Source organism: Triticum urartu, chromosome 3, assembly GCF_003073215.2.
Source record: "Triticum urartu cultivar G1812 chromosome 3, Tu2.1, whole genome shotgun sequence".
Classification (NCBI taxonomy): domain Eukaryota; kingdom Viridiplantae; phylum Streptophyta; class Magnoliopsida; order Poales; family Poaceae; genus Triticum; species Triticum urartu.
In genome coordinates this window covers 487,071,470-487,143,558 of record NC_053024.1, presented here as the reverse complement: position 1 = coordinate 487,143,558, position 72,089 = coordinate 487,071,470, and the positions used below count along the sequence as shown (strand labels likewise).

At 46.2% G+C, this 72,089-nt stretch overlaps 1 protein-coding gene across 1 annotated transcript; it reads right to left on the bottom strand.

Annotated features, from left to right (window-relative positions):
• Window positions 1–22,489: 22,489 nt before the first annotated feature.
• On the bottom strand, window positions 22,490–70,802 carry LOC125546895. The gene is made up of 6 exons (XM_048710992.1): window positions 70,595–70,802; window positions 25,767–26,128; window positions 24,552–24,612; window positions 24,327–24,445; window positions 23,485–23,534; window positions 22,490–22,932 (listed from the first exon to the last, which is right to left on the bottom strand). The coding sequence occupies exons 1-6, from the start codon at window positions 70,800–70,802 to the stop codon at window positions 22,890–22,892; spliced, it is 843 nt and encodes a 280-aa protein (XP_048566949.1). The 3' UTR covers window positions 22,490–22,889.
• Between the last annotated feature and the right edge of the window lie 1,287 nt (window positions 70,803–72,089).

Sequence of the window (72,089 nt, the reverse complement as noted above, 5' to 3'; positions counted from 1 at the left end):
GGTCGGGGGCGTCCGGCGGGGAGGAGGTCGAGGGGCGGCCGTCCGGCGATGCGGATCCGGCAAGGTGGGAGTCGGGGACGGTCCCGAGGCGACGAGGGGGGGGTTCGGGCGTCCTGCGCGGCCGGTCGGGGAGGAGGGGAGGAGGACGAGCGCCGGTGGGGTGGGGCGCCGGCGTCGGGGGCGACGGGATCGGGCGGATCCCGATCCAGATCGGCGGGGGAGGGAGGAGAAGGGGATCGGGGCGGAATGGGGTGTCGGCTAGGGTTTCCGCCGACCGGGGGGGGTTATGGGAGTGAGGGGGTGGGCCGGGCCAGGGGCTGGCCGGCTGGGCCAGGTGGGCTTGGCCCAGTTTGGCCAGGGGGGGGGGGTTTCCCTCTCCTTTGTTTTATTTTTCTTTTCTTAATTTATTTTCTCTTCTGTTTTATTTCATTTTAAAATATTCAGACACTTTATAAAAATGTGTGCACCCCACCATAATTAACCTTGTAATATTTGACAACCCCCGAACATTTTAGTTTGATTTTTTTTAAAACTTTTATTACCATCATAATTTTGAATTGAATTTCGAAACCGTTTTGATTTAACCCGAGATTAACTACAGTGAGAGAGGTGACGTGGCATCATTAGTGAGGATTATTGTAGCTTAATTACCCGGGCGTCACAATTCTCCTCCACTACAAGAAATCTCGTCCCGAGATTTAGGAGGTAGAAGGAAAGAGTGCAGGGTATTCATCACCCAGACGATCCTCGCGTTCCCAGGTGGCTTCGTCTTCAGAGTGGTTCGACCACTGGACTTTGAGGAACTTGATCGCCTTCTGACGTGTGCGGCGTTCAGCTTGGTCGAGAATGCGGACCGGATGCTCTTTATAGGAGAGGTCCTGCTGCAATTCGAGCACTTGATGATCCACCGCTCGGATTGGATCCTTGAAGCAACGGAGGAGTTGTGACACATGGAACACATCGTGAACCTGAGAAAGGTTCGGCGGAAGCTCCAGTTGATATGCCACCTTTCCACGCCTTTCGAGAATAGTGAAGGGACCGATATAGCGAGGAGCTAGCTTGCCTTTGATCCCGAAGCGGTGAGCACTCTTCATTGGTGTAACTCGAAGATAAGCCTTTTCGCCAGGTTGATAGACCATGTCTTGGTGATGACGGTCATACTGACTTTTCTGACGTGACTGAGCAGTCTTGAGATTCTCGCGAATAATGCGAACTTGTTCTTTGGCCTGTTGGATAATATCCGGACCGAAGAGTGGACGTTCCCCAGTTTCTGACCAGTTCAGAGGGGTTCGACACTTTCGTCCATAAAGCACTTCGAAGGGGGACATCTTCAGACTAGCTTGATAGCTATTATTATAAGAGAACTCGGCATATGGAAGAGATTCCTCCTATTTCTTGCCGAATGAGATTACACAAGCTCAAAGCATGTCTTCGAGAACTTGGTTGACACGTTCAACTTGCCCTTGTGACTGAGGATGGAACGCAGTACTGAACGACAGATGAGTCCCCATAGCTTCTTGGAAACTTGCCCAGAATCTTGAGGTGAATAAGCTGCCACGGTCCGAACTGATAACCAGTGGAATACCGTGAAGTGAAACAATTCTGGACATGTAGAGAGTAGCAAGCTGACTAGCAGTGATTGTCTCTTTGACCGCCAGAAAATGGGCAACTTTGGAAAGCCGGTCAATGACGACAAGAATAGCATCATTACCTTTCTGAGATTTGGGAAAATCCAGTGATGAAGTCCATTTCAACATGGTCCCATTTCCATTCAGGAATAGAGATAGGTTGCAGAGTTCCAGCGGGCCTTTGATGCTCTGCTTTGATTCGGCGACAAATGTCACACTCAGCAACATAACGAGCAATGTCCTGCTTCATATTAGACCACCAGAATCTTTGACGAATATCCTGGTACATCTTTGTACTACCAGGATGGATGGACAGAGGCGTATCATGAGCTTCTTGCATAACCCTTTTAGTCTTATCCAGGTTTTTCTTCGAACATGGTACCACTAAGCGGCCTTTGAAATACAAGGCGCCATCGTCGGCGATCGTGAAGAATGAGGGCTTTCCCCTTTTGAGGTCGCGCTTAATCTTGAGGACTTCATCGTCACATTTCTGTATCCATTTGATGGTGTCCACAAGATCTGGTTTCGCAACCAGGGTATTGAGAGAACCCTTGGAAACAACATGGAGGTTCTGTTTGGGGAAACCTTCGGGAGGGGGAGCGAGTGATCCCGGGGGAACAATATGGAGGTTCAGCCTTCTAAATTCTTCGGTAAGCGAGGGCTGAACTTTATGAACCTGGAGGTGGTTGCAGTAAGACTTGCGGCTCAAGGCATCAGCCATCACATTAGCCTTGCCGGGGGTATATGATATATCCACGTCAAAGTCTGCAACAGTCTCCATCCATCTCTGTTGGCGTAGGTTCAAATCTGGCTGAGTAAACAAATACTTCAGACTTTGATGGTCGGTGAAGATCTCGCAACGATTACCGAGAAGGTAATGTCGCCACTGCTTCAGTGCATGAATGACAGCAGTAAGCTCGAGGTCGTGAACTGGGTAGTTTTCTTCGTGAGGGCGCAGTTGACGAGAGGCATAAGCAATCACTCTGCGCTCTTGCATTAGGACACAGCCTAATCCTTGACGGGAAGCGTCGCAGTAAATGACGAAGTCCTTCTTAGTATCAGGTGGAGCAAGTACGGGGGCAGAAGTCAACTTGTCTTTGAGCGCCTGGAAACTTTCCTGACACTTTTCTGTCCAGTCAAACTTGACACCCTTATGCAACAGATTAGTCAGGGGCCTGGCAATCTTGGAGAAGTTCTCGACGAATCGACGGCAATAGCTGGCGAGACCGAGAAAACTTCGGACTTGCTTGACGTTCTTCGGAGGAGTCCAATCGAGAATAGCCTGAACTCGTTCAGGGTTGACGGCAATACCATCCTTGGAGATGACATGCCCAAGATAGGTTACTTCGGGGAGCCAGAATTCACACTTGGAATACTTAGCATACAGTTGATGTTCTCGAAGCTTCTCTAGCACAAGACGCAGATGTCCAGCATGTTCTTCCTCGTTCTTGGAAAATACAAGGATATCGTCCAGATAAACCACGACGAACTTGTGAGGTAATCCATGAATATATAATTCATCAGACGAGAGAAGGTGGCGGGAGCATTCGTTAAGCCGAATGACATGACGGTGTACTCATATGACCCATACCGAGTCACGAAGGCGGTTTTTGGGATGTCCTCTTCACGAACACGGATCTGGTGGTAACCCAACCTCAAGTCGAGTTTGGAAAACACTGATGAACCAGCCAGTTGATCATAAAGATCATTGATCCGAGGAAGAGGGTATTTATTCTGAATGGTAGCTTGGTTTATAGGACGGTAGTCTTGGACCAATCGGTTTGTCCCATCCTTCTTCCTAACAAAGAGAGAAGGTGCTCCCCAAGGAGAGCAACTTGGGCGAATGAAACCTTTGACAAGAGATTTGTCGATTTCCTCCTTAAGCTCAAGGAGTTCATGCGGCGGCATCTTGTAGGGTCGTTTAGCTATAGGGGTAGTGCCGGGTTTCAAGTCGATGATGAATTCGACAGCTCTAGCAGGGGGAATCCCTGGAAGTTCTTCTGGGAATACATCTTGGAATTCACGAACGACGGGAACGTTTTCAATGCCCTCGAGTGGTGCAGCGTTCAACGCATTCAAGGCATAAAGTCGTGCCTCGGCGTTCTGAACTAGATGAGCTTGATAGGCTATTATTTCATCAGAAGGGTGTAGCAAATGGACGACCTTAGTGGCGCAAACTATAGAAGCAGTATGCGCTTTTAACCAATTCATTCCCAGAATGAGATCAATGCTACAGGACTTCAGTACGATGGGAGAGACAAGGAATTCCAATCCTTCGATTTCTACAGGGACGTCGTTGCAAATCATGGAGGTTCGACATTGGCCCGCAGGGGTGTGTACTAATAGTGAAGCATCCATGTTCTCACATTTAATGTCGTGCAAGCATGCAAAACCTTTTGACATGAATGAATGCGATGCACCTGTATCAAATAAAATGGATGCTGGTACTGAATTTACGAGGAGGGTACCCATCACAGTAGCAGGCTGGTCTTGAGCTTCGCTCAGATCAACGTGGTTGGCATGAACACGACCATAAGACTTGGCATTGTTGCTGCGGGGCTGGTTGCTTCCACGGCCAGTTGCTGGAAGGGCCAGTTGATTCGGGTTCTGTTTGCATTCCCTAGCACGATGCCCTGGTTGTCCACACCTGAAGCACAATCCATTATTGGGAGTGGGAACAGGAGCTTGTGGTGGTGGAGCTGGGAGTCTTGGCCGCCTAGTCGGAGGAGTAGGCAGACGAGGTGCAGCATAGGTCTGCCTTGGGGTAGGTGCATCCGGCTGGTACAAGCTATTGGGAATCCATATCTTGCGCTTCTGCGAGGACGGGCCCGAAGATGAGCCCGTGTCACGGTTGCGCCTGTGAGAGCTCTGGTATTCCTGCAGACCAGTTTCGACGTTGATGGCTTTGTTCACCAAGGTGGCGAAATCAGTAAAGTCATGCACTAGAAGTGCGAGCTTGATGTCAGCTTGAAGGCCATCACGGAACTTCTCCTGTCTGCGTGCATCAGTTGCAATGTCTTCTTCAGCATAGCGGGACAAGTCAAGAAACTCCCGCTGATAAGCTTCCACAGTTTTGTTGCCTTGGGTGAGGTTGCGGAACTCACGCTTCTTCCGGTCCATGACTCCCTGAGGAATGAAGCGAGCACGGAAGGCAGCTTGGAAGTCTGGCCAGGTGATGATTGTTCCAGCTGGCAGTGTACGCCTGTGGCTGTCCCACCATTGAGCTGCGGGTCCCTTCAGGAAGAAGGAAGCAAAGGTGACATAGCTGGCAGGGGCTACCTCAGCAGACTCCATCTCATAGGTGATGTCACGGAGCCAGTCATCAGCATCCAGAGGCTGAGTTGAGCTGCGGTACACAGTTGGGTTCAGGCGCATGAAATCCTGCAGAGTCACTGGGGTTGGCTGCTGGTTTATATTGGGGCGAGGAAACTGAGCCATCATATTCTCCATGAACTGGCGATTCATCTCAAGCTGTTGGACCATACCAGCCATGTACTCAGGCGGTGGTGGGGCGTTGCCACCACGACCACGACCACCTGGTCTAACCATCCTGCTAATATTTAACAGGGGTAGTTCAGCATTGAGAAATTTGCAAAAATAACAAGAGTCATTCATGATGAAACATGCACAACGAAAGCAGCACGATAGATACTACATAGTAGTCGGCATATCTTACAAAAGAGATCATGCATGGAGTTCGTTACACAGAGTTTGGTACATAGACTAAGACATCATAGGCGGCACGCAGGCTCGCGGCGAATGCATCTAACACTAACAAGCAAGCCTACATCAGTCCCACGCGGTACTGCGGAGGTAGCTGTAGCCTGAAAGCTGGTAGTGTGGCATCGGGTACACCACGTCGGCAGCCTGGGGTCCGCGGGTACTCTGGTGCAGAACCTGACGCTCAAGTGGCAGAAGAGGACCAAGTGCAGGAGAGTAGCCTCCCACATCTGGCCAGCCGACGCCCTGAGGCATCACGGTCCTGGCAGGGTAGACCGCAGAACGCGATAGATTACCAGAGCGGACAGAGGGGTGCAACAGCGTCAGAGCACGATACAGGTGCTGACGGGTGGTGTACAACTCGTGGCGAAGAGCTCGGTTAGCTCTATCCAGCCCATCAGCATGCAGAACCAGGTTCTGATGGTAGAAGGGCTCTCTGGTGACAGTGGAGTAGGAAGCAGTGTAGTATCCCTCCTCACCAACATCAGAGGCGATAGCGATGTGCCTGAAGGGGGAGGTGTCCAACTCCCGATACTCTCCACGAAGACGGGTCAGAGCGGCATAAGCAGCATCGTGGACTGCCATATCGATAGTCACCCCAACACCATGTGCGGTGTGCAGCACAGTAGTGGAGTCATACTCTCGAGAGTAGAGGTGGACGATGGCACGGTACTGCTCCTGGTTGAAGTCCTGATACTCCTCATAGACGGTGTACTCAGGGTGCCAGCGATAACCCAGATAGGTCATCATCTCAGCCAACACAGCAGGTGATCCTGAGGCACCAATGGCCATCGTGTGACGCACGACCTGCCTCGTGGGTTCCATCTGAAAACAAAGATGTTTTCACAGGAGTCAAATGACAATGTGGATAATGTTCAAGTACTACTCTAAAGAATAACTAGGGCTTATCCAACTTTGGGGTGAATGTCGTAACGGGATCCTAGTGTCAGAGTTAGTAAATTCGTTTAACCCGAGTGGAAGAGAGTTCAGAGTCCCAGAGTAAAGGTCGAGGAGTAAAAGATCCTAGTACCACCCGATGGCGACGTGGGCCCGTAAGGCACACAGCCAAGTTAGTAAAAGTTTTTGCAATGTCTAGACTCGACTTCGGCCAAGGAGTGTGGAAGGGGGGTTCCTACAGGCAGTCGGCTCTGATACCAACTTGTGACACCCCCGATTTAATCGTACACTAATCATACACGCAAACGTGTACGATCAAGATCAGGGACTCACGGGAAGATATCACAACACAACTCTACAAATAAAATAAGTCATACAAGCATCATATTACAAGCCAGGGGCCTCGAGGGCTCGAATACAAGAGCTCGATCATAGACGAGTCAGCGGAAGCAACAATATCTGAGTACAGACATAAGTTAAACAAGTTTGCCTTAAGAAGGATAGCACAAACTGGGATACAGATCGAAAGAGGTGCAGGCCTCCTGCCTGGGATCCTCCTAACTACTCCTGGTCGTCGTCAGCGGGCACCACGTAGTAGTAGGCACCTCCGGTGTAGTAGGAGTCGTCGTCGACGGTGGCGTCTGGCTCCTGGACTCCAGCATCTGGTTGCGACAACCAGAATGAAAGGAAAGGGGGAAAAAGGGGGAGAAAGCAACCGTGAGTACTCATCCAAAGTACTCGCAAGCAAGGAGCTACACTACATATGCATGGGTATCAAATGGAGTAAGGGTATCATATGTGGACTGAACTGCAGAATGCCGGAATAAGAGGGGGATAGCTAGTCCTATCGAAGACTACGCTTCTGGCCCTCCATCTTGCAGCATGCAGAAGAGAGTAGACTGAAGACCTCCAAGTAGCATCGCATAGCATAATCCTAACCGATGATCCTCCCCTCGTCGCCCTGTGAGAGAGCGATCACCGGTTGTATCTGGCACTTGGAAGGGTGTGTTTTATTAAGTATCCGGTTCTAGTTGTCATAAGGTCAAGGTACAACTCCAAGTCGCCCTGTTACCGAAGATCACGGCTATTCGAATAGATTAACTTCCCTGCAGGGGTGCACCACATCCCCAACACGCTCGATCCCATTTGGCCGGACACACTTTCCTGGGTCATGCCCGGCCTCGAAGATCAACACGTCGCAGCCCCACCTAGGCACAACAGAGAGGTCAGCACGCCGGTCTAAACCTAAGCGCACAGGGGTCTGGGCCCATCGCCCTTAGCACACCTGCACGTTGCGTGGGCGGCCGGAAGCAGACCTAGCCTAGTGGCGTTCCAGTCCAATCCAGCGCGCGCCGCTCCGTCGCTGACGTCAAGAAGGCTTCGGCTGATACCACGACGCCGGGATACCCATAACTACTCCCACGTAGATGGTTAGTGCGTATAGACCAAATGGCCAGACTCAGATCAAATACCCAGATCTCGTTAAGCGTGTTAAGTATCCGCGAACGCCGACCAGGGCCAGGCCCACCTCTCTCCTAGGTGGTCGGAACCTGCCCTGTCGCTCCGCCTCAAAACTCCACTCGCGGGTGCTCCTCAAGCCGACCCGTCTTTAGTCACCACATGTATGTATAAAGTATATAGTATATACCCGTGATCACCTCCCGAGTGATCACGGCCCGATAGTATAGCACAGCAGACGGACAAGAATGTAGGGCCACAGATGGAAATACTAGCATCCTATACTAAGCAAGTAGGATTGCAGGTAAAGGTATCAACAGTAGTAGCAAGGACAGGCTATGCATCAGGATAGGAATAACGAAAGCAGTAACATGCTACACTACTCTAATGCAAGCAGTATAGAGGAGAGTAGGCGATATCTGGTGATCAAGGGGGGCTTGCCTGGTTGCTCTGGCAAGAGAGAGGGGTCGTCAACACCGTAGTCGTACTGGGTAGCAGCGGCGTCGGTCTCGGTGTCTAGAGAGCGAAGAGGGGGAAGAAACAATAAATATAATGCAAGCATGCATAGTGATGCATGACATGACAAGTTACGGCGTTAGAGGTGCCCTAACGCGGTAGTAGGTGATACCGGTGAAGGGGGATAACATCCGGGAAAGTATCCCCGGTGTTTCGCGTTTTCGGACCGGTGAACCGGAGGGGGAAAGTTGCGAGTTTGATAGGTTAGGGATGCGTGGCGGACGAACGGGCTGCGTATCCGAATTCGTCTCGTCGTTCTGAGCAACTTTCATGTTGAAAATTTTAATCCGAGTTACGGATTAAAAGATATGATTTTCTAAAGATTTTATTAATTTCTGGAATTTAATTAATTAATTATTTAATTCGAAAAATGAATTTATGACGTCAGCATGATGTCATGCTGACGTCAGCAGTCAACAGGGTTGACTTGGTCAACCTGACAGGTGGGTCCCGTTCGTCATACTCTGTTAGTTAATTAACAATAGTTAATTAGGTTAATTAGCCATTAGGTTAATTAATCAGGATTAATTAAATTAAGTATTTACTTAATTAATTAATTAATATTTTAATTATCATTTATTTTTATTTTTAACGTTCTGGGGGGGCCTGCGGTCAGTGGCATGGCCGGTCCAGTCAGCAAGGCTGACCGGGTCAACAGGCCGGCCGGGCCCCTAGGGCCCACGGGTCAGTGACCCAGGGGTGGCCCCAGGTCGGCCACGTCGGCGGCCGGCGTTGGGGAGCTCCGGGGAGCGTTCCCGCGGCGGAGGGGCGCCGGACCTCGCCGGGATTCGCCGTCCGGCGGCAAAAATGGCCGCGGGCGGGTGCGTTCGAACGTGGAGGGGATGCCGCGTCCAACGGTGGCAGAGGCACGGCCGGACTTGGCCGGAAACGACGCCGGCGAGCGGCGGAGGCGGCGGTGGGATTCGGGACCGCGTCGGGATCGCGCTACGGGGCTAACGGGAAGGCCAGGGGGCTGCGCGACGCGCTGAGCACAAGGGGCTCGGCCCCGTGACCATTTGGTCACTGGAAGGGCGCCGGCGACGAGATCCGCGACGGGGGCGCTCGGGTACGGAGGGGAACGAGGGGGAAGAGGAGGGGGGCCTCGACCGAGCGGAGGAGGCGCGAGGGGAGGGGGTACGTGGGGCGCGGTGAGCCGGCGCGAGCCGGAGCGCGACGAGCGCGGCGCCGGAGCGAGCTCCGGCCATGGCGACCGAGCGCGGGGGTCGACCCCTACGGCTACAGAGCGAAGCAGGGGAGGGAAGAGCTCACGGGGGGGACGCGTGGGGTCTCGGAAGCGGGCTCGGGGGCGGTCGGGGGCGTCCGGCGGGGAGGAGGTCGAGGCGGCGGCCGTCCGGCGATGCGGATCCGGCAAGGTGGGAGTCGGGGACGGTCCCGAGGCGACGAGGGGGGGGTTCGGGCGTCCTGCGCGGCCGGTCGGGGAGGAGGGGAGGAGGACGAGCGCCGGTGGGGTGGGGCGCCGGCGTCGGGGGCGACGGGATCGGGCGGATCCCGATCCAGATCGGCGGGGGAGGGAGGAGAAGGGGATCGGGGCGGAATGGGGTGTCGGCTAGGGTTTCCGCCGACCGGGGGGGGGTTATGGGAGTGAGGGGGGTGGGCCGGGCCAGGGGCTGGCCGGCTGGGCCAGGTGGGCTTGGCCCAGTTTGGCCAGGGGGGGGGGGTTCCCTCTCCTTTGTTTTATTTTTCTTTTCTTAATTTATTTTCTCTTCTGTTTTATTTCATTTTAAAATATTCAGACACTTTATAAAAATGTGTGCACCCCACCATAATTAACCTTGTAATATTTGACAACCCCCGAACATTTTAGTTTGATTATTTTTTTTAAAACTTTTATTACCATCATAATTTTGAATTGAATTTCGAAACCGTTTTGATTTAACCCGAGATTAACTACAGTGACAGAGGTGACGTGGCATCATTAGTGAGGATTACTGTAGCTTAATTACCCGGGCGTCACACTCATCATTGAAAAAATGCAAAATTGAATTAGACGTATTGACTGACATACCAGTAGTGACCGCAACGTCACGAAGCTTGGCCGCCCGCATAGCACACCTCAGCTGCATGTCATCAACATCCGGCTGCTCCTGAAGACGATTGCTCATCTGTCGTCCTTCAGAAACATGATCTGGGATCCCTCCAAACGCAATGATCTCCTCCTGCATGGGTCCGTTTGAGGTGGGGCCTCCTGCCCAACCCCCAACAGAGATCGATTGAACTAGAACAGCCGAACAACCTCCTAGAGCCATGGAAGCCCCCCGCAGCATCGGCCGGTGGCCGGACCCCAAAGACGCCACCGAAACCACACCAACCGTCAGCGCCAAGGGAGAGGAAGGGGTGAAGGCCGCCTGCCCACGCCCCCCTCCCGACCTGGTCCCCCGGCTGAGTGAGGCGATGTCACCACCAGACACGCCACTCGGGGTGAAACAGATGCCGCCAAGGGAGAAGTGGGGACGAAGACCTCCTGCCCATGTCCTCCTTCCGGTCATGCCGCCGAAGCCGAGCACGACGAAGGAGATGCAGGGGTGGAGGCCTCCTGCCCGCGCCCCGCACCCTCTCTGGCCGCCAAGGGAGAGTCAGGGGCGGAGGCCTCTTGCCCTCGCCCCCACCCAGTCTGACCGCCCCGCTGGCCCGTGGCACGGCCTCCTCGGCAACAGTCCTGACTGGGCTCCTCGCCCGCGGAGAAGCACCTCCCAGGTCAGACGCTACTGGTGTTGTCGGTACAGTCTCCACCAAGGGTAACACGACAACAAACTCTATCCACAGGAGCATCAGCATCAACAAAATCCAATGTAGGAAGCGATCGCTCAAACACATCATCACGCTCCACCCGATCACTCCACAATCTCGGAGGAGCGGATGCAGGCTCGAACTAACCAAATCTCAAGGTGCTCATGGGTGCAGTCGTGGATGGTGAAGTCCCTTTCCCGGGTGCCGTCACGTCAGATCCCTGGATGTTAGACGCATCGTGTCCACGGTCATCCTGTCGCACCTCCTTGTTACCCGAGCCATCATCCTTATCCAGCATGTCAACATTGTCAACATCATTCGCTGCCAAAGCCTTTGAGAAAAGCTCGGTGTCCTCGAACTCAATCTCGAGGGTATAAATCATGCCTCTATGGGTCCACTTAACGACATCTGGCACGTACTCAATATCGAGGATGCTAACAAGCAATCTGGCCACCCCATGAGCACGGGTAAAGGCCATATCCACCCTCTCGGTTTTTTCAACCAACGTCCCCAAGCTAGCCGCAACTCGAACATCATTCAGTGGCTTGGACGGTGCCCCCGAGAAGCGAAGCCAAACCTGAGTGAGTGGTTTATCTTTGGGCTCAACCTTTTTCCACTCATGAAACTCGAGGATGCACTCAGTGCCTGGAACTCTGCACAACCCGAAACTCAGGAGTCACTCCAAATCCTCAGTCGAGGGAAAGTCCACCTTGTACATATTATCCTCGAGTCTGATAAGTTCCCACTAATGGTTACCTAGTGCCAACTCATTCAGCCTGTGTAAGATTTGTGCATCGGTCAAGTCACCCTTGGTAACTTTCACCACCCTTGTGGTTGCACTCTGAGGCACATCAGGTATCTCCGTAGCACTAGGAGACCCGAAAAACATCAACTCCACGCAACACACATCATAGATCGTAACACCCGGCATGGGCTCATGCAAAAGCGGGCACTCTCCCGAAGCATGCACTCGTTTGGAACAAGTATCACAAAGCTCAGCAGTACATTCAGCAATGAAGTGTCCTTGTTCACCATAGCGATAGCAAAGCATTTCCTCTTTCTTGCGGGCCCATTTGCTAACTTTCTCACCACCCGGCCTGTCAAGCACTCCAACAGAGCCTGCAACTGCCGTCTCGTTCGTGGGCTCCGCCGCAGTAGCCAAAGCTAACACCATAGCCAGGACCTGGCTAGACAAAGCGGGCGTCTGCTGACCAACCACCTTCGAAGACACCGTCGGCTCAGCGACGTCGGTGATGGTAGTGGCAGACGGTAACGATTCTTGCCATCGCGGCCGTCCCGAGATCCTCTAAAACCAGCTCTTTGTCTGTAGTCCGGGTCGGATGCCCCTCAACAAAACCTCTCGGAGGGCCAAGAAACGGACGCTCTGCCGTCCCATCGCTCTGCCAGGCATAACCACGCCCTCCGCCCCGAGGAGGATGAGCCGCGATGTTGACCTTACCATACACATCATAGCCGTCGTCCCCCCATTGACCTTGGTGATGTCCGCGATCATCGAAGGCTCTGCTACAAAAAGCTGGAAAACGATGCCCCGAGCCACCACCACCGCCACCACGGCGCGCCGACGGTCCATGACGATCCGCGACAGGCTAGTGCCCCCCGGCAGCCCCGTGCACCGGCTCCATCCGGGTTGCATGCGGCTGCGCAACCACGTCGGGTGGCGGAGCTCGCGCAGGAGCCGGCGCCGGCGGAGCTCCTCCCGCTCGGAGCTGCTGGATCGAGGTCCCCGAACGAGGAGGGGGTTGCTATTGTTGTTGCTGGATCGGCGGCCGAGGCGCCGCAGCCACCGCCCCTGGCACCACCGGCTTAGGCCCCGGCGGCCGAGCCCCACCGCGACCCGCCATGCACGCCGCAAGGGGGGGTGCGCACCGCTCGTCCCATCATGCACGAGGGGAAGCCTGGGACAACGCAATGATGAACCCTAGGCGGTGGCCGAGGAACACGACGCAGGGTCTCGCTCGTGCATGCAGGTTCTATGTCACGAGGAATAGGCACCGTTTTTGCCTGGGCCACAAACCTAGCTAGTCCCGGCCCATCCTCGGATAGCTCACACTGGGCCGACGGCCCACACTCAGGCCCGCCCACACAGCGCTCAGCCGCCGCCAGTCCCTCGTGGCCCAGCAGACAATTTAAACGCGTGATCCGCGCTGCCCGGATCACGCCTGCTTGGTCGACCGCGAGCGGCCGCCATAGTTAATACAGCCTTTTGTGTTTATTACAAGCCCCGTACACTTTTTTTTGAGTCTATTTGACTGAATAATAACGTTCTTATATTATGGGACGGAGTGAGTAATATTTGTGTCATACTAATATATCACTATCTATGCCGCAAAAAAATCACTATCTATAGCAATACTATAAAAAGACCCAAAAAGGCAGATCCAATAAATCTTGGCCATCTAATCATGTCGATCGAACAACCTATATTGGTTCAGTGGTAGCGTGCAATTAACATCGTATCAAATATAAATATCTACACTATACATGTAATTAATGCGTAGTTGATATCCTATCTATCAATGTGTAATTAATTTTCTCTCTAATATCGATGTGCATTGCACCTACGCATTTACTCAGTATATTATTTGGTTTAACTGGTTTTTTTTCCTTTGAAAAGGAAGGTTTACCCGTGGCCTCTCCACCGGGGGGCTCAGTTTTCTCACATTAAAACTCGACAACTGTTTTCTTCTAATATGAAATGCCAGAGCTCCTGCCCATGCCTCTCGGCAAGCATTTCAAGAAAATAACGCAGGGAGAGATGAAGGAATGAATTAGCCAGGCCGTTATATTAAGATTGCGTGGTAGATTAGCAGGGGCCGGATGAATGCACAAATCAGAACTGCATACCAGAACACAAAAGGCAATCCAATTTCTCCATGTCCCTCTCAGTCCAACTCTAGTTAACCTTATCGCGAACCTCCTCCTCTACAACTACAGCCTTATCGTTAACTTCACCGGTCATTTTTGGCATGGACACTTGGCGGAAAAGAAAGCAAGGCCACCATATGTGTGCAGCTGCCAGGAAGGAAAAGCTATAGCCAGGGAAAGGGAGTGGAATGCGGTTGCTTCTTCCACCTGAAAAGAAAAGGCGCTTTGGGCTATAGCAACAGTCCCGGGGGTGGTTGCTGCGGCGTGCGGGGAGAGTGATGCGCGCATTCCCGTCGACACCGGAATGCAAGGAGAGAGTATGTGAGGCCAACTCCACCGCGCGATTCTAAACGGACGTTTGGTTTGGTCAGATTTTGTTTCTTTGAGGCGGCGATGTGGTCGTCCATGTCCGCGTTTGTTCGTTGAGTCGTGGGTGTGACCAGCACACGACCGCATCCCAAATCATGTCCGGGATGAACGTGATTAAAAAAACAAAAAACATAAATAAAATGCCTAAAAAGTAAATAAACGCACTTAAAAAAACTTAATATATATAAAGGTCACGGCCACAAAACGGCCCAATTTCACGCCGCACTTAAACGACCCGGTTTCATAATTAATATAAAAACAAAATAAAAAAAAGCCGCCCGCGCGCCGCTGCCGCGCCCGTCCATGCCCTGGCCGTCGCCGTCGCCGTCGCCGTCTTCAGTGGCCGCCGGTGTCGTTGTCGTCGCTGCAGAGGTCGACGTAGTCCGGCGACGTCCAGAGATGGGTCGACGGTCCGCGGTGCACGGGGGCGGCGGGCTGGAAGGTGGCCGGTGCCTGCACCACCTCCTCCCGAGGCGAGGCGTCGCGATCCGGCGACCGCCGCGGCGTGGGGCACCAGTTGCCCCCCAGGCAGCCGCCATCTGCTCCGTCGTGCACGACTAGGTCCACCCCTGGCCCACCAGGCCCGGGTGGAAGGCGGCCACCGGCGGCTCCTCCGTCACCTCCTCCTTCGGCTCGGGGATGGCGACGTCGCCGGCCGCAGAGAGGGCCATCGTCTCCTCGAGGCCCGGCCATTGGCGCTCATTGTGCGTGTACATGGAGTCGTCCATGACACGCGCCATGATTCGGGCCTCCTCCGCTGTCATGCGAGGAGGTGGAGGTGGCGATGGGAAAGGCGACGGCGTGGGCGTCAGGCCGCGCACCCGCGTACGCCCGCGCACCTCCCGACGTGGCTGCCGCGGCCCCCACACCGTGCGGGCGAAGTACGACGCACGTCGCACGTCGTGCTCGTCCTGGAGCCAAGTGTCCCACAGGACGGAGTCGGGGGCGTACCTCTCGTTGTGGAATAGGTCGTCGGGGAGGAGGCGGCGGCGGCGCTCGATCTCATCGCGTCTGGCACGACCGCTCGCTGGCACCGCCGGGACGGGGACCCGGTCCGCAGAGAGGTGCCAGTTGTTGGGGAGGTGCACGTCGCTCCACGGGACCGGCGTCCTCGTCTCCCAATACCGCCAACACACATCGATGACCAGGTACCGCCGGTCGCGCTCGCCGGCGGCCCTAGGCGCGATAGTGAAGGGGGCAGACGCTGGGGCTCGAATGGAGGAGCGCGGCGGTGATGCGGGCTCCTCCTTCTTGAAGGAGCCGCGGCGGCGTCCTGCGGAGGAGCCGGCCTCGCGGTCGTGCTTCCCCTTGCGGTCGTGCTTCCAAAGGCCCATGGCTGCGGCCGACCGGCGAGGTCGACGACGGGGAGCAGCTAGGGTTTCGAGGATGTAGGGTTTCGGGGAGGGGGGGCGGAGTGGGAACAGTGGACGACGACCGGTCCACGGCTTCCCATTTAAGAAGGACGACGACCCTTCGCAGTGCGGATGACAGGTGGAGCCACCCGCCCGTGCGCATTTATGTTGGCGGGTGGGAGGTCGGTGGCCGCCTGCCATGCGGCCCCGACGCGGACGTTCGAAGCGTCCGTTCGCTGTCCGCCACGACCTAAACTCGGTGCAAATTTGTGCTCGAAATGTGTCGGTCCGGACACAAAACAGATCAGATGAGTCCGAGCCGTCGCGTGCTGGGCCGCCTCATTTGTTCGTTTTATCCCAAATAAATAGGGCCGGATAAAATGGGGTCGCGCGAGTTGGCCTGATGAAGATCAGGTTTCAGATCAGTGGTTGCTGCGGCGTGCGCCACCAAAATCTAGCCCGAGTTTGCGCGGTCGTGGAGTAGTTTATTGGGCCGGAGAACGGGCGCGCCGAAGCCTCGCCGCTTTCGCTCTATACAGAGCAATGCGTTGCACGCGCGCGCGTGCGGAGCCTGAGAAAGAGCACGCTGGTTTGAATTTCGGTGGGCATCTTGGATGGTTTCCGTGGGTGGTGTGGTGTTGCTTGCCATCGTGTGTGATTCCGGGGGGATTAGACTAGTTTGATTGATACACGCGCGCTTTAGCAAGCCACGTCTGCCTCTTCCAAGAGACAAGCCAAATTTGATACGGCATGCATCTTGCTAATTGAAAAGGCACTGAATTGGGTATGTGAAGCATGCATGCCGAGTACAGTGGGTAAGCTTACGTGAGTGAGCAACACGACGAGGTGCACTCTTCGTTCTAGAGATGATCAGCGTGCCAATCTAGCTAGCACTCTGGCGCGACAGAGGCTAGTAGGATCTGAGTGTGTCTCTGGATCGATCCTTGTGTCGGACATGTGCAGGGTGGTGGGAGGCAAAATGCTGGTCTCTGGTCAAAACGAAGTGATATCGCCGTCAACCAATCCATTATATGCATGGCTACGCAGATAACATTATCTTTTCTTTCTATCTTCCACTCCTGCGGTCCTATCTTGTTAGCGTAGTACTTTTTTTCTTCGATCTAGTAGATCGGAAGAGATATGGTTAGTTGTTACTTTATCCGTCCGGGTTTATCAGCCTCCTTCGTATTTTAGGTTGATGTTTGATCATCTGTATTAAATAATAAAATATAATGCATATATGGTAGTAGTAAAGCATACACTTAAGGATTGGTATTCAAAAGAGGATTCACATGGTATATTTTTTGTGACATGTATTTTATATATTATAAGTTAAATTTATGACCATCTTTTTGTTTGCTCATAAATAGTTTTGATTGCTTACCACATGTGCCATGTGATACAGAGACGCTCGATAAGCCCGGACGAAGGGAGCACATACCTTTTTCTCACAGAAGGAGAAAGCTTTGTAATTAATTACTCAACATCGTGATTACAATCATTGAGCAGCTAATGCTCAACACACAAACACAAGGTAGGTATTTTACATGATACACTAGCAATTAAGCGTTTATGTCCTACCAATGAGCACTAATGCTCAAATAAAAACCAAATTACTTTTCTAAGCATCTCGCATGTGGCCTAATTAGTACTACCTCCGTCCTGAAATTAACTGTTGCTGAAATGATTGTATTTAGATGTGTTTCAGTGTGTAGATTCACTCATTTCAGCGACAGTTAATTCCGGGCGGAGGGAATATATGCTAGCGGAAGAACTATACATTTAACCGATGATTTACCGTGCAAATTTCTCTCTATTAGCTATCGGCCTTAGGCGCAAGCGGCAATTTTATCTCATTTCGGCTTTTAAAGGCAAAAGGGGGGCTATCTGTGCGTAGCTCAATGGAGTTGCATTTGCTAAACCGAAGTTGCACTTTTAAGAAATCGAATCAAACATAGAAAACTCCAAGGCAACTTAGGACCAACAAAATCCAAAAAAATGCCTACTCACATGCGACCCTTTGGATTACTAAAAAATGTCTCAAGTGTAAGGTCATGACTAATATGCTCGAACATATTAATCAAAGTTGTCAAGTCATGTGGAAGTTGATAACCAATTGTTTTCCTTCTCGCGTATGTGGGTAATGGAGGCGTTAATCAGGAATGTCCACATCATGGTGATTCATGTGGGTTATAGCTAGCTGACAAACACAAAGAGCACTACCACTCCATGGCAAGAGAAATAAAACATTTTATGTTGTCCTTGTGATGATGATACAAGGATTCATGTTTGCTTGTTGCGTGTCATTGCTTGCATCGGCTCCAGTGTATTGACCAGGTACTATATAGTGTTGTTGCAAAAGCCGGTGTAATTGGTATCATCTTGGTATCGGTATATTAGATTTTGTAAAAAAAAAATTGTATCTAGGTACATCAACAGCTCGTACACAAATTCACACACCCAATAAGTTTTGCCCTGGTAGCTTGTCAGGTTGAGCATGTATCATGCTGCTTTTTATTAGGATACATCCTTGAATATTATTACATTTGGCATCTGTTGTTGTAACACTTTGTGAATGTGTCAGTTCTTTTCTGCTAATTACATGCTCAACATTATTTTGAAACAAGGCTATATGGTGGTGTTCTATCATATTGATTTCTTATGAGTGTACACAATGCTATCTTAGCAATGACACACAATATACATGGTGATGGAATAGAGAGAAACGGGAAAAAAGATAAATTGTGTTCTCTTACCGAAGAGCTAATATCTTAGTTAAAGAAAAAGAGACATTCTACCCATTGTACGAGATGTCTTCTCTCTATTTTTTTAATTAGTTTTAATCACCTGATAATTTCAGGATCAGGCAAACATTTAGCGCTAGAGATAACCCATTGTATTACCATGTCGTTTGTGGGAATATAACATGTTCTTTATCCCTAGATAACGTGAAATATATGTGAGGAGGCCGCCTTTATCAACTAGTGTACATGCCGCTGGCTAGTGCTCAACTTTGAAACCTAAAATGTGTGGAAGAAGATAACCATCTTTCCTTAATGTGCGCTTTCATTAAACCCACTTTGATCGTTGGAGTGGGTTAGGTTTCAAAATGTCAAACTTGCAATACTCCTATATTGTATTTTATGTAATTTATAGTTTTCATTATCTCTATTTATAGTATTACTACCGGCTTAAGTAAGTTTGTACTTGGAGGACCACCGTACCTTACTCCCTCTTTGCATTTAGTCAACTCGGTGGCCGGCCAAAAGGAAAAAAAACTCGGTAGCCGGCCGCCTGGATGTACGGCAAATCGCCGGTCCACCTCAGCATGCTCAAGGCAAAAATTGCGTGTACAACCTGTGCCTGTCCGTGGCCATATTGTTTTCGCCCAAGGAAACGGGAGCTGCGAGGAGGCGTGGAGCGGGCGGGCGCGTGGCAGTACGGTCCCGGCACGAGCCGGCGCGTAGCCCGGCTGCGGCAGACCACGCGACCCCGGGCCCGCCAGCCAGTCACGCCCTACGCCCCTACTACCAGACAAGTAGTGGACCCGCTGTGATCTGTGATTGCGACCGATCCAGTAAACTGCGGACGAGAATTGGTACGTGGTTTGATTTGATTGAAAAAAAATAAGGTTCGGCCCCACCTCTTAAAAATCAGGGGGAGGGGGAAAATGATTAGATTAGAAAAGAAAAAGGGAAAAAAACAGTCGTAGGATGAAGTGGGAGCACGGATGGGAGCATGGAGAGGGAGCAGGCCAGTTGTTCCAACAAACGCTAGCCCTAGCGAGATTGCGACCCGTCGGTGATGACCGAACAGAGCATACGGTTTTGTGCACTTCCTTTTTGTTTTCGATTCGAGTTAATACTCCTCGGTTTTTTTTTAGTCCGCATATACTCCCTCCATTTCACAATGTAGTGTTTCCTCTATCCCCGTGTTTCAATTTTAACCGTAAATTTAACTACCAAGACCGATTGCGACGGGAGCAAAAATTATATCAGTGAATTCGTATTTGAAAGAAGTTTTCAATTATATAATTTTTTCTCCCACTGCAGTTGGCCTCGTTGGTTAAATTTATGGTCAAAGTTGGACCTCGGGAAGCGCGGGCGCACTATATTTTGGAACGGAGGGAGTAAGATTTAGGGCCTGTTTGGGACTGCTCCACTTCACAAAAACCGGTTTCGCTTCACTAAATTCACTTTGGAGCAGTTCCATCTAGAAGTTGTAGTACTATCAAAGAGAATGTTTGGCTGCCATCTAGTTTCAGCTTCAAGAATAAAAAATTTGGTGGAAAGGATCTATTTGATTGGTTGAGGGGGAAGAAACGAAGGGGTATCCACTTACTGGTGGCAGTGGTGGGTAATTTCCACCCAACTCCAGCTTCTAGAGTTTTTTGAAGCACCCCCTGAAGAGCTTCATAAAAAACTGGGAGCTGTATCCTAGATTCTAGTTTTTTTACGGAGCGGGATATCGTGGAGCTATCCCGTTTGGCTCGTATTTTCTGGAGCGGAGCTGAATTTTAAGGAGCATAGTAGTCCCAAACAGGCTCTTAGTCAAAGTCAAGCTTTGTAGAGTTTGACTAACTTTATATTAAAAAATATAAACATTCATAATATGAAATCAATATTGTCAGATGCACCATGAAATGTATTTTCATACTATATAGTTATAGTATTGTAGATGTTCATATTTTTTTATATAAATTTAGTTAAACTTTGTGTAGTTTGATTTTGACCAAATTTTATATGCGAAGTAAAAAGAAACGGAAGGAGTAATATACAGTCCATCCACTTCAGGACTCTAGTCTAGCGATGCATTTGTTTTTTTATCTTCGACCTCCCTTCATTATGAATTGTAAGATGTTTTGATTTTTTTGTACGTATCCCCCGCAAAAGATGTATACATACATATTTTAGTATAGTCACTCTTCGTTTTACCTAACCCAGATGCATCCATCGTTGATACCTGCGAGGCACCATTGTTGTGCACACATGCACACACATTCAATGCATGTTATCCCACGATAATCAATTGTTGCAAGTTATATACTTTCTCCGTCACGGTTTAGAAGGGGAAATTCTCTGGGACCTAGGTAGTTATTTATTGGTTATGAGATGAGTTAAAAAATAGCATTCACACTACGCATGCATATAAAAATGGTATACGGAGTACTACTTAGCTACTAGAAATAAATGCAATGCGCCCTAAACCTTGTCTATTGTGGAAACACACGCAAATTTAACTGTGCCTTCTAAACCGCGACGGAGGGAGTATTTGTTTATTTAATTGCAACAAAAGCTTGTAATATAGTCGAATTATAAAATGATGCAATCATGCCATCCTCACACTTCGATCTGCCGTAGTCATGCGTATCTGCTAACGAAAGAATGGTTATGTGCGTTGTTTGATGCAGAGGCAAGGAGTAGTCCTCCTTTTTCGAGGGGAAAAAATCTGCTAACGAAAGAGAGTGGAACAAAGGAAACAATCGGATATTGTTAACATGTCCTCAGGCCCAGCAGACAAGTGGCATATGGAGTGCGAAATCGCGACTAGAATGTTCATTTATTATTAATCGTGGCACGTCAAGTTGTGGACATGCGATTATTTCCTATTGAATTGGAGCCACGGGTTCAGGTGGACTCCACATGAACGAAGTAAAGCATAGCCACATATTAGATCTGGACATCTGGTGACCATTTTATACCAGTTGACATAATTGCACCCTTGCATGAGAACCATACCATACGTTCCATGGTTGTACGTAATTAAGGGGTGTGATTTTGGTTTTCTTCTAAGTATGGTGGGCTAGTTGCTTACTCCATACTGTAATTGAGAGAGTTCTACAGTGTTCTGTTTCTGAATCGAGAGATACATAGAGAGTTCGGTGCGCAACACATGCGTGCCGCTGATCCGTGCGAACGACTGAATTAAACTTCATGTGCGTGGTGCATGATCTCACCATCTGTACAGAGCCAGTCAGTAGTTCGAACTAAAGGAGTCCTGACACGAAGCGCTCTCAAGAGGCATGTGAGAGGGCAGAGGTGGACGAAGTTGATCAAGACATTCGTCGGATTTCTTTCAGTAGGCAGCAAGCATTTCACTTGAGCTGACAGTTATGGCAGCCTCTCCCGTCTCCGTGAGACGAACACCACCATCACTGACTGATTCACAACCATTCCAGTACCTACCTCCATGGCACTTCGCATGATAAGGGCTTCTTTGATTCAAAAGAATTTTATAAAATTTCTAGAGAATTGAAATCCTTAGGATTTTTTCCTATGTTGGTCTTTTGATTCATATGATTGGATCCCATAGGAATTTTTTCTATGGAATCTTCTATACTACGTTTCATAGGAAAATTAACATCCACTCCAACCTCTTTTTACAATTCCTTTATTTTTCCCGTGGCATCAAACAATCATTGCTAATTCTATAGGATTCAAATGGGCATGCCACTCCAACCCTACACTTGTCCTATTCCTATGTTTTCAAAATCCTACGAATCAAAGAGGCTCTAAGATTGCGAACCACCCTAACTGCCCCCAATTAACTGGGCTGTGTGTTCTCTCTCTTAGCTACTCCGTTCTAGTCATGCAGAGGATTCTGGCTTAAAATAACATCATCTGAAGGCAGGATAACAGGAGATCACGTCACAAGATTATCAACAGATGTTTGTCTGCCAGGGTATATTTCAGCGTTCAGATTAGGTATGTCGGCCTCTTCAATCTTGGCATCAGCAATATGTGAGTGAATCTCAACTCTTCCCTTACTTTGCTTTTTTAATCCCATCCTAGTTCTCTGGATGTACAGAGGTTCAAGATAACTTTCAGTTCTGATCTGGACGCTTCAGGGAGATCATAGTAAGAACAGAAGAATAGCTAAGCCATCATGCAAGTGGCCCACAAGGGCTCAGGGAGGTAAAATAAACCGGGACAAACTTATAATTTGCTGTAAAAGCAGCAACAGCAGCATGTCATAATCGTACACAACATTTGAAACAGGATTTTCAATACCTTCCCTGTCTCGCTAAGCAGGATGTTCTATAACCTGCGCGGCGTGGGCCTGAAGTACCCAACAAGAGATCTGGACAGGTACTTAAAATAGGAATATCTAGCTACATAACCTGCATAAGGCATCAGATAGAAAACTGCAAACCAGGAAATTTGTGGCCTAGATCTTGTGGCTTTCGCCCAGCTATTCTGCCTGCTAACAGAAAGATGAATACATTCAACTAGGTCATCAAGAAGGCATAAAGATTTTTTTCCCATTTACATGGAGGGTTTGCTTTGCTCCGAGAATTTAAACGATCTTCAGAAATTCACATGTTCGCTTTCCTCTCCCACCGTTCTTTAACATCAAGCCTGAAAATATGACATATGGGTGATAAGAGTGAGAGCCAATTGTTTCATTTCACACAAAAAGTGGTGGCAAGCTGGCACGTTAGCATTTGCGAGAGGTGGCCATAAGAAATGTCACACCTTGCTGGCTTACCACAGCTCCATTAGAACCATGGTAAAAGAAAGAGAAAAACTCGTCCTACGAATCAGATTTCCTTAGTTTTCTCACAAGAGTTTATCTCATGTCCATCAGATTAAGTTGACCATAAGAAATCTCATAATAACCTATAGATAGTCTATTAGTAATTTGCAGTTTGAATCATTATACTTTGTTCATAGCAAGTCAAATGGTGTCTTCTTTGTCAGATTCAGTCGTACAATGTATATGAACTTCTTGAATGATGAAAGGTGAAATTTAAGGGAATTCAGTGTTAATGAAGTTTTCCGATGAAAAGATGAACATGAACTGCCTGAATAGCAACTAAGTAGAGAGTAGCATGAGAGATGAGACTGCATGAGATAGTGGAAAACATAAGCTGCCACGTAGTATGATACAGTACAGTGATGAAATAGTACCCCCAATGCAACTTCCTTTTGTTCCTCAAGGGCAGGGACGGTGCAAGATTCTGCAAATATGTGGGAATAAATCATCAAGCTATTTTTATGACAATGATATTTGTGAATTCCGTTAATTAATTAATGGCCTTGAAGAAACGATGATATGGCATCAAATCAATGATCTTGAATATATGAAGTCTAATAAATGTCTTAAAGATGTAAATGTATCTTGTATTACAACCGAACAGCAACAAAGTTAACTCAGTCTGGTATCAACGTAGACAAAGGGACACATCAACTTTTGATCCTATCGAGTCAATGTACATTTAACAGACAAAGACACAAAAGGTATTATAATTGCAATTATATTGCATTTTTAACCTATTTGGTAAACACTATGTAAGAAATAGACAGATGCCAACACCAAACAGGCACTTCTAGATAAAACCAATAAGAATCTAAATCATTAAATTTTAGTTCATTTCGTGGCAAGAACACTTTCTTCATCAGCCCATGACACCTACTCTGAACTAAAACCAGAACCCTTATTTTGGAACGAAGGGAGTATTAACAAAAATAAGAAAACAGCATATATTTTGCTGCAACAACTGCAGAAATCGAGGTATCGCAGTTTGTTCCATTACCTGAGAAAATTTCAAGACCTAAAGACCAATTGAAATACGTTACCGGGACTTGAGAAATAAAAATTCTGCAGTAAATAGCTTTATTTCTACAGATAACCCTTTTCCTGCAACTAATTTGCTGTGCTACTATTAAAGGCCCAAGCAAAAGCAACAATCTTCACGAATTTAGATGAAAATAAGATAACCAAGCATTTTCATAAGTATAACCAGACATACCGCTTGGGCTCCTGTAGTTGATGTTGTATGCTGTACATCTATTGCGGCACTATCAATTGATTTATCCTTATTATTAAATTTAGAATCATTGGCTACATTTGTATTCTCCCCAGTTCTTCCTACAAATTTCAAATACAATGAACAAATAGCTTAAATATCTCCTGCAAAAAAGAAAAGAAAAAGAAACTGAACACAAGGTAATCACAGATACATAAAGAGAGATACCTTTAGGTTTTCCTTTGGATTTTGTTTTTTCCTTTATTTGTAGCCGTTTCTTGTGCAATTCCTGTAACATGAAAGATCAAACAATTTAGTTGGTATTTCTCGAAATAAAAACAAAACTAAAGAGTTGGTAACTTCAGAAAAAAGGATAGAAGCACTCTGAACAAACGTTTGGAAATTTGCCGTTTAATTCAGGGTTGAGATTCTTAAGGATGGGAAATTATGCTTTTCAACTGGAACTTCTCAAATGAAATTGTCGAGACCAGCATCTCATTAACAATCTATGTAATATGTATGGCACAAGACAAAAAAATGACCCAAACAAAAACATCACATCCAGTTTAGCACAATATCTTTTCTATAATCCAATCCAAACTCTAGCAACAATAGGTTTCAAATAGGCATTTCACAGAAGTGCTAATAGTATTATATTTCTCTCTCTTTGTTTGCCGTGTTTTCTCATTTGTTACACTCATCAATGTGCAACAGTGCAAGTACAGTATGCAGGATTCCTAACTAAAGCTAATATTGTGTCCTCTATGTTTTGACCTTGAATTTTGCAAGTTTTTTTTTCTTTAACTGCAACAAGTGCTAAACACAAAAACTGCACTCTTAACAATATCTGGGAGATTTATTGTCTTCAAATTTTGATGCCGAGCGGTCAATGACTCAGCTAAAAATCTCTGGAAAACAACTGGATTTTGGATGCCTGCTCTGTTCCTCTATGGGAACACTTCCGTGTCCGGTCATGTGGTCAAAAAGGCGAGCACTTCAACTATTAGAATTCAGAAGCTGAAGATATGTCTATGCAGCAATGTTTCTACGCTTCATAAGACCAGTTTTATATGCTGGAAACAAATGAAACTATTCCTAACAATTTTCTATAAAAAGATCTGGATAAATTGGTTCATGGCAACGATGAGGGCATCATAAGAAGAAAACACAACATGTCACCCTTAGACAAAGGTGCTACAGCCATTCTGTATGACTATGACATTGACATTAAAGCCTACAGCTTGAACATTTTCCTCCAGTAATTGAGGAGCAGGGAGGGAGGGAGGGACCAATTTTGCCCTGCCCTAGTGTGCCCTTCCAAAGTACAGTACTAATATGCTTCCTATAACGGTTAGAAAGAACCATCCACCTGCGGGGGATCATGAACCCCACAAGATTCGCACTGAACATTCGAGAAATCTACTGTAAGTAAGAGAAGAAAACCTTAAACTTGTCGAGCTGATCTTGGGACAGCTTGGAGGGCTTGAATTCCGGATCGAGCAGCCTACTGGATGCGAGCGCATCCTCCTTTCCCTTCGCCTCGTTGCCTTCGTCAGCATCTCCTCCGCCTCCGCACCCCATCTCTTGCTTTGCCTTTTTCTTTCTTTCTTTCTCTCTTTCTTTTTCTGTCTTCCTTGCAGTGTTGTCGCTTCCTGGGCGCTCGTACCTAAGAGGGAAGGAAAGGAACAGATAGGTTGGGCCTGATCTTGGCCCAAAGGTTCGTATGGTGGTCGGGCCTGATATCACCGCTTGTATGGTCAGGTCCGATCTTCGCCCAATATTTGTGGATTTTGAATACGAGCGCACTCAAAATAATAATAAAACTCAAAATAATAATAAATCCCTTCTCTGTAGGGTTTTTCCTCCTCTCGACGACGCACGAGCGGTGTTGTTGAGAAATCCACTTCCCCACCCCCGGACTCCAACATGACAAGTTTGGGCTGATCCACGGGCTGGCCTTGTCTCGGAGGAATAGGGGTAGGGTTTCTCGCCCGACGGAAGTTTCCTTCTTGGTCTAGGGTTCAAGATGGCCGGAAGCACGTCAAGATCCGGCGCTATGGATGATGATGCGGCCATGATGAAAAAGTTGGTGCTCTCGGAGGAGGACCCCGATGACGTGGTTGTTGAAGAGGAAGATGCGATCTCGGAGGATTCCACTAGATGGATGGTAATTACCGGGGTTCATATGGAGAAGCCCTATAGTCAGTACTGGTTCTACAGAAACACGAGGGCCGTGTGGGATCTGACAAAGGAGATGAAGATCCGTCCACTTAATGATAATTTGTACACGCTAAAATTCTCTTGGTTAAGTATTTGGGAAGAAGTTATGAAAGGACCTTGGACCTTCCAGGGAAATGCGGTGATTCTATCACCATATGATGGATTCTTGAAACCCTTGCCTTTCGCTTTGGATACAATAGATATATTTGTTTAGATACAAGATATTCTAGATGGCTACTATCCTCTGCACAAGTCTCTAGCACGGAAGGTAGGGGAGTTTGTGTACACTGAGCCAAAGTCGCATGATTTCGAGGGAAATTTCTTTAGGGTAAGAGTGAACATCAATGTGCAGACTTGCTGGCAGCGAAAATAAGAGGGATATCTTTGTGGTTAAGTATGAGCGTCTGGTATGATTGGTGCTTCGTTTGCGGGTACATGGGACGCATCTTCAAGGAGTGCGGACACGGTATTCCTTCTCCATCTGCGCTAGTCTTCAAATACCTACAAGCTACCTAGTTTCACAGTGCTAGAAGAGGCACGTGGAGGAAGAGGCAGAGGTCGTGGACGTGGTGCTATAGGAGGTGGACGTGGTCGTGGCCGTGGAACGGGCCAATACCCCAAGGAAGATGGCACATGCGACTACTGGTGACCCACAAGTATAGGGGATCAATCGTGGTCCTTTAGATAAGTAAGAATGTCGAACCCAATGAGGAGTAGAAGGAATTGATAAGCGGTTTCAACAATGTATTCTCAGCAAGTGTTATAAAATGGTAGTAACAAATAGTTTGATAGCAAGATAATTTGTAGCAAGTAGCAAGTAACCAAAGTAACAAGGTGCAACAAGGTGGCCCAATCCTTATATTGCAAAGGACAAGCCAAGAGTATTTCTTATAATAAGCAAAGCGTTCTCGAGGACACATGGGAATTTGGTCTAGTCACGTTCATCACGTTTAGTAGATTCACGTTCACTACTTCGATAAATTGTTATGTGGGTGGATCGGTGATAGGGTGCTGCTCTTACTTGAACAAACAACCCACTTATGATTACCCCTCTCGCAAGCATCCACAACTATGAAAAAAGAATTAAGATAAATCTAACCATAACATGAAACATATGGATCCAAATTAGCCCCTTATGGAATAACACATAAACTAGGGTTTAAGCTTCTGTCACTCTCGCAACCCATCATCTACTTAATACTCCACAAAAAACCTTCCCCTAGGCCCAAGCATGGTAATATGTCATGTAGTTGATGGTCACACGACACCACTAGAGGAACAACAACATACATCTCATCAAAATATTTAACACATACCAACTTCACATAATTACTTGTAATAAGACTTCTCCCATGTCCTCAAGAACAAACGGAACCACTCACAAATCATATTCATGTTCATGATTACAGGAGAATAATATATGATTAGAAATTTGAACATATGATCTTCCACCAAATAAACCTACTAGAATCAACTACAAGATGTAATCAACACTACTAGCAACCCACAAATACCAGTCTGAGGTTTTGAGACAAATATTGAATACAAGAGATGAACAAGGGTTTGAGATGAGATGGTGCTAGTGAGATGTTGATGGAGATGAGTCCTCCCATGATGATAGGAACGTTGGTGATGACAATGGCTTCGTTTTCCCCTCCCGGAGGGAAGTATCCCCGGTAGAATCGCTCTACCGGAGAGCAAAAGTGTTCCTGTCTAGGTTCCGCCTTGAGACGACGACGCTTTGGTCCGAAAATATTCTCTCATTTTTTCTATGCCAAATGGCCTCATAGCATAAGATGGGCACCAAAGGGCATCTATGGGCCCCATAAGGCACTAGGGCGCGCCCCCTGCCTTATGGGTCCATGGTTGATCTTCTTTGGTACTTCTTTCTTCCAGTATTTTTTATATATCCCAAGATAATTCTCCATAAAATTTTAGGTCATTTGAAGCTCTGGAGAATAGTTGTCTCTGCTGTAGCTCTTTTAGGTCTAGAATTCCAGCTATCGGCAATTTCCTTCTTCATGTATATCTTGCATATTAAGAGAGAAAAGACATTAGAATTGCATCATAAAGTGAAATAATTATCAAAAAACATTATAATTAACAGTAGGAAAACATAATTGAAAATGGATGGATAAGCTTCCCCAAGCTTAGACCCCGCTTGCCCTCAAGCGAATGCCGAGCTCAATAATCATGACCACATGTTTATATAGATGTGTCGATAAAACAAAATAGCATCATGCTCATTATTATAGCAACAATTATTCCTCATAACACTTCTCATGATCAATTGATAATTCATTCACATGCTAAAGCATAAACAATAAACTTTCTTGAAAACTAACAAACTATGTTCTCAGTCACTGAAACAATTACTATTCATCAGGAAGAGTCTCTGTAAGAGCTTTTGGTTTAGCAAATTCCACATACTCAACTATCATATAGTCTTCCATGATTTCTGACACTCAAAGCATATTTTTAGAACAAACTTTTCAGTCAGACACATGGGAAGATGGGGGTTTAATGTTTCACCTCCCAACTTATTTACCTCGGGGATAATATCAACAATAATAACTCATGATTACCTATATCCAACATGATATATGTGCCTGAATCGTTATTTACCACATGATGCTTTCTAAGTGGAGAATAATTGAGGCCGGAATAAGAATGAATACTATTGACTCTTGCATAAAAGTAAAAGCTAAAAAGTAAAAGATATGCCCTTCGCAGAGGAGGTTGTCATGTACTTTCTTAATTTGGACGCGCAAGCTCTTAATGCAAAGGAATGTTACTTTATATTGCCCCTTATGATCGCAACCTTTATTATGCAGCCCGCCATTTTAATTGCGTTACCATCAAAAGTTCGTACAAAGCTTATTTTCCCTTACAATAAAAGATCATACATATTTAAGAGCAATTTTTATTGCTTTGCACCGACGACAACTTACTCGAAGGATCTTATTCAATCCATAGGTAGATATGGTGGACTCTCATGACAAGAAACCGGGTTTAAGGGTTTTTGGATGCACTAGTATCATCTCAACTTTGTACGAAATTTTGGCTAGCAAAAGATTATGAGCAAGCACCACATGTTAGAGGATCCATGACAATATAATTTCTATGTGAATATAAGCAAACATAACCCATTACATTGTCTTCCTTGTCCAACATCAACTATTTGATCGAGCTTAAAATAATTAATGGAGGCTCAAAATCATAAAAGATGTCCAAGGTAGTATATCTATATGTGAAATCTCTCTTCCCTTATTATTCTTTCATGAATTGCATCAATGACCAATACTATGTTTGTTAACTTCCAATAAATTTTACCAATTATACTTATTATATGTGAAGTCATTACTCCCCATGGGATTAGCATATGAAATTTTATTATTGCTAAGATTGAAACAAGAAGGTGAAACAACAAAACTCAAACTACTCTTTATTATATAACTCTCTGTAAGTGCATCTAGTGCCACCCCTAGTTGGTTTTGGAGTATTGACGACAAACCTAGTTGAGGGACTAATGTGTTTGTGAGAATTGCAGGATAACACAGGTAGAGGTCCCTCATTAATTCGGTTTTCCTACCAGAGATGACCCCTAAAAATGTATGAAGACATTGAAGTCAAAGGTGGTATATGAAGATATTCACATTGAAGACTATGACAAGAGAAGACACCACATGAAGCCTATGGAGCTCGAAGACTTAGATCTTTCGTAGTTCTCTTTCTTCTGTGTTGAGTCATAGGAACCACCATACTGTTAAGTGGGGTCCAAGAGAACCAGTCAGAATGACTAAAGTGATGCTTAAACAAAACCTATGTCTTCGAGTGAAGACTTTGAGAGCGAATCTTGTCCAGAGTCGGGCAAGTCATCTTTGCTTGAAGCCCAAGTAAAGTTGCCGTGTGAGTTTGAAATCTGACCGTTGGAACACGTGTCAGTTCCTTAGTGACCCATGGTCATTTCGGACAAATCAGGTCGGGTTGCCAAGTGGCTATAAATAGCCCACCCCCTACAACCATAAACGGTTGGCTACTCAGATTCAGAGTACGACTTTTGTCGTTTGAGAGCAACCCACCTCGAAGGAAGCCTTTGAGAGAGAATTCCTTGCGAGGATAAAGCCCTAACCACCCAGAGCCAAAGAGAATTAGGCATCACTTAAGTCTTCTTGTCTGTGTGATCTGAAGACTTATTACACTTGAGGACTGTGCATCCTCCAGCCGGTTAGGCGTCGCGTTCTGAGCATCCAAGAGACATTGTGGATTGCCGGTGAACGAAGTCTGTGAAGGTTTGGGAGTCTACCTTGAAGACTTACCAGAGTGATTGGGCGAGGTCTGTGTGACCTTAGCTCAAGGGGAATACGGTGAGGACTGGGTGTCCTGAGCTGCGTGTTCAGGACTGGGTGTCCGGGACTGTGTGTCCTAAGGTTTAAATACCTAGCCGCCCTAACCAGACGTACAGTTGTCACAGCAACTGGAACTGGTCCAACAAATCATTGTCTTCAACGAGTCACTGGTTTCATCTTCCCTTCCCTTTACTTACTGTTACTCCTTGTGAAGTCATTGTATTTGCACTATCTTTTGTCTTCACTGAGTGACTGCGTGTTCTGTTGGCTTCACAATTCTTCCTACCTGATCCTTACTACATTGCTGCTATTAGTCATTGTGCTTTCACTCTATTGAATACTTGACTATGGCTTGCCTAGTGTAGTCTACCTTCCGCTGCAGGGTAATAGGTTTATTTCTATCGTTTGTCTTCATAACTTCCACCACGTTTTGAAGACTTTCATAAAAATCGCCTATTCACCCCCCCTCTAGTCGATATAACGCACTTTCAATTGGTATCAGAGCAAGGTGCTCCCTTGTTCTGTGTGATTCGGTTTAACCACCTGGAGTTTTAGCTATGTCGACTGCAGGGATAATTAAAGTCTCCGCTGCGTGCCCTGTCTTCGATGGAACTGAATATCCCTACTGGAAGAATAAGATGAACATGCATCTTGAAGCCATTGACGTCGACCTATGGTATGTCGTCAAGAATGGCGTTCCCAAGGCTGGAGAAGGTGTCACTGCTGCTGATGTCAAGAAGTTCGTTCAACTAGACTCTACTGCCAAGAATATCATTTTTGGTCATCAGACCAAAGGACAGTATGGCTGTGTGAGTGCTTTGGAAACATCTAAGCTGGTCTGGGACTGGCTCTCCAAGGTCAATGAAGGCGTCTCAACCCAGAGAGATCAGAGAATCAGTGTCCTTCGCAACCTCTTCAACCGCTTCAAGCAAAATGACAATGAGAATGTCCAGCTCACATTTGACCGACTCACTGACATCACAAATGAGCTTCAAGCCCTCGGCGCTACTGAGATCACCAAACATGAAAGTCGTCAAGACACTACTGAGATCACTTGATAGTTTGTTTGACACCCTAGCCCTGATGATTCAAGAACGTCCTGATTTCAAGACACTCGATCCGTCTGACATACTTGAGAGGCTCAACACACATGAGTTTCAGCTTTCTGAGAAAAGAGATATCTACGGTCCAAACTATGGGCGAACTCGTGCCTTGAAGGCAAAAGCTGTCTCCTCATCTGAAGAAGAATCTGACAGCAGTTCGGATGATCCTGAAGACATTGAAAGGGAACTTGCTATGCTTGTGAAGAAGTTCCAAAAATTCACCAAGAAGAAAGGTTTCAGAAAGTCTTCCCGATCAAGCTCAAGGAATGATGAAGCTTCTGCTCACGACTACAAGAAGAAAACATGTCACAAGTGCAAGAAACCTGGCCACTTCATCTCTGAGTGTCCACAGTGGGACAATGAGAACAAAAAGAAGAAGAAGAGCAAGGAATATGACTCTGACGACAAGAAGAAGAAGAAATACTCAAAGTCTTCTTCCAAGTCTTCCTCAAAGTCTTCATCACACAAGAAGAGCTCATCTGGCAAGGCACGTGCATTTGTTGGCAAGGAAATGGATTCAGAGGAGGAGTCCGCTTCTGAGGAGGCGGAGGTGGAGTCTGAGGAGGAGTCTGATTCAGGCGTCGCAAGTCTGGCTACAACATACGTTGCCAAGTCCATCTTCAACACTGAAGACAATGACTTCATCACCGACACCGATGCAAATGACAAGGACTACTCCGCTTCTACCTACTGCTTCATGGCACGAGGTGCCAAGGTAAACACACGCACTACTCACTATCAAACATCTAGTGACGATGACTCTGATTGTGGTTCAAAACCCAGCTACAAAACACTTGCTAAAATTGCAACTGAACAACAGAAAGCTATGGAACATATTCAAAAACTGTTAGACAGAAGCGATGATCTGTTAGGTGCTGAAATGACTCGATCTGAATCCTTAATTGAAGACATAAAAAATCTTCACGTTAAGTATGAGGAACTTGAAAGTCGTCATGAAACTCTCTCAACAACTCATGAAAAGCTTTCCTATGATTATCTTCAAAGGAAGAAAGATCTTGAGAAATTGAGAGCGGCTCATGAAGATCTTCAAAAGGAAAACGAGTCACTTCGCGCCGAACAGATCAGCTCCGCTCAGGAAGGATTTGAACCACCATGTCTTAAATGCATTGAGCGTGATAATGCTACTACTGTTGCTGAATGTTCTACTGCTGCTACTGTTGCAATATCTTCAACTGTTGATGTGGGAACTAACCCCTCTGCTGAGGATTCCACTACTATTGCTGATGAGAATGCTAGGTTGAAGACATTGCGTGAAACAGGGATGTACAAAAGTCTTAAAGGGCATCGGACACTATGTGATGTCCTCAAAAAGCAGATTTTGAACCGAAACCCGAGGAAAGAGGGTGTTGGGTTCGTAAGGAAAATGAATGCTGATGGCTCTTACTGGAAACCTGAGCAGTACCCCAAATCCACATGGGTTGCTGCAAAGGAATTTTCAGTAGATCCATCCACTCTATCTGGGTTCACTTGTGCTAACCCCATTGTCATTGATGAATCCTTTGATGCAAACTATAAACTGTTTAAGAATCAGAATGGTGAAGTGTTTGCCAGGTACATTGGTACTAACTGCAGGAATGGACCGCCTATGAAGAATATCTGGGTTCCGAAAAGGTGTCTGGAGAATCTTTCTGTGAATGTCATCATGACACCTCACGTGAAGAAGACAAACCTCAGACCAAAGGCTTCATACGGTCCAAAGGCTTCATACAGACAGAGGACTCACCTGAGTCGCACTAACGCAAATGTTTTGCAGGGAAACCATACTCAGGCATATGAATATGAGAGCGGTTCATCAAACCGCCATGTTCATAAGACCAAGAACTATTCTGCTTATTCTTATGAGTACTATTGTCCGCCTGCAAGACTGTTTGCTAGGGCTCCAAAGCCAAAGTTCTCAGATGCTGCACTTAGACTTATTGCTTCTAAGCCACCCTTGAAGATGTGGGTGGCTAAGAAAGCTTAACTCTCTTTTGCAGGGAAAGGTCTCCAGCAGAAAACCAAAATCGTCTGACGCTATTGCTGGGGACCTTAAACATCTTGTAGGGCGCAAGATCAAATGCCCGAATGGTCTTACTATGTACTTCGTTCCTGAATTGCTTGCTACTCTCCCTATTAGTCCTAATCTGGATCTAAGCTTTCATAACCCACTGGTTCGTCAAATGTTTTTGCTTCACAATGCTCTTCGTGAAGCCTATCCCCCTAACTGCACTGTAGAGTACGACACCAACGTCTTCAGAATGGATTATTGATAGTGGGTGTACAAATCACATGACTGGCAAAAGAAGCCTTCTTATGGACTCAACCTTACGTCCATCCGACAAGAGCCACATCACATTTGCTAACACTGGTAAAAGTAAGGTATTGGGTCTAGGTAGAGTTGCAATCTCAAGGGATCAACACATGGATAAAGTCATGCTTGTTGAATCCCTTGGCTTCAACTTAATGTCTGTCTCAATGCTTTGCGATTTAAACATGATCGTAATATTTGGAAAATATCGTTGCCTTGTTCTAATGGAATCTGACAAGTCTCTAGTATTTGAAGGGTATCAAAAAGATGATTTGTACGTGGTAGATTTCTCAGCAGGACCACAGCTTGCCGTATGTCTTCTAGCAAAAGCTTCAGAATGCTGGCTCTGGCATCGGAGGCTTGGGCATGCTGGCATGAGGAACCTCCACACCCTGGCAAAGAAGAAGCATGTCATAGGCATCGAGGGCGTCAAGTTCAAGAAAGATCACTTATGCGGTGCCTGTGAGGCAGGAAAGATGACGAGGGCCAAACATCCCTCGAAGACAATCATGACCACTACTCGACCCTTCGAACTGCTTCACATGGATCTTTTCGGTCCCACTCATTACTCAACTCTTACTACTACTGCTTGTCTCTATGGCTTTGTCATTGTTGATGATTATTCTAGATATACTTGGGTGCACATAATCCTTTACAAGACTGAAGTGCAGGATGTCTTCAGACGCTTCGCCAATCGAGCAATGAACAACTATGGCGCCAAGATAAAGCATATCAGAAGTGACAATGGCACTGAATTCAAGGACACTGGCCTTGATACATATCTTGATACCTTGGGCATCATACATGAATTCTCAGCCCCATACACGCCACAGCAGAATGGGGTCGTCGAACGCAAGAACAGAACACTCATTGAGATGGCCAGAACGATGCTAGATGAATACAAGACTCCAAGAAAATTCTGGCCTGAAGCCATTGATACTGCATGCCATACAATCAATCGTGTTTATCTTCACAAGCTTCTGAACAAGACATCTTATGAGCTCCTTACTGGCAAGAAGCCAAATGTCAGTTACTTCAGAGTATTTGGTGCCAGGTGCTGGATCAAGGACCCACATCACACCTCAAAGTTTGCACCAAAAGCACATAAGGGTTTTATGCTTGGATATGGAAAGGATTCGCACTCCTACAGAGTCTTCAATCTATTTCATTACAAAGTGGTTGAAACAGTGGATGTGCGGTTCGATGAGACCAACGGTTCACAAAGAGAGCAATTGCCAAATGTGCTAGATGAAGTTCCATCCAGTGAATCAATCAAGCTAATGGGAACCGGAGAAATTTTACCTTCTGAAGCTCATCCTGAAGAAGAACTTATCATCTCAGCACCTGATCAACATGAAGACAATGCTCAGCCTGAAGACATTCCTTCTAACAACGACAATGATCAGCAAGAGCAAAATCTTCGCCCTGTACATCCTCACGTTGCCAATGAAGTGCAGATTGAAAGAATAATTGATAGCATCAATGCACCCAGTCCACTCACTCGTTCAAGGGCAACTCAGCTAGCAAATTTCTGTGGGCACTTCGCATTCGTCTCAATAACAGAACCCAAGAAAGTTGAAGAAGCCTTCATGGAACCTGAATGGATTCAAGCTATGCAAGACGAGCTTCAACAGTTTGAGCTGAATAATGTATGGGAACTGGTCAAGCGTCCCGATCCTCGGAAGCACAACATAATAGGCACCAAATGGATATACCGCAACAAGCAAGATGAGCATGGTCAAGTTGTCAGAAACAAAGCTCGTCTCGTTGCTCAAGGATATACTCAAGTGGAAGGCATTGACTTCGATGAAAAATTTGCTCCTGTGGCTAGACTTGAAGCCATACGCATACTGCTGACCTATGCAAATCATCACAACATACTTCTTTATCAAATGGATGTGAAGAGCACCTTCCTCAATGGCAAGATTGAAGAAGAAGTGTATGTTGCACAACCTCCTGGCTTTGAAGATCCAAAACATCCTGACATGGTATACAAGCTCAACAAGGCACTGTATGGCCTCAAACAAGCCCCTCGGGCCTGGTATGACACACTCAAATACTTCCTGAAGAGCAAAGGCTTCATACCTGGTTCTCTCGACCCCACTCTCTTCACGAAGACATATGATGGTGAACTGTTTGTGTGCCAAATATATGTGGATGACATTATCTTCGGCTGCACCAATCAGAAGTACAGTGAAGAGTTTGGATATATGATGCAAGAGCAATATCAAATGTCTATGATGGGAGAGCCGGAGTTCTTTCTCGGTCTTCAAATACGACAACAACGCAACGACATCTTCATATCTCAAGAGAAGTATCTCAAAGATTGCCTGAAGAAGTTCGGTATGCAAGACTGCAAAGGCTTCACGACGCCAATGCCAGCCAAGCATCATCTGGGTCCTGACGACAATGGTAAAGAGTTCGATCAAAAGGTATACTGCTCCATGATTGGTTCTTTACTTTATCTATGTGCATCTAGGCCAGATATTATGCTTAGTGTTTGCATGCGTGCTCGATTCCAAGCGGCACCAAAGGAGTCGCATCACTTAGCTGTGAAGCGAATTCTTCGATATTTGGCTCACACCCCAACTCTAGGATTATGGTATCCAAAGGGCTCAGAGTTTGATCTGGTTGGATTCTCGGATGCTGATTATGCTGGTGACAAAGTTGATCGCAAGTCTACATCAGGCACATGTCACTTTCTGGGACGATCACTTGTATGTTGGTCTTCAAAGAAGCAGAACTGTGTATCTCTCTCCACTGCTGAATCTGAATACATTGCTGCTGAATCTTGCTGCGCTCAGCTTCTGTGGATGAAGCAAACGCTCAAGGACTATGGCATTCATCTGAAGCAAGTGCCACTCTACTGCAACAACGAAAGCGCCATCAAGATTGCCAACAACCCAGTTCAGCACTCGAAGACAAAGCGCATTGAAATTCGTCATCACTTTCTCAGAGATCATGTTGTGAAGGAAGATATTGATATCATACACGTCAACATTGAAGAGCAATTGGCAGATATCTTCACCAAGCCCTTGGATGAGAAGAGATTTTGCAAGTTACGGTGTGAGCTAAATATCCTGGAATCCTCAAATGTCCTGTGATCAGGCACACATCCTAACCCTTATGCATATTGATGACTTAGATGTGCAACACACGAAGTAAAGTATATCTTCAATCAATGAAGACATACATTCTAAGTGTGAATACATTAATGTGGAATTTGACTTCGGAGTGCCACGATAATTGTGCGCCGTGTCTGGGTCTAATACTTCCTATACGGTGGGTAACGCCACCACCAAATGTTCTATTTTGAAGTGTTTCACTCATGGCGTTACCTTGATATGTCTTCACATTTGGTTTGGCTTCAATATCAACATGTCTTCATGATTATCTTCACTATGTTGATTATATATATATATATATACACTAGTGTTCTGTCCTCTACAGCATTCACTTATAGCTATGTCTTCTTGTTGAATCTTTTGAACTAAGTGAATGTGATCGGACCCTAACCTCTCTATGCTATCTATCTCAAACTCTATCTCTCCAAATCATATGCATTCTATTGAAACTGTCGAATGTCTTCTCTGCGTCCTTGTCAGCAGAAGATACAAAGACAAACCTTAAGTCCACTTTCAATGCTCATTTCTCCACATGAAACCCGGAGAAGTAGGAACGACCACCCGACAATCCAAGCATGCGTGGGACGTGGAACAAACCCCAAAATTCTGCATGATGGCCACGTGTTTCTCAGATGCGAATCGCCAGGGGCACCTGTGTAATAACGCAGTGCCGCCCCTGTACATATAAATACACACTTCACGGCGGTCATTATCTCTTCTTCCACTCTCGCACGAACCCTAGCGCCACCGCTAGCCCTCGACGATGCCGGCGATGAAGCGCTTCGCTGTCGCAACCTCTCCGACGCCGTCTTCACGCCGACCGCGGACATCGTCCTCTCCGCCGTCGCCGTAGGTGTCCTCCGTCGCCAAGTTAGGGCACGGAAGATCGAACTGCTCGGCCTCATCTTCCACTCCGTCTAGCAGTTCTTAGTGTGGTAAATAAAACTTCCTTTTTACGGCACCGTTGATCCTATGGCTTTGTCACTTTCTACCACAAGAAGTTTCTATTCACACAAGTTAGATCTCTCTCATACTGCATCTCATAACATGCCTAGTATATTCACTTATGCTTCACAAAGTAGTTAGATTCCTCACTTGTACTGATCTCTGGATTCGTACAAATCTGGAACCAACTCCTTATCTATGAGTGAATGTCTTCGCACGATGAGGTCAATGTCTTCTAAACTAATTTATATTCAAAATCTTCTGAGAATGCATATGACCTCTTCCCCTTCCCCCGCACCTTAATGCTATCACAGGTACATGTTCGTGGGAGAATCCCTTGGTTCTCATAGTCTGCATTCATTTGCAGAATTCTTACAGCATCATATAAATTCTCCCGAAGCAAGTTCCTGTTTGTCCAGCAAGCGAAAATCTTTGAAGCCTTTGAACGTGTTGAAGCCTTTCAGTTTAAAGTTCATGGCTTCAGAGATATCAGCAAGGAAGGGTGGCAGAAAGCGTCATGGAGAAACATCTAGAGATCTGCCAGATGACCTCTCAGAACTGTACAAGACAGATCCTGAAGAGGATTACAATCAGCGCAAGACCCGAATCCAATGGATTCGAAGATATTGGGCAGAACAATGGTTCAAATACCGATTTGTAACCCAGGAATATGCTGAGAAAAATGCCATCAAGAGACCGTGGGGAGACATCCTATACAAGAATCTTCAACCCAGGTCCAGAGATGAAGCCATTGAACAAGGCTTCTATCCCTGCATGGTCCGTGGGCCACAGCCTGCTGATGCACACCCATCATCACTACTATGGCGTCATGACGAGATTCTGTTCAAGCGCAACTTCCAGTTTGCCCAGAACTCAGCGAAGCAAAACAAGAAGACATTGGGACTAGACTTCAACCCTGGTCCCTCAGCTCCAAGGGCTGATGACACACGAGATGCAGAACCCAATGTCGTCGGTCCTTTCTACAACCTTGAAGGCCTCATCACCCATACCTTGGTTCAAGGGACTGCAGTGAATGAGCCTGCAACTGACGCTGAATCAGATGAAGCGCTTGCAGCTGTTGGGGAACGTAGCAGAAATTCAAAATTTTCCTACGTGTCACCAAGATCTATCTATGGAGAAACCAGCAACGAGGGGAGGGAGAGTGCATCTACATACCCTTGTAGATTGCTAAGCGGAAGCGTTCAAGAGAACGGGGTTGATGGAGTCGTAATCGTCATGATCCAAATCACCGATGATCCTAGCGCCGAACGGACGGCACCTCCGCGTTCAACACACGTACGGAGCAGTGACGTCTCCTCCTTCTTGATCCAGCAAGGGGAAGGAGAGGTTAATGAAGACTCCATCCAGCAGCAGCACAACGGCGTGGTGGTGGTGGAGGAGCGTGGCAATCCTGCAGGGCTTCGCCAAGCACCACGGGAGAGGAGAAGGACTTGGGAGAGGGGAGGGCTGCACCAAAGGCAAAGGTATGGCTGCCCTCCCACCCCCAAACATATATATAGGGGCAAGGGAGAGGGGGGGCGCAGCCTTGGCCCTTCCTCCAAGGAAGGGTGCGGCTAGGGAGGAGTCCCTCCTCCCCAAGGCACCTCGGAGGTGCCTTCCCCCTTTAGGACTCTTCCTTTCCTTATCCCTTGGCGCATGGGCCTCTTGGGGCTGGTGCCCTTGGCCCATATAGGCCAAGGCGCACCCCCTTACAGCCCATGTGGCCCCCCGGGGCAGGTGGCCCCACCCGGTGGACCCCCGGGACCCTTCCGGTGGTCCCGGTACAATACTGGTGACCCCGAAACTTGTCCCGATGGCCGAAATAACACTTCCTATATATAATTCTTTACCTCCGGACCATTCCGGAACTCCTCGTGATGTCCGGGATCTCATCCGGGACTCCGAACAACATTCGTAACCACATACAAACTTCCTTTATAACCCTAGCGTCATCGAACCTTAAATGTGTAGACCCTACGGGTTCGGGAGACATGCAGACATGACCGAGACGTTCTCCGATCAATAACCAATAGCGGGATCTGGATACCCATGTTGGCTCCCACATGTTCCACGATGATCTCATCGGATGAACCACGATGTCAAGGACTTAATCAATCCCGTATACAATTCCCTTTGTCTATCGGTACGATACTTGCCCGAGATTCGATCGTCGGTATCCCGATACCTTGTTCAATCTCGTTACCGGCAAGTCTCTTTACTCGTTCCGTAACACATCATCCCGTGATCAACTCCTTGGTCACATTGTGCACATTATGATGATGTCCTACCGAGTGGGCCCAGAGATACCTCTCCGTCACACGGAGTGACAAATCCCAGTCTCGATTCGTGCCAACCTAACAGACACTTTCGGAGATACCCGTAGTGTACCTTTATAGCCACCCAGTTACGTTGTGACGTTTGGCACACCCAAAGCACTCCTACGGTATCCGGGAGTTGCACAATCTCATGGTCTAAGGAAATGATACTTGACATTAGAAAAGCTTTAGCATACGAACTACACGATCTAGTGCTATGCTTAGGATTGGGTCTTGTCCATCACATCATTCTCCTAATGATGTGATCCCGTTATCAACGACATCCAATGTCCATGGTCAGGAAACCGTAACCATCTATTGATCAACGAGCTAGTCAACTAGAGGCTTACTAGGGACATGGTGTTGTCTATGTATCCACACATGTATCTGAGTTTCCTATCAATACAATTCTAGCATGGATAATAAACGATTATCATGAACAAGGAAATATAATAATAATCAATTTATTATTGCCTCTAGGGCATATTTCCAACAGCAGCGCCGGAGCGAAAGAAGTTGAAGAAGCCTAAAGCTTCAAAGCCTGCCCCTTCAACAAAAATCTCACGAGCGAAGCCACTGGCAACTGCACCTCCTGAAGACAGTGTGCAGTCTGAAGATTTATCACGCATCTCCAAGCCCCAGAAGGTCAAGATGTCTCTGCCACACACCGTCCAAGAGCTAACAGCTGCTGCCATTCTGCGCAATGATGCCATTGATCTGTCAAGTGATGAAGATCTTGCAGATGACGCTCTTGAGCAACTCATCAAGAGCAAAGAAGAAGCAGAAATCTTCAATGATCTGCCTCTCTTTGATGTAACAGTCATTCACAACTTCATTGATGAACGGTTTGACACGCCAAACATCAGCTTCGACGATCTCCAACTACCCATTGGCCTCAGTGTCGCCTTCCATGGCGCCATTGCTTCAGAGTTAGCTATCGCCCAGCGCATTGTTGAACTGAAGCAGAAGATTGACTTTGAGAAATCTCAGTTCAAGAAGCATATGGCCAAGCTCAGCGTGCAAGACGTGAAGAATTTCAAGATTATGCTGCACGAGCTCAAGGAAGCCTTTCTAAAGAAACGTGCAGAAGCTCAGGGTTCTCGTGAGCGCATGAAGGTCCTGGCTGATAGGTGTGTGCAAGCCTACAATGAGGCTGAGAAGCGCAAGGCCCTTGGGCGTCCTGGCATCGACCCCAGGATGGCTGCCAAGAAGCAGAAGAAGCCTGCTATGGCTGAACCTGAAGCACCAAGGCAGGAGGCAGATCCCCTTGTCTTCCCAACTAACATGACTGGCCCGAAGCCAAAGGCCAGGTCAACCGCTTCAGAACTGAAGAAGACCAGGACTGCTGAGGCTGAAGCAAGGAAGAGAAAACATCCTGAAGCCTCTGCTACTGCCCCCGCCAAGAATAAAAGAATGACCAAGAAGGAACGGGCTGCTCCCACAGAGCCCTTGATTGTTGAACCCATTTCCATGGTTCACCCCGACGCCGATCCACAAGAACGTCAACTGACTGTCCATGAGTCTGCTTTCACAGAGGCTCATGAAGCTGAAGACTTTCCAGCAGCTGATCCCCTCGCTGCTGAGGACATTGGTCACCATGACCATGTTGAAGATGATGCAACCCTTCCTCAGCTAGAGCACCAACAGGTATCATCGCCTGTGCTCACGCACAGTGAACTCATCAGCATTGGTCGTCCACTGACACCAATAGCACAGAATGCTTCATGGGCGGATCGCCCACAAGAGGAAGAAGACTCTGAGGCCTAGCCAACACAAACTCCACAGGCGTCGCCCGCGTTGCGCAGGCTTCGCAAAGGTCCAAGGCCTCAAGTCTCTGCGTCTGAAGCTAAAACTGCTGAAGACATTCCGGCTGCATCAGCCGATGAAGAAGAAGTACCACAAGTTGCTACTTCCCTGTCCCACCAAAAAGCAGTTCTCGAGGAGAACGTGATTGAAAATCTTGCGGCTGCCACCACCAACACCACTGAAGCCACTGATGCTGTCATGGATGAAGCTAATGTGGAGCCCTCACCAACAAAAGCACCAGAAGTCAGCGAAGCCACTGATCCCGCCACTTCTGTTCCTGAGTCTGCTGCCGGTCCCCAGTTCGACTATCATGTTGAGCACAGGCCTCAGGTACAGAAGCCAATCCCAAGATTGCCAAGGTTCCCAGGTCCTGCATCAGCACCTGGCTCCTTCAATATCAATGGCTTCAGAGCAGACAACACATTCTTCAACAGCTCCAGGAACCCTACTCCAGGGAAAGAATATCATCTGATTGGTTCTGGAGTTATCCGCAGCGAAGCTATTACTCATGCATTCTTTACAACCAAGGTCGCATCTTCCCACACAAGCGCCTTGACATTGAAGCAATAGCTGGTCTGCCCTGTCTGGAAGAAGCTCTGGATTGCTTCAAAGAGGTTGGACTGCTGTCGTTCGTCACTGACCAAGAGCATTGAAATGAAGAGTTGCTGCTCCAATTCTATGCCACACTTCACATCCGCGGGTATAGCAGAGATCTGAAGACTTGGGTCCTGGAGTGGATGACAGGAAACGTTCATCACGAAGCCAAAGCCTTTGACATCATTGAGCTCACTGGTTTGCCCACTCCTGGCGATCTCTACGAGCATGGCTGTCAGCTTCATAGTGAAGCTATTGAGAGCATCTTTCAGAAGACTGAACCTAATATGAGTCAAATGCTCAGTATGATGAAGCCATTGCCCCAAGATGCTGCTTATCCCACGGAGTTCTTCGTTGAAGACCTGAGTATCTGCCGAGAAACATTTATCACATCATAAGGCGAATTCTCTGGCCAATCAAAGGGCATTCTCCCCATGCCAAGCTGGAAGGTGCAATGAAGACTTTGGTCTTCTACATTCTTCATGGAAAATGCTTCAATACACAGGATTTCTTCATTCGCCAACTTGCTGCATCTGGCTCTGATCTGTTTGGTTTGAAGTTCTACGCCCCTTGGGTGATGCGGCTGATCAAACTTCACTCCGCTATCTCATATCAGCCCTCGGCCCGCAACCATCGGATCTTTTTGCCTGATGTGGATATGTCTATTGAAGCCATCTATCCTGAGCCTGCCAAGGAACCTCTTAGTCTTCAGAATGCAGAGCATCAAAGTTTCACTCAGAACATTGAAGGCGTTGAAGCCGTAACTCGTGTGTATCCTTTGGCTGGCACTTCACGTGCACCGCATCCTGCTCTCACTAAAGCCACTGACAGTACAACTGCTCCACGACCCAAGAAGCGCACTCGTGTTCTCAATGACCGAGAGCTTCTTGTGGCTCTTCATCAGAAACAGGATAGGCGTCATGACTGGCTGAAGCGTCAGATGCAATGCCTCTTGGTGGATGTTAATCGCATTCACAATCTTGCCACCAAGAATGCTTTTGTTGCCCATGAAACCTCTCGCCGCACATGGAAAGGGCTAACACTGATGTGTTCTGAAGATGATCTTCAAGAGGATGGATTCACTGAGCGATTCAAGTTTGACTCCACACCTCCTCGAAGGGCGGTGCTGCGACGAACTCCATCCCTTGAAGACTCTAAGTTCTCTTCCTCAGCTGCAACTGTGAATGCCAGAGTAATCGAGGATGAAGACGATGCTACTTCACCGCCACCTCCTTCAGCACGCTTCGACTCTGCTCCAAGCTCTTCAGCACTGCCAAACACAACCAACGACCCTGCTGCTTCACCTACTCCTCATGGGAACGAGTAGATGCTCTATGTCTTCAAACCTTTTTGGTCCTTACTGACAAAAGGGGGAGAAGCATATGAGGTTGATAGTCTTCAAGCGGGTCCATATGGGCGGGTGCTTTATATTTTGCTTCGTGCTTACAACTCTCGTTTTGCTACATTTGGTTCTTTGAGTTGTAACACTTAAACTCGATGGTCGTCTGCTACTTATTTGCCACCTTGTGTTGCGATGATAAATTCCGCATGTGCGACGATAAATTCCGCACTTAGATCATTCTGCAGACGTCCATTTTCCATTATGCATGTCATTATCTTCATATACTTTCACATGCATAGTGGATTGTCATCATAAGTTGAAGTGGATCTCCACAAGTACAACCTGCCATGTGAATTTGCATTCCAAAAGCAAATTACCTATATGCACATCTTCAGGGGGAGCCCTTGCAACTTATGAAGACAATTCCTTATCCCTTACAATTTCACAGATTATATTCCCCGTTGAAAACTTCAACTAGTTTGTCATCAATCACCAAAAAGGAGGAGATTGTAAGTGCATCTAGTGCCACCCCTAGTTGGTTTTGGAGTATTGATGACAAACCTAGTTGAGGGACTAATGTGTTTGTGAGAATTGCAGGATAACACAGGTAGAGGTCCCTCATTGATTCGGTTTTCCTACCAGAGTGACCCCTAAAAATGTATGAAGACATTGAAGTCAAAGGTGGTATATGAAGATATTCACATTGAAGACTATGACAAGAGAAGACACCACATGAAGCCTATGGAGCTCGAAGACTTAGATCTTTCGTAGTTCTCTTTCTTCTGTGTTGAGTCATAGGAACCACCGTACTGTTAAGTGGGGTCCAAGAGAACCAGTCAGAATGACTGAAGTGATGCTTAAACAAAACCTATGTCTTCGAGTGAAGACTTTGAGAGCGAATCTTGTCCAGAGTCGGGCAAGTCAGCTTTGCTTGAAGCCCAAGTAAAGTTGCCGTGTGAGTTTGAAATCTGACCGTTGGAACACGTGTCAGTTCCTTAGTGACCCAGGGTCATTTTGGACAAGTCAGGTCGGGTTGCCAAGTGGCTATAAATAGCCCACCCCCTACAACCATAAACGGTTGGCTGCTCAGATTCAGAGTACGGCTTTTGTCGTTTGAGAGCAACCCACCTCGAAGCCTTTGAGAGAGAATTCCTTGCGAGGATAAAGCCCTAACCACCCAGAGCCAAAGAGAATTAGGCATCACTTAAGTCTTCTTGTCTGTGTGATCTGAAGACTTATTACACTTGAGGACTGTGCATCCTCCAGCCGGTTAGGTGTCGCGTTCTGAGCATCCAAGAGACATTGTGGATTGCCGGTGAACAAAGTCTGTGAAGGTTTGGGAGTCTACCTTGAAGACTTACCAGAGTGATTGGGCGAGGTCTGTGTGACCTTAGCTCAAGGGGAATACGGTGAGGACTGGGTGTCCTGAGCTGCGTGTTCAGGACTGGGTGTCCAGGACTGTGTGTCCTAAGGTTTAAATACCTAGCCGCCCTAACCAGACGTACAGTTGTCACAGCAACTGGAACTGGTCCAACAAATCATTGTCTTCAGCGAGTCATTGGTTTCATCTTCCCTTCCCTTTACTTACTGTTACTCCTTGTGAAGTCATTGTATGTTCGCACTATCTTTTGTCTTCACTGAGTGACTGCGTGTTCTGTGTGGCTTCACAATATCTTCCTACCTGATCCTTACTACATTGCTGCTATTAGTCATTGTGCTTTCACTCTATTGAATACTTGACTATGGCTTGCCTAGTGTAGTCTACCTTCCGCTGCAGGGTAATAGGTTTATTTCTATCGTTTGTCTTCATAACTTCCACATTTTGAAGACTTCCATAAAAATCGCCTATTCACCCCCCTCTAATCGATATAACGCACTTTCACTCTCACACGTGATTACATAGATAAATAGAACGATCATGAAAAAGCACTCAAAACCTATTTTATATTAATACTTTATTCTTCTAATCATGAAATAACTAAGGATCGAACTAGGATAGATAATGATGATAAAAGTGATGGTGATACGATTCCGGGGCACCTCCCCCAAGCTTGGAACAAGCCAAGGGTGGTGCCCATACCCGTGTACTCAAGCTTCTTTCTTCGGTGCTGGTGGTGATGAATTCTTGGGTGATACGTCCATTTTGCATCATGCTTTTATATTGATATTTATGGCATTATGGGCTGTTATTACACATTACAGTACAATACTTATGCCTTTTCTCTCTTATTTCACAAGGTTTACATGAAGAGGGAGAATGACGGCACCTGGAATTCTAGACTGGAAAAGGAGCAAATCTGAGAGACCTATTCTGCACAACTCCAAAAGTCGTGAAAATTTACAGAGAATTATCTTGGAATATAAAAAAAATACCGGGCGAAGAAAATACCAGAGGGGACTCACCAGGAGGCCACAAGCCTCGGGGGCGCGCCCTACCCCCTAGGCGTGCCCCTGTGGCTTGTGGGCCCCCTGGCAGGCTTCCGGTGTCCATCTTCTGCTATATGAAGGGTTTTGACGTGGAACAAATCACGAGGAAGCTTTCGGGACGAAGCGCCCCCGTCTCGAGGCGAAACTTCGGCAGAACCAATCTAGGGCTCCGCTGGAGCTGTTCTGCCGGGGAAACTTCCCTCCCGGAGGGGGAAATCATCGTCATCACCAACGATCTTCTCATTGAGAGGGGGTCAATCTCCATCAACATATTCACCAGCACCATCTCCTCTCAAACCCTAGTTCATCTCTTGTATCTGATCTTTGTCTCAAAACCTTAGATTGGTACCAGTGGGTTGCTAGTAGTGTTGATTATTACTCCTTGTAGTTGATGCTAGTTGGTTTATTCAGTGGAAGATCATATGTTCAGATCCTTAATGATAATTAATACTCCTCTGATTATGAACATGAATATGCTTTGTGGGTAGTTATATTTGTTCCTGAGGACATGGGAGAAGTCTTGTTATAAGTAATCATGTGAATTTGGTATTCGTTCGATATTTTGATGAGATGTATGTTGTCTTTCCTCTAGTGGTGTTATGTGAACATCGATTACATGACACTTCACCATGATTTGGGCCTAGGGGAAGGCATTGGGAAGTAATAAGTAGATGATGGGTTGCTAGAGTGACAGAAGCTTAAACCCTAGTTTATGCGTTGCTTCGTAAGGGGTTGATTTGGATCCACATGTTTCATGCTATGGTTAGATTTATCTTAATTCTTCTTTCGTAGTTGAGAATGCTTGCGAGAGGGGTTAATCATTAGTGAGAAGCTTGTACAAGTAAGGACAGCACCCAAGCATTGGTCCACCCACATATTAAATTATCAAAGTAACGAACGCGAATCATATGAGCATGATGAAAACTAGCTTGACAACAATTCCCATGTATCCTCGGGAGCGCTTTGCTTTATATAAGAGTTCGTCTAGGCTTGTACTTTTCTACAAAAAGGACTGGTCCACCTTGCTGCACCTTTGTTACTTTTGTTACTTGCTACCCATTACGAATTATCTTATCACGAAACTATCTGTTAACGATAATTTCAGTGCTTGTAGAGAATACCTTGCTGAAAACCACTTGTCATTTCCTTCTGCTCCTCGTCAGGTTCAACACTCTTACTTATCGAAAGGACTACGATTGATCCCCTATACTTGTGGGTCATCAGTGGGATTGTCCTTCGTCTTCCAAGCTGCTATGAAATCCATCCTTTGGATGGAGCTCGATTCTGATCCTCCAAGGAAATAACTTCTTGAGTGAGCGCCATGTTTTGAGCACAAATCGCATCAACGGCCTTTAATGCATTAATATCAGACAAAGAAAGATCAGGATCAAGGTGGTCAGAGTCGGGATTCGAAGTCAAATCGATTTTCCTTAAAGAGAATCGGTTCGTACTATCGAGTCGTGGAATCGAGGGATCTACTGGATTTACTTAAATAAGATATTTCGTATCGATGCCAGAAATTTTTATGGCTTCTATGAGTTTTAACACTAAATATAGAGCAAAATGCGTACACATAAATTTTACTTGTATTCCACGTCTTTTCATGGCTAAACTATTATATAGCTTGCATGTTGGAACATATATGAGAGGGTCTTGCTCGCCTTCTCTGATCAATCTTGATGCATCCTCCTTGTCACGCCAATTCCAGTTGTCGATAAGCCTGATCCTCCGTTTTGATCTAGGGTTTCCAAGAGCTAAATCCAAGGTGTCAGCGGCTGAGCATTTGGGCTTGGGAGGGTAATAAAGGGCCATGAGGCATGTGAAGAGGGGTTGGGATGATGGCATATTATTCTGCTACAACTAAACAAACAACTTAGATAAATTAGTAGAATCGGACATAGTCCATAGCATAGTTGGGATTCTACAGTTTTATATAGGATTCTATATTTTGGATCGTGACTCAACATGGATTCTACCAGATCTGGATTCATAGTGGGACTTGGATCGACATGCTTCCATAGAGTCATGAAGTCGTAGGATTCTAGGAATCGAGTCGGGATTCTAACTACCTTGATCAGGATAAAGAGTGTAGAAAGAGTCTCCCTGTTCCATAGCCTTGAAGGGGGGTAGTGGTTTGTTTTCTCAATCTCCCTCTATCTCGCCACTGGTGGCTTCCATGGTCTCCTCATGGCTCGCAGTCTTTTTCGCCCATCGACCACTCATAGTAAACCTCACTGTAAGGGCATTTACTTGGAGCTGGTCAGACGATGTGGTTCTTGGTGATGAGCTTTCAGGGAACCATATGGGACTCGGAGATCTAAAATCATGCCAGAAAATTTGCCCAAAACCAGAATAGAACTTGCAATGCGGAGGTCAAAACAACATGGAGTATATAAAATGAATTTTTGTCTTGCGGTACAAGTATACAGGAGGAAAACAAAGTCGTGAAAGTGCATGGGGGGCCCATAAGGCACCAGGGCGTCCCCCTGCCTTGTGATCTCCTCGTGGACCATCTTGGCTATTTCTTATTTTATGGATTTTTCGGAGTCAGTTTACTTACCGTATCACATAGCTATTCCCTTTTGAGGATTCTGGAGCGTTCCAGAAGGTCTCTTCTAGATATTCCTACAGTGTAATTACTTGAATAATGTTGGTTTCAATGTTAATGAGGCTACCCGCAATATGATATTTAATTCTTTGCCCATTAACCACCTTTGGATTAGTTCCCTTGGCCTTATTGATTTTGATGGCTCCTGAACTGTAAACTTCTTCGTTGATGTAGGGGTCTTCCAATTTAGAGAGAAGTTTGTCTGCAAAATGGCTGAAACGAGAATTGTACAATAGAACTTTATCACTGACATTAAATACTCATTTCTAAATTTTCTTTCATGCACTCATACAACGAGGTGCTATACAAACGCTTTTTAACCCCTTTCCGCGACGGCATTTCGAACCGTCTCCAAGTGAGTGTGGGCAATAGGGGGGTCCTTCCCACACGACCCAGAAACCGTCGAGGATAGGCCCTCCGGCCACACACAGTCGGCAAAATGAGGTCGTGTGCGACGGGCGAGCGATCAAATATGATTATACGTACAATTGCATTAAAAATACAATTATACAAGCCAAATTGTTTATAGTCATAAGTACATCCCACACAGTCAGTCCCGGCTAAACGTTTCTGCTCGTATGTACATTCCACACAGTCAATCCAAGGAATACGTTTTTGTTAGTATGTACATCCCACATAGTCAATCCAAGAAGTACGTTTCAGTTCGTATATACATGATACGTCTCCAACGTATCTATACTTTTTGATTGTTCCATGCTATTATATTATCCATCTAGGATGTCCTATATGCATTTATATGCTATTTTATATGATTTTTGGAACTAACCTATTAACCTAGAGCCCAGTGCCAGTTTATGTTTTTCCTTGTTTATAGTATCGCAGAAAAGGAATATCAAACGGAGTCCAATTGACCTAAAAATTTACGGAGATCATTTTTGGACCAGAAGAAGCCCACGGAGCATCGGAGATGGACCAGAAGAGTCCCGAGGCCACCACGAGGGTGGGGGCGCGCCCTACCCTCCTAGGCGCGCGCCCCCCTGCCTCGTGGCCGCCTCATGGACCCCCTGACTTGTTCTCGATGCTAACACCTCTTATATATCCCCAAACTTCCAGAACATAACCTAGATCGGGAGTTCCGCCGTCGCAAGCCTCTGTAGCCACCAAAAACCAATCGGGACCCTGTTCCGGCACCCTGCCGGAGGGGGGATCCCTCACCGGTGGCCATCTTCATCACCCCGACGCTCTCCATGACGAGGAGGGTGTAGTTCACCCTCGGGGCTAAGGGTATGTACTAGTAGCTATGTGTTTGATCTCTCTCTCCCCCCTCTCTCTCGTGATCTTGATTCGGCACGATCTTGATGTATCGCGAGCTTTGCTATTATAGTTGGATCTTATGATGTTTCTCCTCCTCTAATCTCTTGTAATGGATTGAGTTTTTCCTTTGAAGTTATCTTATCAGATTGAGTCTTTAAGCATTTGAGAACACTTGATGTATGTCTTGCATGTGCTTATCTGTGGTGACAATGGGATATTCACGTGATCCACTTGATGTATGTTTTGGTGATCAACTTGCGAGTTCCGTGACCTCGTGAACTTATGCATAGGGGTTGGCACATATTTTCGTCTTAACTCTTCGGTAGAAACTTTGGGGCACTCTTTGAAGTTCTTTATGTTGGTTTGAATAGATGAATTTGAGATTGTGTGATGCATATCATATAATCATACCCACGGATACTTGAGGTGACATTGGAGTATCTAGGTGACATTCGGGTTTTGGTTGATTTGTGTCTTAAGGTGTTATTCTAGTAAGAACTCTAGGATAGATCGAATGGAAAGAATAGCTTCGTGTTATTTTACTATGGACTCTTGAATAGATCGATCAGAAAGGATAACTTTGAGGTGGTTTCGTACCCTACAATAATCTCTTCGTTTGTTCTCCGCTATTAGTGACTTTGGAGTGACACTTTGTTGCATGTTTAGTGTCGGTGTCAAAACCGGCGGATCTCGGGTAGGGGGTCACGAACTGTGCGTCTAAGGCGGATGGTAACAGGAGGCAGGGAACACGATGTTTTACTCAGGTTCGGGCCCTCTTGATGGAGGTAAAACCCTACGTCCTGCTTGATTTATTCTTGATGATATGAGTATTACAAGAGTTGATCTACCATGAGATCGGAGAGGCTAAACCCTAGAAGCTAGCCTATGGTATGATTGTATGCTGTCCTACGGACTAAAATCCTCCAGTTTATATAGACACCGGAGGGGGCTAGGGTTACACAAGGTTGGTTACAAAGGAGGAGATATCCATATCCGTACTGCCTAGCTTGCCTTCCACGCCAAGTAGAGTTCCATCCGGACACGAGACAAAGTCTTCAATCTTGTATCTTCATAGTCCAACAGTCTGGCCAAAGGATATAATCTGGCTGTCCGGATACCCCCTAATCCAGGACTCCCTCAGTAGCCCCTGAACCAGGCTTCAATGACGATGAGTCCGGCGCGCAGTGTTGTCTTCGGCATTGCAAGGCGGGTTCTCCATATTTCGAACATTTGTAAAGCAGTGTCCGATCCCATAAATGTTCAGACCTCTTGGCTTCTGTGCCCAATAAGGGCTATCTCCCACGCATCGAATGAATACAAGGTGCCAAGGCGTTTTTACATTCGCCCCCTAGCCAGATAAATAAATTGTCTATTAAAGGGATGGGGATTCTTAGATCCGATCCATACCATCCTCCCCCAGCGAGAATCCATCAGAGCGCGTTTCGGAAAGATCCATTCCAGCATGGCCGACCTCCGTAGCTCCTCCTCCCGCCCCCGTAGCCCTAAGCCCGGTGACTGGGAGAGGTGTTCAGTCCCACACAGTCGATTAGTCGAACTACAGACTAAGGGATTTCTCCCTCCGACATATATGGTGCCCGTTCGAGCCGGGCTTGCCACCTACAATGGCGGGGAGCAAGCAGAGAGCTTTCCCTGTCCCTCTATGGGGGAGCAGGTCTGCCTTGTTCCTTATTTATTAAGGGGACTCGGATTTCCAATTCATCCGCTCCTCCGCGGGCTCCTGGAGTTCTACGGCCTCCAATTACACAATTTCACCCCTGCCTCCATTCTACATATCGCCGACTATGTTGCTCTCTGCGAGTTGTTCCTGGGCGGCGAGGCTCACTTCGAGCTGTGGAAAAGGCTATTTTGCCTCGTCCCTCGCACACAGAGGGGGTCACTTTATCAAGTGGGCGGAGCCGAAATATGGCGCATCGCTGGTACCGGATACCTGTCCGGTACCCCGAACAAGTCGTCCGAAGACTGGCCTTCGGAATGGTTTTATATGGAGGACGTTCCCCTTCCGGATCCTGTTCGGCGGGGTCTTCCTGAGTTCAGCAATGCCCCTCTGAAGAAACACCGAAGTTGGCGCCCACGGAGCCCCCAGGTGGAAGACAATGGAGAAGTCCTCTACCTGATGAACCGAATTAAAGCACTGGCTCAATCAGGATTGACAGTAATCGAAGTTATGTCGATTTGTATAATGCGGGGAGTGCAACCACTTCAATATCGTGGGCACCCCTTGTGGTGTTTTAACGAGGCGGATGATGCCACCCGCTGCGGGTGTAAGGGTCCGGATAATGCTGTCGCTTTAGCAAAAATTATGTCCGAATTGTTCAAGGGAGAGGAAGAGGAGTTCATCCGCATCAAGCCACGGGATGGATTCTCCATGTACAATCCTCCAAGCTAGGTAAGTTATATCTCCGTACTCCCATTTTTCCCGCATTCTTTGTCGTGAGTGTTCACCTTGCCACTTTGCGGCAGGAACTGCGAAAAGCCATAAAGGAGGTCAGCAACCCTTCCCCACAACCAGAGGACCCTGACCGGGCCCTCGACTCCGGACTTGAAGAAGATCCGGTTATATTCATGGAGCTGATAGACCGACAGTTCTATCAGTTAAGCTGCGATGATGCCATGGTGGCCATTACGGCCGACTATCCTGGACTGCTTCCTGCATCGCACGTAAGAAAACCAAAAAATCCCAACTCCAAAAACTATGATCCCCTGTTAGACACTTCACCTACCATATACATATGGAGTTTTTACAGGGAAGGCATTCGGGACGCCCTGTCGAACCCGCAACAACTTGCCAACAAGAGGCACCGAGGCCGGGCATGCCGAAAAGGAAGGCGGTCAGGACGGAGACGCCGGCGCAAAGGTATAATAGAAGCCCTGCTCCGTGGTTGTCGTCTTTGTCGAAATGTAACGACGCCCGTGTTTCTTTAACAGAAAAAACGCTCACCGGAATATGTCCGGCGATGTTGCTGATCACGCTTCCACCAGTCGGGCGCCAGGACCGGACATAGAGGCGGAAGCCGATATGGGGCGGGCGCTGGATAATCCCCCTACAGAGGATGCGGATAGATTATCTGCTACAAACTCAGAAGTGGAAAGCGCCATGAATCATAGGCGCCGCCGGGCCATACTCTGTGATGCTTGTTTCTCTCCAGAGGCATTTGACGCCTTCAATTCTGGAGAGGCATACCTCCGTGCTGCTCAAGATGGTCTAGCCAGAGCCACGGATCAGTATGTAAAGGATGTACGGGTAAGTAAATCTGACGATTTATATGTATCAGTAGCCCCTGAGACTTGAAACAGTTAGTAGAACTGATTTAAGGATCATCTTTATTGTGCAGGTTCTTACAGAGAAGAATACTAGACTGTCACAGGAGCTGGAGGAATGCAAGACCCAACTGCGGTCCGCTGTTGCCGCATTGAAGGAACCGAAAAAGTCTCCCGCTGGTAACATTTACTTTAAAGAATGATGGTTACCATATAGTGTGCGGCATGGCTGCATATCTAACAATAGATGTTGCAGATGAATCCGGAGAAAATCCAGAGGACCAGCATGTCGTGCGACAGCTAGAGGCTGGAAAACACGTGCTGACTGAGGTTAGGCGGGAGAAAAACAATCTCCAAGACGCCAATATCAAGCTGAGCATGGAACTAAAAGACATTCGAGCCCAGCTTGCAGACTCAGAGAAGGAGAATAAGCGGCTTCGGCGCGGCATTTTCAGTAAGTGCTTGAATGAATCCTTTTGAAGGAGTTCGTCAAAGAAGCCGACTAACAGCGTTATGTCTGTAGGTATGCTGACGGGTCGTCCCGCGGAGGAAATGCCCGGGTCTACGGGTGATCTTCTATCCGAGCTCTCACATCTGCACGAACAAGTTCGACAGGTGATGCAAGGTGTTGCCCAGGCCTTGTGGCCATCCGTCTCCCTGCCAGAAGGCATTGCAGAGCTTACGGAGAAGCTCAAGGGAGCCGGGGGCGCTTCCGATTATGGAATATATCGGCCTGCCGTCAAGGTGCCAGAGGAGCCTGGGCCATGGTGAAGACACGGTATACCAAGGCCGACCCAAATCACATGGCTGAGGTCAGACTTGTGGAGCCCGACGAAAAAGAGATCCCCGTTAGCTTAGTTTATTGGCAAGTAGAATTAGCCGCAAAGTATTCCCAACAGGATTGTAGGCTAGACCGCCTGTTGGATGGTATAGAAGAGGAATTTAGTCAGTCTGCATGACTATGTAATTAAAGTGACATGTATAATGCCTTCTAGCCGGATTGTAGATCATTTGTCTTGGCGGACCTTTTCGCTTCAACCTCGGGACCCGATAGTCCGGAGTGTATCCGAATACCCGATCAGTTATATAAGAACTGGGGTATGCGTGGATACCAGGCGTAGGGGTCATTAGTGCTTGAATGGACAAGTGCCCAACTAGTTATGTTATATTACATGGGTAGTAAGAAACATCTTCCAGGGAGAATAGTTCCGTTAAGGGTTCCTTTCCCTGGGTATGCATGCCCTAATGTGCATGTCCAGACTGCGATAAGAAACGCAGGAAAACACATCTGGGTGCAGATATGGAAAATAAATAAAAATCATCTTTTGTTCACCGACCGAATATTCCCTTAAGAATGCTAGCTTTCGGCTTCACCCAGTCCGAGGTACACATCCGGCTGAACCGACAGTAACAATCACAGAGGTGCTCCCCTTATGCCCTATCCGAATTAACGGGAACGTAGGGCATAAATACAAGAGCCAGGCAACCCAGCTTGGCCAAAACTTAAGTCATATCGATGCATATAATGGCGAAAAAGGTACATGCGGAAGTATAACACATGTGTGGGGCATGAGGCCCAGATAAATAATTAAGCTTCTGTGAAAGAAGCCCCCAGGTATGATGAGCGCGGCTAGCGCATCTATAATGTGCAAGCAAGGCACAAGTTGGCCCTTGAAGGCCTAGAGAAAGAATAAAAGAAAGAAAGAAAAACAAGACAGGTAATGTATATGCAAAAAATGGACAGAGGAAGGGGACGAACATAGAGTCCGGTGCTAGGCGTAGAATCTTCGGAGCCTGGCCGCGTTCCATGGGTTCGGCTCGAGTCGATTAGTCAATGCATCCCGCAGTCGGTACGCTCCACCGGTCAGAACTTGGTCAATAATGAAGGGACCTTCCCATTTGGGCTCGAGCTTGTTCTTTTTCTTACCCGGCAGGCATAGAACTAGTTCGCCAACGTTATAAGTTTTGGCCCGTACTTCTCTGCTTTGGTATCTGCGAGCCTGTTGCTAATAAAATGCGGAATAGTCTACGTCGCGCTCCTCCTCCAGGGTGTCCAGACTGTCCCGCCGATCGAGCTTGGCTTCTCTTTCTTCGTACATGCGCACTCGAGGTGAGTCATGAATTATGTCATAGGGCAAGACTGCCTCTGCGCTGTACACCATAAAGAAGGGTGTATATCTGGTACTACGATTCGGCATGGTCCGCAGCCCCCAGAGTACGGAGTCGAGCTGCTCTACCCAGTGCGTGTTAGACTCCGTTAAGGAATGCACTAATCTGGGTTTAATGCCGTTCATTATAAGACCGTTTGCTCGCTCAACTTGGCCGTTGGTTTGTGGGTGATAGATTGAAGCGTAATCGAGCTTGATGCCCATTTTGCTGCACCAGAGTTTTACCTCATCGGCCGTGAAGTTCGTGTCGTTGTCAGTGATGATGTTGTGGGGGATGCCATAATGGTGTACGACCCCGGATATGAGGTCTATCACCGGTCCGGATTCGGCTGTTTTAACAGGTTTGGTCTCTATCCATTTGGTGAATTTATCCACCATGACCAGTAAGCATTTTTTCTTGTGGGTTCCCCCTTTAAGGGGTCCAACCATGTCAAGCCCCCAGACCGCGAAGGGCCATGTAATGGGGATTTTTTGGAGGGCGGTGGGTGGCATGTGGCTTTGATTTGCAAAGAGCTGGCAACCGGCGCAACGTTGGACCAAGTCCTGTGCATCTGCCCGGGCCGTTGGCCAATAGAATCCTGTACGGAAGGCTTTGCTTACAAGAGCCCGGGCTGCGGCGTGGTGACCGCCTAGTTCGGCGTGAATTTCTGCTAAAAGGTTCCGCCCTTCCTCTTTGGAGATGCATCTTTGAAGGACTCCGGTAGTGCTTTTTTTGTATAATTCTCCCTCATGGACCCTGTAGGCCTTGGATCGTCGCACTATGCAGCGTGCCTCATTTTGGTCCTCCGGAAGTTCCTGTCTAGTTAGGTAGGCCAGGAATGGTTCTGTCCATGGGGCAATGATGGCCATTATTATGTGGGCTGAAGGTGTTATTTCGGTGGCGGAGCCTTCGATTGTGTCAGAGTGTTCGGTATCGAGTATTTTGGCCGGGTCCGGACTATTGTTACCGGTGTCCCCTTCCCATACTACGGATGGCTTGAACAGCCTCTCCAAAAATATGTTGGGGGGACCGCATCGCGTTTTGCGCCGATGCGGGCGAGGATATCCGCCGCCTGATTGTTTTCCCGAGCCACATGGTGAAATTCAAGCCCCTCGAACCGAGCTGACATTTTTAGGACAACGTTTTGATAGGCCGTCATTTTTGGATCCTTGGTGTCAAAGTCTCCATTTATTTGGGATATTGCGAGGTTTGAATCCCCACGCACCTCCAGGCGTTGAATGCCCATGGAGACTGCCATCCGAAGACCATGCAACAGAGCTTCATATTCGGCTGTGTTGTTGGAGTCTGGATACAATATTTGCAGTACGGTATCTCCAGTTGGGGACGTCAGGACGACGCCATCCCCTAGACCAGCCAGCATTTTAGAACCGTCGAAGTGCGTGCTCCAATTGGAGTATGGCCGTACTCTTTAGGGGGTTCGGCCTCCGTCCATTCGGCGACAAAGTCGGCCAATACTTGCGACTTAATGGCTCGCCGAGGTTTGTATGTTATGTCGAACGGGAGGAGCTCAATGGCCCATTTGGCAATCCGGCCCGTAGCGTCGCAGTTGTTTATAATATCATTAAGTGGCACTTCCGAGGCTACTGTAATCAAACACTCTTGAAAGTAGTGTCGCAGCTTCCGGGATGCCATGAATACCGCATAGGCTATCTTTTGATAATGTGGGTATCGTGATTTGCATGGAGTGAGGACATTGGATACATAGTATACCGGCTTTTGAAGAGGGAATTTATGTCCGTCAGCTTCTCGTTCGACGACGAGCACTGCGCTTACAACTTGATGAGTTGCCGCAATGTACAACAGCATTGGTTCGCCGATGTTTGGCGCGGCCAGGATTGGGTTGGTTGCCAAAATGGCCTTTATTTCTTCCAATCCGGCTGTGGCAGCGTCCGTCCACTCGAAGTGTTCGGTGCACCGAAGGAGGCGATAAAGGGGTAAAGCCTTTTCTCCTAAGCGGGAGATAAAGCGGCTTAGAGCCGCCACGCATCCAGTTAACTTCTGGATTTGTTTGAGGTCTGTTGGGGTAGCCAACTGTGACAAAGCTCGGATTTTGGCCGGATTAGCTTCAATACCTCTACTGGAGACAATGAAACCCAGGAGCTTTCCGGCTGGTACGCCAAAAACGCATTTTTTCCGGATTGAGCTTGATGTCGTATGTTCGGAGGTTGTCGAATGTGAGCCTCAAGTCATCTATCAGAGAGTCGACGTGTTTGGTTTTGACAACCACATCGTTTACGTATGCCTCTACTGTTTTGCCAATTTGTTTCTCCAGACATGTCTGAATCATGCGCTGATATGTTGCGCCGGCGTTTTTGAGCCCAAAAGGCATTGTGTTGAAACAGAAGGGACCGTATGGTGTTATGAATGCCGTTGAGGCTTGGTCAGACTCCGCCATCTTGATTTGGTGGTAACCGGAGTATGCGTTGAGGAAACACAATGACTCGTGTCCTACGGCAGCATCAATAATTTGATCAATGCGGGGGAGGGGGAAGGGGTCCTTTGGGCAAGCTTTATTGAGGTCCTTGAAATCGACACAAAGGCGCCAGGATTTATCCTTCTTTGGTACCATCACCAGGTTTGCTAGCCAGTCCGGGTGTTTTATTTCTCTGATGAATCCGGCCTCCAATAACTTGGCTAGTTCCTCTCCCATGGCCTGTCTCTTAGGTTCGGAGAAACGTCGTAGAGCTTGCTTGACCGGCTTGAATCCCTTTAGGATATTGAGGCTATGCTTGGCCAGCCTGCGTGGGATTCCTGGCATGTCTGAGGGATGCCAGGCGAATATGTCCCAATTCTCGCGCAGGAACTCTCGTAGTGCGGCGTGCACGGCGGGGTTTAACTGTGCCCCGATGGAGGCTGTTTTTTGTAGGGTCCGTTGGGTGGACTTGGAATTTGACTATTTCATCCGCTGGTTTAAAAGAGGTGGACTTGGATCTCTTATCGAGTATCACGTCGTCCCTGTCCACTGTGGAGCGTAGCGTGGTTAATTCCTCGGCCAAGAGGGCTTCGGATAATGCCTCGAGGGCTAGTGCGGCTGTTTTGTTCTCGGTGCGGAGTGCTGTGTCTGGATCACTGGCGAGGGTGATGATTCCATTGGGCCCGGACATTTTGAGCTTCATGTACCCATAATGGGGTACGACTTGGAAGATCGTGAGCGCCTCACGTCCTAAAAGGGCGTGGTATCCACTGCTGAACGGGGCCACTTGAAATGTAATTTCTTCGGACCTATAGTTCTCTGGCGTACCGAATACCACATCTAGTGTGATTTTCCCAGCGCATCATGCCTCCTGACTGGGTATGATTCCCCTGAAGGTTGTGCTACTTTGCTCAATGCGTTTCCAGTCTATTTCCATTTTTTGAAGAGTTTCCTCATAGATGAGGTTTAATCTGCTGCCGCCGTCCATGAGTACTTTGGTGAGTCGAAAGCTGTCCACAATTGGACTGACGACCAGTGCGGCTGGTGCTCGGGCTGTTCGGAATTTAGGTTCGTCACTGGCATTGAAGGTAATAGCCGTGTCACTCCATGGATTTATTGCTGCTACGTGGCAGATTTCGGCCATGCTGCGGAGTGTTCGCTTGCGCCTATTATTTGAAGCGAAGGTCTCAAAGACTGTTAACACGATATTGTTATCCACGAGATGGTGCTCTGTGGCATTTGGGATAAGAAGATCCTCGCCACTTTTGGCCACCTGCCGGAGTATCCAACATGCTCTAAGGCTGTGCGTTGGTATTGTATCCGCTGTACTATGAATTTTGCAGGGTCCGTTAAGCCATCCCTCCAGTACGGTTCCATGCCCTGTAGAGGGTTTTTGTTTCTTTGCAACTAGCTTGGGTGTCTTATGATAGTGCACCCTTTTACTTCGGACTGGGTGTATATTCGGAGCCGGATTATCCCAAAATTTCGTTTCGGTTTTCCAGGTGCTTTCCATCGCACAGTACTCTCATACTATGGATGCCAAGTTAGCGAAGCGTGATATGTCACGGCGACTTAAGGCGTTAAGGATTCCCTTATCCGTGCAATTATTGCAGAAAAGTGAGATTGCATCTTCCTCACGATAGTCCTTAACCTTGTTCATCACAAGGAGGAATATGACCCAATAATGATGTACTGTTTCATGGGGCTCTTGCCTGATGTGGGAAAGATCATTTATGTCTGGGGGGGGGGGGGGGGGGGTGGATTTGAGTCCGAACCCCTACCCGATCTGAGACCCAGGGGCCGAGGAGTTTCCAATATTGGAAGTTCGGGTTCCGGAGTGCTGCCCGATAAGTCTGGCCCGCTGCCTGATTCTAGATTCAGGGCTTGGGTGATGTCCTCCCGTAAGCGGGTATCCGGCTCGGAGAGCTCAGGAATCCGGACATAGTTAGTCCTCAAAATAGAGGAAGAGTTGCCGCATTGTTCCTCCACCACCGCAACGTGATGGGTGACCGATGGAGAGTTAATCTCCCTTTGATCGGGTTTAAGCCCAATCCGATCATAGTCCATAGCGACTCCCAAGGAGGCGATGCGATCCAAGAGTTTGTTTAGGGAAGAGAGCTCCATTGGATCCATCTGCTTGGCGAATTCCGAGCCGACGTGGAGGCTGTTTTTGATGACCTGAGAAGTCATCGTCGGTGCAGCGGCCGAACAGGCAGTCATGACGAAACTGCCTAGCCGGAGAGTTTGGCTGACATCCATAGCTCCCCCGGCGGTAATGTTGTTTTTAACAACAAGATGAGGCATCCTTCCTTACGGCGACGTCACAGAGGAACTCTCAATGAAAGCACCAATGTCGGTGTCAAAACCGGCGGATCTCGGGTAGGGGGTCCTGAACTGTGCGTCTAAGGCGGATGGTAACAGGAGGCAGGGAACACGATGTTTTACCCAGGTTCGGGCCCTCTTGATGGAGGTAAAACCCTACATCCTACTTGATTTATTCTTGATGATATGAGTATTACAAGAGTTGATCTACCACGAGATCGGAGAGGCTAAACCCTAGAAGCTAGCCTATGGTATGATTGTATGCTGTCCTATGGACTAAAATCCTCCGGTTTATATAGACACCGGAGGGGGCTAGGGTTACACAAGGTCGGTTACAAAGGAGGAGATATCCATATCCGTACTGCCTAGCTTGCCTTCCACGCCAAGTAGAGTTCCATCCGGACATGAGACGAAGTCTTCAATCTTGTATCTTCATAGTCCAACAGTCCGACCAAAGGATATAATCCGGCTGTCCAGATACCCCCTAATCTAGGACTCCCTCATTAAGGGATAGTTATATGATCCAATTATGTTATTATTGTTGAGAGAACTTGCACTGGTGAAAGTACAAACCCTAGGCCTTGTTTCAACGCATTGCAATACCGTTTTCGCTCAGTTTTATCATTAGTTACCTTGCCGTTTTTATATTTTCAGATTACAAAAACCTATATCTACCATCCATATTGCACTTGTATCACCATCTCTTCGCTGAACTAGTGCACCTATACAATTTACCATTGTATTGGGTGTGTTGGGGACACAAGAGACTCTTTGTTATTTGGTTGCAGGGTTGTTTGAGAGAGACCATCTTCATCCTACGCCTCCCACGGATTGATAAACCTCAGGTCATCCACTTGAGGGAAATTTGCTACTGTCCTACAAACCTCTGCACTTGGAGGCCCAACAACGTCTACAAGAAGAAGGTTGTCTAGTAGACATCAAGCTCATTTCCGGCGCCGTTTCCGGGGAGGTGAGTGCTTGAAGGTATATATTTAGATCTTGGAACCGAATCTATTAGTTTCTTGTTTTATCACTAGTTTAGTTTATAAAAGAAAACTACAAAAAAATGGAATTGAGGGTGCCTCATATGCTTCATCTTTTTAATATCTTTCGTGAAAATAAGGATTTCGATAATTGTGCCAAAGTGTTAGAAGAAGAATGCAATAAAATGTTTGGCATACAATGTTTGAATGATGAGCATGATTGCAATGTTGTTAGTATGAACTCTTTGAATATCCATAGTACTAATGATGATTGCACTAGTCATGATGAAAATGTCTCTTATAAGCATGTTAATTTTTGTGGAGTGCATAGAGTTTGCAAGTACACACCAAATCGGGAAGATAGATTTTGCAAGCGGCATGAGTATTTAGAAACTAAATGGTTGCAAGAGAGGCTAGATGCTTGTGCTGAAAATTTAAAATTTCTTTGCCATCCTTGTGAACTTTGCAATGAACGTGATCATTTAAATATCCAATGCAAATTGTTTCATGATCGAATCGTGTCCAAACATTGTGATGACTTGATTTCCCTTGCACATCATAATGAACTTAGTTTGCTTGTGGGTTATGAAGAAATGAAACATATAACTAAGGATCTTTCAAAATTTGTCCTTGATAAAGTTCTTGATTTTGATCTAGAGGAAATTTATATGTATTGTGCGGTGAATTGCATTGAAAATCCTTATATTTCCAATTACATAAAGACAAGAAAACAAATGGAAGATGAAGAGAATACTAATGAAAGGGAAGAGGTTTCCCCGTATCCTACTATTCTTTCTTATGATGAATCAGGTAACGAGGAGGAGCTTTCTATTCAACCTATCTCATTAATAAGGAGCTCCAAAAAGAGGATTAAGCCCACATGTAATGAGAAGAAGAAAAAGAAAAGATAGAGAAGCAAAGGTAAAAATGTATCCCTCCTAAATGATGTTGCTCCTATTACTCATTGTGATGATGATAATTGCTATACTATTGGTGCTATCCATACTATTAATGATGAGAGTGATTATGCTTATGATATGGAAAGGCCCAAGCTTGGGGATGCTATGTTTTATGAAGATGATATTTTTAACCTCCCGAGTTTTGACATGCAAATTGATTATGATGATAACACGCCTCCTATTTATGATGATTATATTGATGAAAGTGGGTTTGGAAGAGTGTCAACTTTAGGAAGTAATGATCCCACTATTTTGGAGGGTGTTGAATCTTATTGTGACAATTATAAAAGTGGATTTGGAGAGGTCATGTCTTTATTTAGTAATGATTCCACTATCTTGGAAGAGGTTTCAATTGATTATGATGAGAACAAAGTTGCTACTTATGATGATTATTGTGATGATACTTATGTTATAAAAAGTAGTGATGACTATATTTACAAAACTTGTAATGATTATGATTACCCTTTTTCTGAACATTACTCTTTTAATGTGGAAACAATTTATAGTATTCGAGTTTCTTATGATACTCCCAGTATTCTGAATGAGAAGAATTTTGCTTATGTGGAGAGTAATAAAAATTCTATGCTTGTGGCTCATGAAAAGAATGCATTATGTGATAGTTATATTGTTGAATTCATTCATGATGCTACTGAAAATTATTATGAGGGAGGAATATATGCTTGTAGGAATTGCAATAATATCAAGTTTCCTCTCTATGTGCTTAAAATCTTGAAGTTATGCTTGTTTTGCTTTCCTATGGTAGTTGATTCTTGTTCCCATAAATTGTTTGCTCTCAAAATCCCTATGCATATGAAGTGGGTTAGACTTAAATGTTCTAGTCATATTCTTCATGATGCTCTCTTTATGTTTCAGTTCTTATCTTTTATGTGAGCATCATTGAAATCATCATGCCTAGCTGGGGGCGTTACACGATAGCGCTTGTTGGGAGGCAACCCAATTTTATTTTTGTTCTTTGATTTTTGTTCCTGTTTAGTAATAAATAATTCATCTAGCTTCTGTTATGATTGTGTTTTTATGCTTTAATTAGTGTTTGTGCCAAGTAAAGCCTTTAGGATCTTCTTGGGCGATTGTTGTTTGATCTTGCTGATAAAAACAGAAAGTATGCGCTCACGAAAATAATTATCATTCTTTACCAGAGAGCGATAAAATACCAATTCCAACCGCAGTAGATCAATATAATTTTTATTCTGGTCATCCCAATTTTTCAGAGTTTTTGGAGTTACAGAAGTATTCGAAATCTCCAGATTACTACAGACTGTTCTGTTTTTGACAGATTCTGTTTTCATTGTGTTGTTTGCTTATTTTGATGAATCTATGAGTAGTATCGGAGGGTATGAACCATAGAGAAGTTTGAATACAGTAGATATTACACCAATATGAATTTAGAATGATTTCACAATAGTACCTAAGTGGTGATTAATTTTCTTATACTAACAGAGCTTACGAGTTTTCTGTTAAGTTTTGTGCTGTGAAGTTTTCAAGTTTTGGGTAATGATTCGATGGACTATGGAATAAGGAGCGGCAAGAGCCTAATCTTGGGGATGCCGAAGGCACCCCAAGGTAATATTCAAGGACAACCAAGAGCCTAAGCTTGGGGATGCCCCGGATGGCATTCCCTCTTTCGTCTTCGTTCATCGGTAACTTTACTTGGAGCTATACTTTTATTCACCACATGATATGTGTTTTGCTTGGAGCGTCAATTTATTTTATTAGGATTTGCTTGTTGTTTGAATAAATTACTTAAGATCTGAAATTTTATTTATTGTAAGGAGTCTTCACATAGTTACATAATTATTCAACTACTCATTGTGCTTCGCTTATATCTTTCAGAGTAGTTTGTCTTTTGCTCTAGTGCTTCACTTATATTATTTTGAGAGTCTTTTAGAACAGCATGGTAATTTGCTTTGGTTATAAAATTAGTCCTAATATGATGGGCATTCAAGATGGGTACAATAAAACCTTTCATATAGAGTGCATTATGAGAAGTATGATACTTGATAATTGTTTTGAGATATAAAGATGGTGATATTAGAGTCGTGCTAGTTGAGTAATTGTGAAATTGAGAAATACTTGTGTTGAGGTTCGCAAGTCCTGTAGCATGCACATATGGTAACCGTTGTGTGAAAAATTTGAAGCATGAGGTGTTTCTTTGATTGCCTTCCTTATGAGTGGTGGTCGGGGACGAGCGATGGTCTTTTCCTACCAATCTACCCCCCTAGGAGCATGCGCGTAGTGCTTGGTTTTGAAGACTTGTAGATTTTTGCAATAAGTATGTGAGTTATTTATGACTAATGTTCAGTCCATGGATTATACACACTCTCACCCTTCCACCATTGCTAGCCTCTCTTATGCCGCGCAACTTTCGCCGGTACCATAAACCCATCATTTACCTTCCTCAAAACAGCCACCATACCTACCTATTATGGCATTTCCATAGCCACTCCGAGATATATTGCCATGCAACTTTCCACCGTTGCGTTTATTATGACATGCTTCATCATAGTCATATTGCTTTGCATGATCATGTAGTTGCATCGTATTTGTGGCATGGCCACCATTCATAATTTTTTATACATGTCACTCTTGATTCATTGCACATCCCGGTACACCGCCGGAGGCATTCACATAGAGTCATATTTTGTTCTAAGTATCGAGTTGTAATTCTTGAGTTGTTAGTAAATAAAAGTGTGACGATCTTCATTATTAGAGCATTGTACCATGTGAGGAAAGGATGATGGAGACTATGATTCCCCCACAAGTCGGGATGAGACTCCGAACGAAAAATAAATAAATAAAGAAAAAAAAGAGGCCATGAAAAAAAAAGAGAGAAGGCCCAAACAAAAAAAATAAAAAAATAAATGAGAGAAAAAGAGAGAAGGGGCAATGTTACTATCCTTTTCCACACTTGTGCTTCAAAGTAGCACCATGATCTTCATGATAGAGAGTTTCTTATGTTGTCACTTTCTTATACTAGTGGGAATTTCCCTAGGTCTTCGTGAGCAAGCAAGTTGGATGCACACCACTTAGTTTCTTTTGTTGAGCTTTCATACACTTATAGCTCTAGTGCATCCGTTGCATGACAATCCCTACTCACTCACATTGATATCTATCGTTGGGCATCTCCATAGCCCATTGATACGCCTAGTTGATGCGAGACTATCTTCCTCCCTTTTGTCTTCTCCACTACCACCATTCTATTCCACCCATAGTGCTATGTCCATGGCTCGCGCTCATATATTGCGTAAAAGTTGAAAGAGTTTGAAAAGGCTAAGTATGAAACAATTGCTTGGCTTGTCATCGGGTTTGTGCATGATGGGATCATTTTCTGTGACGAAAATGAAGCATGGCCAAACTATATGATTTTGTAGGGATGAGCTTTCTTTGGCTATGTTATTTTGAGAAGACATAATTGCTTGGTTAGTATGCTTGAAGTATTATTATTTTTATGTCAATATTAAACTTTTGTCTTGAATCTTTCGGATCTGAACACTCATGCCACAATAAAGAAAATTACATTGAAATTATGTTAGGTAGCATTCCACATCAAAAATTCTGTTTTTTATCATTTACCTACTCGAGGACGAGCAGGAATTAATCTTGGGGTTGCTTGATACGTCTCCAACGTGTCTATAATTTTTGATTGTTCCATGCTATTATATTATCCATCTAGGATGTCTTATATGCATTTATATGCTATTTTATATGATTTTTGGGACTAACCTATTAACCTAGAGCCCAGTGCCAGTTTCTTTTTTCCTTCTTTTTGAGTATCACAGAAAAGGAATATCAAACGGAGTCCAATTGACCTGAAAATTTACGGAGATCATTTTTGGACCAGAAGAAGCCCACGGAGCATCGGAGATGGACTAGAAGAGTCCCGAGGCCACCACGAGAGTGGGGCGCGCGCCCTACCCCCCATGGGTGCGCCCCTGCCTCGTAGCCACCTCGTGGACCCTCCTGACTTGTTCTCAACGCCAACACCTCTTATATATCCCCAAACTTCCAGAACATAACATAGATCGGGAGTTCCGCTGCCGCAAGCCTCTGTAGCCACCAAAAACCAATCGGGACCCTGTTCCGGCACCCTGCCAGAGGGGGGATCCCTCACCGGTGGCCATCTTCATCATCCCGGCGCTCTCCATGACGAGGAGGGAGTAGTTCACCCTCGGGGCTGAGGGTATGTACCAGTATCTATGTGTTTGATCTCTCTCTCTCTCTCTCTCGTGTTCTTGATTCGGCACGATCTTGATGTATCACGAGCTTTGCTATTATAGTTGGATCTTATGATGTTTCTCCTCCTCTAATCTCTTGTAATGGTTTGAGTTTTCCCTTTGAAGTTATCTTATCAGATTGAGTCTTTAAGCATTTGAGAACACTTGATGTATGTCTTGCATGTGCTTATCTGTGGTGACAATGGGATATTCACGTGATCCACTTGATGTATGTTTTGGTGATCAACTTGCGAGTTCCATGACCTCGTGAACTTATGCATAGGGGTTGGCACATATTTTCGTCTTAACTCTTCGGTAGAAACTTTGGGGCACTCTTTGAAGTTCTTTATGTTGGTTTGAATAGATGAATTTGAGATTATGCATATCATATAATTATACCCACGGATACTTGAGGTGACATTGGAGTATCTAGGTGACATTAGGGTTTTGGTTGATTTGTGTCCTAAGGTGTTATTCTAGTACAAACTCTAGGATAGATCGAACGGAAAGAATAACTTCGTGTTATTTTTCTACGGACTCTTGAATAGATCGATCAGAAAGGATAACTTTGAGGTGGTTTCGTACCCTACAATAATCTCTTCGTTTGTTCTCCGCTATTAGTGACTTTGGAGTGACTCTTTGTTTCATGTTGAGAGATAGTTATATGATCCAATTATGTTATTATTGTTGAGAGAACTTGCACTAGTGAAAGTACGAACCCTAGGCCTTGCTTCAACACATTGCAATACCGTTTTCGCTCACTTTTATCATTAGTTACCTTGCTGTTTTTTATATTTTCAGATTACAAAAACCTATATCTACCATCCATATTGCATTTGTATCACCATATCTTCGCCGAACTAGTGCACCTATACAATTTACCATTGTATTGGGTGTGTTGGGGACACAAGGGACTCTTTGTTATTTGGTTGCAGGGTTGTTTGAGAGAGACCATCTTCATCCTACGCTTCCTACGGATTGATAAACCTTAGGTCATCCACTTGAGGGAAATTTTCTACTGTCCTACAAACCTCTGCACTTGGAGGCCCAACAACGTCTACAAGAAGAATGTTGTGTAGTAGACATCAATACATTCCACACAGTCACTCCAAGAAAAACGTTTCCGTTCGCATGTACATCACACATAATTTCCCCATTAAATCGTTTGTGATAGCGTTGCCTTTGCAGATGATATTAACAATTTTACCGTTTGCGTTATTAAATGCATCACACATGGTGCGTAGAAGGAACTGTGTGGCATAGGCAATCCGTCACACACAATTTTTATGTGGTAAACATTTGCACAAGGTGGCCTAACGTAAACAGTTTTCAAGAGGAAGTCATGTGTGATTGTTCATTGATCCAACACGGTTTATTTCTAGAAACTGTGTGCGTTGCCCGAGGTCATCGCCCATGGTGTTTTCCCAATAATCGTTTGCAATAGAAAAACCCAATTAGCAGGCTAATCGCCATTAGCAGGCTAATTGTCCTATTATTAATAATACATTTATTACTCTAATTGACATTTTATATTAAGCACGTAATATATTTCATTTTCGTATTAAGGAAGCATGATTCCATAATTGAAATACACCAGAGTACAACATCATATAGCTTCAGTACTTAGCTACCCCATTACACAACTACACCAGCACCAAGTTTCACATGCAACATCTATAACCTTTTTGAAATTAACATCATAGACGGTACATAGTCAGATGAATCACATCTGGAAAACTGCTGAAGCGGAAGGTGAATATTGAGCCTTCATTGATTTTGAAGGTCTTTGCAACTTTAGGCCACTACCTATAGATGATTGACCCCCCCATCCTTTGTCCTCTTTAGGAACACTTCAATATTGAACCATGGGTGTTGTATGAATACCTTCCTCGCCACCTGACCATACAGGTGGTTTGAGAGGTAATCATCAATGAAATGCTTTGGAAAGGCCTAAAAAAATAAGGATATGCATACATATCTTCTCTAGATTTTAAAATGGCGCAAAGGAATTAAAAAGACAAGGTATAACATTTAGTACCATCCTATAGTGAACTGATATCTTCTTCATTGTGTAGACAAAGATCTTGTTATTTTTTGTCGCTAATTTCTTTATCGTAACAATCTTTCCGAATTTCTTGGCTTGACTGATATTCATGGACAACTCATTTCCCCATATGCAAAAATGGTTGAACAGTGGGTGAAAACCTCTGACAGCAGGACCTACATGTGCAAGACCAAACTGTTAAAAACCTAAATATTAGAATGGTTCTTGCAATTGCACAATAATGTGCTATTAGACAAAGGACCATGCATGTGCAAACCTCGATTGTAAACCTCAGTGCTTCCCATTGTATCCCTGCAAAACATATAAGGTAGTTAGTGATCAGGTTAAGTGAGGGTTCGCATGCTATCAGTAAAATATGTTGATGAAAAATAAGCACATTGCGGATTCATTAGATTAATTCTAGCCACATGGAAAACCCATTTATCCAAACCAAGAATGATTAAGAACTAGGAAATATAGCAATTGTACATGTTCTCATGTATTAAGTGCAACCAAACTCGATTTATTCCTCACATGCACAACCATACAAAATTCTACCCACGACAATTGGACATCGCATTGTAGAATTGAACCAAGCAGTTAACTAAACTCCACAACAAATGAACCAAACATTAACTGAGCACCACATTGCACAATATAACATACTCCTAATAGAAGATCAGACAGTTAACCAAACCAAGCATGCTTAACAACTTGGAAATATAACAATTGTATTTATTTCTCATGTATTTAGTACAACCAAATTTGATTTATTTCTCACATGGTATACAATAACAAAATGCACCGACAATAATTGAACATCGCATTGCAGAATTGAACCAAACAGTTAACTAAACACCACAACAGATGAACCAAACGTTAACTGAGCACCACATTGCACAATATATAACATACTAGAAGATCAGACAGCTAACCAACCAAGCATGATCGACAACTTGGAAACAAAGCAATTGTATTTGTTTCTCATGAATTTTGTAAAGATAAATTCGATTTATTTCTCAAATGGAATACAATACAAAATTGCACCCTGAAGAATTGAACATCACATTTGCAGAACTGAACCAAGCAGTTAACTGAACATGACAACTAATTAACCAAATAGTTAATAAGTGAGCACCACATTGCACAACATATAGAACATATACACTAGAGCAAAAAATTGCATGGTAAAAGTAGATAGGAAAATTCACTAGAATTTGTTAAGGAAAGGCAGGAGCAGCACATGCAATGGGTAAACCGAGCATGGTTAAACGGTGTAGCTAGCAAACTGAACATAGGTCCTTATAGTGAGCTAATAACATAAGCTACTCCTCATCGTCGGAGATATCGATGATGATTGGCTCCTTGGAAATGGAAGAGGGTGAGGCCTCCACATTGTGGGTGCCCTTATCGTAGTGGTGAGTTGCCTAAGCCGCTCCGGGAACCAACCTACTGGCTCTCGAGTTGAGGTAAGCACGGGCACACTGAGAAAACACCTCGTAGTCTTCTTCAAAGGCACCAACGGTGGCCTCGAGAAAATGACACGAACTGTCATTTAAAGAAGCCAACCGCATCGCGGCATGAGCGTGGGAGGCGTCGATGGTGGCCTCGACAGCGTGGTGCTCCTCCAAGATGTGGGGGTCGGCACGAATGGCAGCCATCGCGACCTCATCCGCGCGTGGGGCTACGATTTGCTTCTCCACTACCAAATGCTCCTTGAGCTCCTGGCTAAACTGCGTGCACCATGGCTTAGGGTGGCGCTTATTTGGTGGAGGGTCGGTGATTTGGGTGGAAGGTGTCGCGCCAGCGGTCAGGGCATGTGGGATGTGGAAGGAGGAGGAGGATGGGGGTCGGGTGTGGATTACCTGCCTGGATCGATGAGGCCGAGCAGCGTGAAGGAGTGTCGCCAGCGAGGAGGCGGCACTACAATCAAGGAGTGAAGGTTTGAACTTGGAAAGGAAGGCGGAAACAGGGGAAATGTGGATTTTGGTAAGGGGAGGGGGCGGGGAGGTAGATATTTCCGTGAAAGCTGAAAATTTTGGATCGGTGCAGCGAAAAAACTGGCACGCAAAGTGTCATCAGACACGGTCCCTTATTCAGAACTGTGTACAATATGTTAACATCACAAACGATTCATATTGCTTACCCCGTGTGTGATGAGTTTGAACATACATATTTTGATCCAAATTTCCCTGGTTATAGTGGTCATCCAGGTCATTGCATAATTTGGGTACACAAAGGAGACTACATCACATACACACTTCTTAATCGGGCAAGTTCAGCAATTAAACAGAGCTAGCTAACCTAAACATTACTCTAACACAAATTGAAGACTGGCACTCTTAATTAAACAAAACAAAGAGTACTACTCCAGTTGGTGCTCGTCGGTCTCCGCTGCCTCCTCCATGTCCAACTCATGCCCGACGATCTCTGGGGAAGGGGCTCCATGGCATCCATCGCATCATACTCGGCAAGCATCTCGCCATCTGCGTTCGCCATCTCTTTGGAAAAGGCCGCCACGAGCTGGGCGTGGGCGGCCGTGATCTGGGCTTGGACGAGCTCCGGCATGGCAAGGTATGCCGTGGAGGAACGAACGGCTGCTCGAACGCTCTCAGTGATTGCCAACTCTTCAGCCGTGGGTTGCCGAACATTGTCGGAGAAGCTTCATTCGATTTATGCGGTGACCGCCAGGAGTTGGGCGTGGGCGGCCTCGACATGGTCGTGGGCGGCCTTCATCAAGGCTAAGGCCGCCGCTGCAGAATGGACAGATGATGTGCCGCTCTCACCAGTTGCTATCCCCGAGGCAGATGTTGCTGCTGCCACCTGAGAAGCAACAATTGCCGTTTGGGCTGACTTGGCTGCCCGGTCAGAGATTCCAGCCGTGCTCATGCAGCTTGTTAGCATGCGCATGGCGGCTGCAGCCGCGCTGCCGCCGGAGTGGGCTGCCA

Bases quoted from the DNA above. Each gene is read 5' to 3' on its own strand.
- LOC125546895 (XM_048710992.1), bottom strand. From the start codon at position 70,802: ATGGCTGCCATTCGTGCCGACCCCCACATCTTGGAGGAGCACCACGCT. The intron at 26,129-70,594 runs GTAGGTTGGTTC...TATTATTTTGAG, and splicing joins TTACCTCAACTCGAGAGCCA to TGCGCTCGTATTCAAAATCC. The intron at 23,535-24,326 runs GTATGTCTGGTT...ACATATTTGCAG, and splicing joins CAACTACAGGAGCCCAAGCG to AATCTTGCACCGTCCCTGCC.